Consider the following 66,868-nt stretch of genomic DNA (forward strand, 5'->3'; position numbering starts at 1 on the left):
AATAATTTAAGGGTTAATTGGATATTAACCCGTCAAACTCTTATTTTAAATTCTCTAGCTAACCCATTGACTTTTTAGTTCATAAATGAGGTCTAATTTCAAAAATTACAGCCATGATTAAAACACACCTTAATCCATTTTATAATTACAAAGTCTGCCATTGTCATTAATAAGAATAAATTAAATTAAATTCATAAATTGATTTTCTTAATTAAATGTAATCAATCTATTCATAATTAATTTCAATCAACATAGGAAAAACATTTTGTATGTACATAAAATTCTTGTAGGTATATAAAATAACATGAAAAAAAAAAAGTAAGTGCATAAAATTAACAACCTACAAAAATAGTAAGTGCACAATACAAACACGAAAAAAACTAATAAGTGCACAAAATAAACACGTAAAAAACCAGTAGGTGCACAAAATAAACACACACAAAAGTCAGTAGGTAGACAAAATAAATACGATTAACCCCAAAAAAAAAAAGACAAAATAAATACGAAAAAAAAAAACTAGTAGGTGCACATAATAAACTTAGTAGGTGCACAACATAAAATGTTCAAAGTTGAAACACGCAACAATTATATCATTTCAATAAAAAAAACCTATAATATTTTTAATTAATGGAGATAAATAGCATTAACTACTCATAATATTATATTAATAGGGAAAATGGTATCTTAAGGAAACCACAAACTTTTAGTTTTAAATTAAGGAAAGTTGCTTATGTGGATACTAGTCAAAGGGCTAAACCTCCCAAAATAAATTATCGTGGGTTACACTTAAGAAAAAATCTATTATAGATGGTTTATCCTAATTTACTATTTAAGTAAATCTAAACAGTTTATTTTCATCTATACAAAACATATTATAACATATCCTTCAAAATTGTAAATATTTATTTTATTAATAACATTGTAGTTCACAAGTTTGGCAGTTGGTGGGCAGCCTAGTTGGAAGGGTCATCGAATTTGCTTCTCCCTCCCCTGAATAAAAAAAAAAAAAACATTGTAGTTCACAGTCACTTTAATTTCACTTGTTAGATCAGATCTTTATTCATGCATATGATGGATGGATGATAAGGTAGCCATACGAAAAGTTGGATCCCAAATTTTTTTTTTTTTTTGGTTACAAGGGAGGAATTCAAACTCTAACCTTTAGAAGTAAAGTTGGAATCCAAATATGACCACATAAATTATTTCTTCAAAATTTAATTTCAGAAGTTGGTCATACTTATCACTTATGTGAGCAACCTTTAATTTCGTGTCTTATATGCTTATATCAAATTCAAAAGGTTAAAGAATAAAGAAAGAAAATGTAGCTATATCATATCCTAATATCAAGTTGGAGTAGTCTTGTCACTTTTGCCTCAGAATTCAATATATAAGCACACACTCCCTTTCATTTCATTTCTCACCTTTTCACTTAATTATCGATCTATTCTTAGAGTTCACAAGAATGGACTACTTTCTTCACAATTCCCTTTGCTCCTTTTTCTATGTAAGTGTTCATAAGAAATTTTTGGCTGGGAGTGTTAATTTGTGTAGGAATATATGATCCACTGCTTGGTTTCTTTTTTATTTATTTTCACTTGATTTTTAATTATACTCGTGCATTATAAAATTTAAGAGTGTGCGATTTCCAAGCAATCCTCCAAGTAAAACCTAAGTATTCTTAAATTTTGTGGCAGGTGGCATTAGTACTAGTGGTGGGAAGCTATGCTTCTAATAATGGTGTATCCTGGGGGTCTTACTGGCAGTCAGCTTTGCCAAACACTCCAATGTCCAAAGCTGTACAGCAACTTTTGCACCCGGGTTAGTATGTCTTTTAAATACAAACCCCTTTCTACATTCATCAGAGTTTGCAGCTTGTTAATTAAGGAATTAATTTATATATACCACACAAGCTTGAGCTTGGTAGTTTAATATATATATATATATAGGCTCCTTCTATTGAGGTATACCTCAACTTATTTAAGTTGAGGTATACCCTATTAGGGTACACGAGTCGTTTTGTGTCGATCCAAACCATTCATTTTTTACATCTCCATTGATAGATCATCTTTGCAAAAAATTAGCCAAATATATGAGGCATAGTGTATTATTTCTAGCTTAGTATATTATACATATATATATATAGATATATTAATGCAGGCTAGGCTCATAGTCATTGAAGTTCTTAATGGTAAATTTCGGCTATGGTATATGACAAGCAATAGATCAGATTTCATGTGTGTGTATGTGAATCAAATATATACCTGTAGCTAGAAATAAATCTCGAGGGAAAATATTCCATTTCATGCTGTAAGTAACTAAAATCATGAGGAACTGTACTGGCTGTACTGGCGGTTCTTCAATGATCGATCTCAATAATCTATACATATGCTAGAAAGGGGTTTATATCAGATTTCTAGCATGCATCTGTACTTTTGATAGAACCCATTAGACAACTTTAAAAAATCACTACTGCTCTCACAAAATTCTGATACGACAGTATCTTATTTATTCAATTCTAAACTTAGTCTAAATCTTAAATATCTCAACTAAGTAAAATACTGACCATGTGTACCGATACATCTTTTGTTGATTCTATCATTATTGTTCTGAAAATTGATGAAACTAGTAAAACAACCTCTCTACACAAAGAATTAACCCAATAAAGAAGTCTTGCTTCTTACTTAACAAGCTTAATTTTCTACAATATATGATTTATATGTAAACCTCTTCAAATGATTATTGTTTGTTGCTGATACAGAGAACTCGATAGAAGGCAAAAGCACATACACTGGGGTCATCAACAAGGATGCTAGAAATCCAATAGATGTCAGGATCACCTATGCCAAGGCAGCCTCGGGAAAAATCCAAGTTGAGCCAAGCGTTACTACTTTCTTCTTAGAGAAGGATCTGCATTGGGGCAAAAAAATGACATTGCACTTCCCTAAAACCACCAACAAGGCCAATCTTTTGCCTCGTCAAGTTGCAAACTCCATACCCTTTTCAAGCCTCAAGATACCGGAAATCCTCAACCGCTTTGCAGTGAAACCCGAATCCCCGGAAGCAGAAATAATGAAACAAACAATCAAAGACTGCGAGGAACCAAGCAACAAAGGGGAAGACAAGTTGTGTGCAACATCCTTAGAATCGTTGATAGATTTCAGCGTTTCGAAGCTTGGGAAACACGTTGAGGTGTATACAACAAAGGTGGAAAAGGAAAACAAGCAGGAATATAGGATTGAAAGGGGAGTGCAGAGGATTGGAGACAGGTCTGTGGTGTGTCACAAGCAGAATTATGTGTATGCTGTGTTTTACTGTCATGAACTCCATTCCACAAGGGCTTACAAGGTTCCTTTGGTCGGTGTTGATGGAGCAAAAGCTGAGGCAGTGGCTGTTTGCCACACTGATACAAGAAATTGGAACAATAAGCATTTTGCTTTCCAAGTCCTCAAAATAAAGCCTGGGACCGCCCCTATATGCCACTTCCTGTCTAGTGGCAGCCTTGTCTGGGTTCCAAAATAGGAAAATGTAGAAAGGGGTTAAGACCATGTTGATCACAAATATATAGTTTGTGTCAAACAACATAAATCAGTGTATTATATATATGTATTATTTATGTGTGTTAACGTTTGATGTAGCTAAGCTTGGATAGTGTGTAATATGTAGAATAAAATTTCGACCATGTGTTAACGTTTGTTATCGGACCGTGTTGCCATCCAAAGGCATTTCGGTCTTTTTACGTGATTACACGGTGAGTGAAACTTATCGTATTGTAATATAAAGTACCGTTAGTGAATTGTCTGTTTTGTGTGTTTGTTGTTATATATTAGAAAAGGCTAAGTGTAGGATTTTGATCATGAGAATGAATTGACGATGATTTGAGGCTAAGGGATTAATTGGGAATTATAGAGATGCCCTGAGAATAATTGCTGATTTAGATGAGAAATGTCTATTATCGAGGTTATTGATTGATGATTAGGCAATCATTCGGCCAGAATGATCAAATCAATTTTTGTGGAAGTATTGGTATGATTTGAGGATTTTTATTTATATCTTGGTATTATTATGGTTTATATTGATTATAGAGAGAATAAGAAATGTTGGTTTAATTGATTGGGAAACTGGGATTGTTATTTAAGGAAGATGTGAAGTCTTGATGTTGGTTTGAGTGGTGTCGACCAGATTGGAAAATTTTATGGAAAACAAAAACTTAGATCCCGTTCGATTATGAGCGCATATCGATTATTATATATCTTTACTTGAAATTCGTATATCTAATTTCTGAAATTATTAAAGTAGGCATGTTTTTTATATTAGGTCGATATAGCTTCATCTCTCGGCTATTCTAGTGACAAACAAGTGAGGAGTCATGAGTAGGAATCAATTTTGGAAAGGATTCGGCGTAGCTCGGAATAAACTGTGAGTGGACTTCGTTTAATAAATGTTTTATGCAATTTATGATTTATTTATTGAAACAAAGTTATTTAGTTATTGCATGCTAAATTAACTGAGGGATTTAAACAAAATAGTGCCGTTTATCCATTTTGAAAAGAGGAAAATAAAAATGATTTACTATTATTGTTTGAAAGCTTAAATTTATGATTAACTAGCTTGGTATTTTCGATTAATGATTTATAAGATGTTTTGAGATCCGTTGGATTGCATAAGTTTGAAAATCATTTGTTAATTAAATATTTTGATATGGATAAATGATGAGTTTAGGATTACATTACATGATTTTCATATGAATAAACGAGCAGTTTTACAAATGGTTTTCAATGTTTTTTTTAAGTCTATTTTTGTCCACTCACGGAGATTATTCTCAAGTTTTATTTTTTTTTTTTTACGTTTCTCCCAGGTTTTAGAGATCGTTGAGGTCGGACCGCACCACATTGACGTATCAGTTTTTTCCCACCATTTGTTCGTCAACATTGTTGGCATAATATTCTTGTCATATTTGATTATATATATTTGATGTTGCAAAAAAAATTCTATTTAGTTATGCTCTGTTTAAATTCAGATATAAATTCTGGATTACAGTGGAGGTTAGCAAGCCTAACACCCGGTTGGTGTTGGACTCTATAGGATCACTCCGGGTTCCAGTGTGGAATCTGGGGATGGTGTTGTCAATACCCCACTGGTCAAAAAGGTTACAAAGTCTATGATTTGGAGACTAAGAAAGTTTTGTCAATTGTGATGTCAAATTTCATGAAACCACTTGTCCTTTCTCTTCTATTTCAACACCAACCCATCCTAATTTTGTGTTGCCCCCACTTTCCCATGACGTATTGACAGCTGGCCACCTCCACCACCCATCTCCACTGATACTCCTTCTCCACAACCTCCTCCAACCGAGCCATTACAAGCCCACGAGCTTGCCCCAGACCATTCCATCTCACCCGACACTTCCATCAGCTCTACCTCACCCCTCTCTCCTCAAGCCGACCCTACTCCTCCAGTCGCATCCACTCCACCTTCACCAACACCTTTAGCACAACCTTTACCAACACCTTCTGACCCACCAGCTACTTCCATGCCCCCTTGCGACAGTCCACTCGTCCTACGCAACCCCAGACTTGGCATCGAGACTACCACATGTCCAACCAAGTCAATCACTCCACCTCGGCGCCTCATTCCTCCAAAGGTACTCGCCATCCTCTTTGCCATTTTCTTCCCTACTCTTGTATCTCTTCTGCCCATTGTGCTTTTCTCGCTAACATTACAGGTCACACCGAGCCTACATCCTATGATTGGGCTATCCTTGATCTAAATTGGCAATAAGCCATGAATGCATAATTAGAGGCACTGCGGCACAATCACACATGGAGTTTGGTTCCTCTGCCCATTGGTCATAAGCCTATCGGCTGCAAGTGGGTCTACCGAATCAAATACAAGTCTGATGGCACCATTGAGCACTACAAGGCTCATCTTGTTGCTAAGGGCTACACTCAGGTTGAGGGAGTTGATTATCATGAAACCTTTTCCCCTACCGCCAAACTCATTATCCTTCATTGTCTTCTTACTGTTATTGTTGCTGCTGCCGGCAATTGGTTCATCCACCAATTAGACGTCTAGAATGCCTTTCTTCATAGCGATTTACATGAAGTGGTTTATATGGAGCCTCCTCCTAGTCTTCGTCGACAGGGGGAGAACATTGTATGTCGGCTCAACAAGTCTCTCTATGGACTTAAACAGGCATCGAGAAACTAGTTATGCTGATTATTCTCTTTTCACCAAGGCTCAAGGTACTTCATTTACTACAGTCCTTATCTATGTTGACGACATAATGCTCACAGGAAACGATTTTCAAGAAATGGAAAGCCTCAAAACATTTCTTCTCAAACGCTTTCACATCAAAGATCTCGGAGATTTGAAATATTTTTTGGGCATTTAATTCTCTTGCTCTAAGAAAGGTATTTTCATGTCTCAGAGAAAATACACACTAGATTTTTTGCAAGATTTTGGACTTCTAGGCGCACACTCAGACAAGTTTCCAATGGAACAGCATTTGAAACTCACTCCCACAAATGGAGCATTACTAAATGATCCAACTAAGTACAGAAGACTAGTTGGCAGACTAATTTATCTTACTATCACAAGGCCTGACATAGTCTACTCGATCAGTTCGAACACTAAGTCAATTCATGCATCAGCCTCGCAAGCCTCATTGGGATGCAGCCCTACGGATCTTCAGATACATCAAGGGTACTCCAAGTCAAGGCTTGTTATTTTTTTCCACCAATAGCCTTGCATTGAAAGCCTTTTGTGATTCAGATTGGGGAAGTTGTCGTGCCATATGGAGATCAGTTACAGGATATTGTGTTTATCTTGGAAATTCTCTCATCTCATGGAAATCCAAGAAACAAACCAATGTTTCTAGATCATCAGCATAAGCCGAATATCGAGCTATGGCTAACACATGTTTGGAGCTGACTTAGCTGCGCTAAATATTACAGGATTTAAAAGTCCCACAGATAGCTCCTGCCCCATTGTTATGTGATAATCAGGCAGCTTTGTACATTGCAGCAAATCCCGTTTTTCATGAGCGTACGAAGCACATTGAAATTGATTGTCACATATATAGTTCTGGAAAAACTACAAGCTGGAATGATTAGTCCTTCATATGAACCTACGCACTTCTAGTTGGTGGATGTATTTAAAAAGCCTTGGGGAAAGATCAATTTGAGACACTACCCAACAAGTTGGGACTTCATGATATTCACTCTCCAACTTGAGTTAGAGTATTAAGAAATATTATTGTCTAAGTTAGTCTAGGACAAATTCCCCCAAAAGTGGATCACGGCCTCTAAGTCTTAGAAATAGGTGTGATTGAATTGTATACATATATATATGTATTGTCCTGTTTACTTTCATCATTATTCAGAAAAGAAATATTCAGCCAATTCTCTGTTTTTCTATTTCTTAAGAAAAAATTGTCAAAAATAAAAGTACATAAGTCAAAATTTGAATTACATAGATCAAAAGTGTCATTTGGCCTTTGACAAATGGTTGGTTAAAATAGGAAAACTCCCCAGATGAATGAGTCAATAAGATGCGAGTGTTGACTACTCTAAAGTGACAAAATCATTCAACTTTTGGGGCATATCATATGGCCATTAACCCTTCTTAATCTTGTCCCCTCTACTTTTTCTTCTTTTGTCTTTTTGCATTTCTTTTTGTCTTTATAATGTGAAATTATTGCACACTTATCAAATCTTTTTCAATTAAGTGACATCCTCCTTGCATTATTGACGCAACATGTCTAATTGAGCTTCAAGAGGCCTATCATATCTTAATTATGTGCTTCCGCAATATACCCATACAGACACGTAAGTTTACTTTGCCCAAAAATAATCAAAGTTAAAATATCTTCAGTTTTTCTTGACTAGTTAAGTAGAGCGTGCCTAAAAAATCTTGATTCCAAGGAAATTCGAGAGTTTTGAAAGGATATTAAAAAAAAAAAAAACGAAAAATTCTCTTATAAACATGTAAAAATATTAAACATAAAAAAGTAAGCAAATAATTCATTTGATTGCAAAACACTTAATAAAACGTTAGAATCCAACAACTTATATATATATATATATATATACACACACACTACTTAAATGTTTGAATTTTCTTTTAAAAGCTCAAAAATAAAAATAGTTTGATAGGTCAGTTCGCTTTAATAAAAACGATCGCTTGTATTTACAATATTGTTGTTGTTGTTGGACAATAACTATGTTCACCGTGCTGTAACAATCCGACCCAAATTTCACTAAGAATTTAAAATTTTATTTGTTGTGGACTTAAGAAGGACAAATGAAAATTAAGTTGTGGACTCAGAAAAAAGTTTTTCTAAATCAATTTGGAGACAAATATGAATGTTTGGAGATTACTAGAAATTTATTTGAGGTTGTAATGATTTATGATGATTTAATTGAAGTCATTAAGGTTTTATTGAAATTTTTGAGATTTATTTGGAAGTATCTAAATTAAAGTGAATAAAGTTTGGGAACTCAAAGTTTAATTTCGAGCTGTTAGAAAAAAAATGGTACAAGACAAGTGAAGCCCATGGGAGCTTACGGAACATTTTTCGGATCTCAGATCCATGGTTGGTAAATTATTTAAGAACATAGACGTTATGCCCTCAAGAGAAAAGTTGGGTTTCTAATGGGAATTAATAGAGAGGTATCTTTTAAAATTATGAAATTAACATAGTTAAATTGAGTTTGAACGTACGAACGCGTAGACGAAAATAAATCTTAAATCGAGTAAGGCATTTTAAGCTACACACTTGGCTACAAAACTTGGGACAAAGGAAATGCCTTACTATAAAGGGAGCCCACAAGGACACTTCAAGGCATCATCCCCTCTCCAATACACACAACCCCAAAAACTCACAACAATGTGAAACTCCCAGCAAGCTTTTTGCTCTCAATTTAGCCTAGTGGCATTTGTTTCTCAAAGCTCTCTTTATTTTCATTTGCATAGTCTTTCAAGGCCCTTTTTAATTTTATTTCTTTATGCTTATACAATTTCCTTGTATTTTGAATTTTTTCAAGAACACCATCTTGTTCTTTAAATTTATTTTAAGCTTAATTTCCATTAAGCTCTCTTCTAAATTCATGTTACTCTTTATCTACATTTTTTGTTGTTCATGCACAAAGTTATAGTCGATCTAGGCAAGAAAAGAATCTATATATGCTTTTCTCATTCATTTCCTATTGCACAATAATTTTTAAAAATTAGATCTTTAATTTAGCGCATTACATTTTTTTTATTTTGTATTAAATATATATTTTTTTTTTCTAATCGGTTATTCCAAGCTTATTAATGACAGGCGCACCCATGCCTGCCAAACGTTGGAAACATCGTTATCACACACAGCAAAACGTGTTTTGACTAACGCTCGGCTCTCCATGTAGCCGAGCCGAGGATTTTTGTGTCGAAACAATAAGCTTATTTATATTAAGGGTGTAGAAACTGTTGAGGTTTATAAAAGAGTTTCTTCTGCACAACAAAAGTGAGGGACTGACAAAGCACATATACCTTTACTTTTACCATGGAAATAAGAGTCTGCTGCCTTTTTAAAAAGTGTTATATATTATTCATCATCTCGTGAATGTAGTTTGTAAGTTTGCATATTTGTCTTCTTGTTATATTTTCCACCCATGTGTCTTTCGACTCTTTCCTTTTGACCCATGTTTTATCTTTCATTTCCTTTTGACCCCATGTGTAATTGCATAGTTTGCATATTGTCTTTCATTCCCATTACAGCATTACTAATGGGAATGACTAGCTAAGTAATTTAACTATTTAAGTATTCCTGGAAAAAAAATAATAATAATTTAAGTAAGGGTTAATTGGATATTAACCCGTCAAACTCTTATTTTAAATTCTCTAGCTAACCCATTGACTTTTTAGTTCATAAATTAGGTCTAATTTCAAAAATTACAGCCATGATTAAAACACACCTTAATCCATTTTATAATTACAAAGTTTGCCATTGTCATTAATAAGAATAAATTAAATTAAATTCATAAATTGATTTTCTTAATTAAATGTAATCAATCTATTCATAATTAATGTCAATCAACATAGGAAAAACATTTTGTATGTACATAAAATTCTTGTAGGTATATAAAATAACATGAAAAAAAATAGTAAGTGCATAAAATTAACAACAACCTACAAAAATAGTAAGTGCACAATACAAACACGAAAAAAACTAATGGGTGCACAAAATAAACACGAAAAAAACCAGTAGGTGCACAAAATAAACACACAAAAAAATCAGTAGGTAGACAAAATAAATACAAAAAAAAACTAGTAGGTGCACAACATAAAATGTTCAAAGTTGAAACACGCAACAATTATATCATTTCAATAAAAAAAACTATAATATTCTTAATTAATGCAGATAAATAGCATTAACTACTCATAATATTATATTAATAGGGAAAATAGTATCTTAAGGAAACCACAAACTTTTAGTTTTAAATTAAGCCGACTCATACAAAAATATAAGGAAAGTTGCTTCTGTGGATACTAGTCAAAGGGTTAAACCTCCCAAAATAAATTATCATGGGTTACACTTAAGAAAAAATCTATTATAGATAGTTTATCCTAATTTACTATTTAAGTAAATCTAAACAGTTTATTTTCATCTATACAAAACATATTATAACATATCCTTCAAAATTGTAAATATTTATTTTATTAATAACATTGTTGTTCATAAGTTTGATAGTTGGTGGGCAGCCCAGTTGGAAGGGTAATAGAATTTGCTCCTCCCTCCCCTTAATAAAAAAATAAAAAAAACCATTGTAATTCACAGTCACTTTAATTTCACTTGTCAAATCAGATCTTTATTCATGCATATGATGGATGGATGAAAAGGTAGTCATGCGAAAAGTTGATCCCAAATTTTTATTTTTTTTTGTTACAAGGGAGGGATTCAAACTCTGACCTTTAGAAGTAAAGTTGGAATCCAAATATGACCACATAAATTATTTCTTCAAAATTTAATTTCAGAAGTTGGTCATACTTATCACTTATGTGAGCAACCCTTAATTTCGTGTCTTATATGATTATATCAAATTCAAAAGGTAAAGAATAAAGAAAGAAAAAGTAGCTATATCATATCCTAATATCAAGTTGGAGTAGTCTTGTCTCTTTTGCCTCAGAATTCAATATATAAGCACACACTCCCTTTCATTTCATTTCTCACCTTCTCACCTAATTATCGGTCTATTCTTAGAGTTCACAAGAATGGACTACGTTCTTCACAATTCCCTTTGCTCCTTTTTCTATGTAAGTGTTCATAAGAAATTTTTGGCTAGGAGTGTTAATTTGTGTAGGAATATATGATCCACTGCTTGGTTTCTTTTTTATTTATTTTCACTTGATTTTTAATTATACTCGTGCATTATAAAATTTAAGAGTGTGCGATTTCCAAGCAATCCTCCAAGTAAAACCTAAGTATTCTTAAATTCTGTGGCAGGTGGCATTAGTACTAGTGGTGGGAAGCTATGCTTCTAATAATGGTGTATCCTGGGGGTCTTACTGGCAGTCAGCTTTGCCAAAAACTCCAATGCCCAAAGCTGTACAGCAACTTTTGCACCCGGGTTAGTATGTCTTTCAAATGCAAACCCCTTTCTACATTCATCAGAGTTTGCAGCTTGTTAATTAAGGAATTAATTGAGTTTGGTAGCTTAATATATATATATATATAGGCTCCTTCTATTGAGGTATACCTCAACTTATTTATGTTGAGATATACCCTATTAGAGTACACGAGTCGTTTTGTGTCGATCCGAACCGTTCATTTTTTACATCTCTATTAATAGATCATTTTTGCAAAAAATTAGCCAAATATATGAGGCATAGTGTATTATTTCTAGCTTAGTATATTATATATATATATATATATATATATTAATGCAGGCTAGGCCCATAGTCATTGAAGTTCTTAATGGTAAATTTCGGCTTTAATATATGACAAGCAATAGATCAGATTTCATGTGTGTGTATGTGATTCAGATATATACCTGTAGCTAGAAATAAATCTCGAGGAAAAATTTTCCATTTCTTGCTGTAAGTAATTAAAATCATGAGGAACTTTACTGGCTGTTCTCTAATTTTCATCAACTATGTATGGTGGTTCTTCAATGATCTATACATATGCTAGAAACTTAGAAAGGGGTTTATATCAGATTTCTAGCATGCATCTGTACTTTTGATAGAACCCATTTGACAACTTTAAAAAATCACTACTGCTCTCACAAAATTATGATACGACAGTATCTTATTTATTCAATTCTAAACTTAGTCTGAATCTTAAATATCACAACTAAGTAAGATACTGACCATGTGTACCGATACATCTTTTGTTGATTCTATAATTATTGTTCTGAAAATTGATGAAACTAGTAAAAAACCTCTCTACACAAATAATTAACCCAATAAAGAAGTCTTGCTTAATTTTCTACAATATATGATTTATATGTAAACCTCTTCAAATGCTTATTGTTTGTTGCTGATACAGAGAACTGGATAGAAGGCAAAAGCACATACACTGGGGTCATCAACAAGGATGCTTTAAAAGTTAACATCATGCTAAGTGGATCAGCATTTCCCACTATAGGGAAAGACAACTATGCCAAGGCAGCCTCGGGAAAAATCCAAGTTGAGCCAAGCGTTACTTCTTTCTTCTTAGAGAAGGATCTGCATTGGGGCAAAAAAATGACATTGCACTTCCCTGAAACCACCAACAAGGCCAATCTTTTGCCTCGTCAAGTTGCAAACTCCATACCCTTTTCGAGCCTCAAGATACCGGAAATCCTCAACCGCTTTGCAGTGAAACCTGAATCCCCGGAAGCAGAAATAATGAAACAAACAATCAAAGACTGCGAGGAACCGAGCATCAAAGGGGAAGACAAGTTGTGTGCAACATCCTTAGAATCGTTGATAGATTTCAGCGTTTCGAAGCTTGGGAAACACGTTGAGGTGTATACAACAAAGGTGGAAAAGGAAAACAAGCAGGAATATAGGATTGAAAGGGGAGTGCAGAGGATTGGAGACAGGTCTGTGGTGTGTCACAAGCAGAATTATGTGTATGCTGTGTTTTACTGTCATGAAGTCCATTCCACAAGGGCTTACAAGGTTCCTTTGGTGGGTGTTGATGGAGCAAAAGCTGAGGCAGTGGCTGTTTGCCACACTGATACAAGAACATGGAACAATAAGCATTTTGCTTTCCAAGTCCTCAAAATAAAGCCTGGGACCGCCCCTATATGCCACTTCCTGCCTAGTGGCAGCCTTGTCTGGGTTCCAAAATAGGAAAATGTAGAAAGGGGTTAAGACCATGTTATCACAAATATATAGTTTGTGTCAAACAACATAAATCAGTGTATTATATCTATGTATTATTTATGTGTGTTAACGTTTGATGTAGCCAAGCTTGGATAGTGTGTAATATGTTGGATAAAAATTTCAGAAAATTTGTGTCAACTCACAAACATGTTTGGATAATCCCATGTCCTTATAATTAGTGGAGCAAAACATGGAGACCATCACTCATTATCTCTAAATATCCAAGTGATTTTATATTTATAATGGGTTAGAGGTTAAAACTTTTACCTCAAAGTCTAGAGACTATGGTTTAAACCTTAAATAGAATCCAGACATTAACAAATTAAGTTAAATGTTACCATCGCATAGTCACAATTATGTGATTGTCTTACAATCACAATTCAATTTATAATATATATAGGAAAAATTTTAGGCAAGGGTGCAAACGTCGACACAGTGTCAACATGTGAGGTTAACATGTGCTATAGCAAGTTCTGAAATCTTTTGCCGACCCCATGTTGTCACTGTGTCAATGCGAACATCCTTACCGGAGAAGGACTATATATATATATAGAGGATGAAAGTTCGAATGCTCAAGCTAACATTCGGAGGGGAGTTTTTGGACCCAAACTAATTTCTTCCCTCTGCTTAGTACCTCAATTAAAAACATTCATGCCCTAATTGGCCACCAATGGAATGAAGAAAAGGGTGGCGGGTTTGAAATTTCTTTACATCTACAAGAACAGAGAAGTAATTAAGAAAGGTTCAACAATGCGTCCATGCAATGTTTGGTAGCAAAAGATGGCGACTAACACAATTTCACTCCAATTCAAATATGAAATGCCTGTGTCTGCTATTACATAATCAAGGTTCAGGTCATTTTGGCATAACCCAAAAATTAAAATAAAGAACGCCAGTCCAAAGGTTATTTGTGTTTGTCTCAAGCACCAAATCAATCATGTAAAAAAGGTTTCAATCGAGAAAACTACTGGTCTATTCCTAGTTGAAGAGGCAGTGAAAAAAAAAAAAAAAAAAATTAAAAGGGTACTTTACATTCTGCTTTTTTCAAAGTATTTGAGTGTAAGAAAATAAAGTAGCTAGCAGGCAGATTAACCTCAGGCTGATCATGTAAATACCTTAGTTCATCTTCCAAAACGAAGGATACCATATTATAACTTTGCTAGAAAATTGCTTTATTTCTAAAACACACACTTCAACATTTCTTTAACTGCTATACATATTTAACTCAGGTGACGAGTATCATTTCATCAACTCCTTCCCGCCACAAAATTCCCGACCAACACAAAGAGCAACAATGCAGATAGAATTCAAAAATGTGATTTCTCCCTGTTAATATGAAGTAAAATGTCATCATTGATTCACCCAACATCTGATTCAAGGTTTGGACTGGGATGGCTGACGGAGTCCTGGAATCTGCAACACAGTGTATCATATAAACAAAGATGTCAAAGGGGGCAGAAGGGGCCAATAAATTAATACCTGAAGCGACATGGTACATTATAGTACCATGGTGAAAGCCTATATATATATTATATAACCTGTAAACAATTGCTCATTTATGCACCAGAGGACATAAAAAATGCACATTTGACTTTTAAAAATGTTAGAGTTCTGAAGGGGAACATTTATTCATCAAGTATACTATTTGAAAAAGTTTGTGCGATACATAGAAGGCAAGATCAAACCTTAAAAACTGTTTATAAAACATTAGATACTACTTTGCAGTATCATATTGGTTCACCTAAACTGAAGGTTATAGTAACAAACAATAAGGGTAGATCCTTCCATTTGATGGTTCCCACTATTCCATGAAACTGAAAAAGACTGATCAAACATTTCCTGTGCATATGATATGCTTTTGTTGGTTATCAGAAAATGGTTATCCCCTAGGTAAACATTTGGGGATAGAAGTATTTCCATGCCAGTGTTGGAGCAGCTTAAACCTCAACCTTGAGTCTGTAGTTAAGAGCAGAAGCAAGCATTTCACTCTTTTTTTTCAAGTACTGTTTTCAGGTCAATATAAGGGTGAACATCTTCTCTTTTTTTTTTGGTTGATATGGAAACTAGCCCATAGGGGCAGTACAAACAGCTCTCAGCCTAGTGACACCAAGTAAGTCATCCAGAAAAACTGAAGCAACAGAAGGGGGTGGATTATCATGTTGCAACTTATCTTGGCCAGACTTTCAGCACGCATATTGCACCCCCTATAAATATGTCTAAAGCCAACAAACCCAACCTGCTCAATATAAAACTTGCAGCTCCTGATGAGATGCTCAAGAGGGTGCAGATTAGTGTGATTGTCATTTAGAAGCAACACAAGCACAGCAGAATCTGATTCAATGAGAACTTTATCAATACCTCTCTCAACAGACATCTATAATCCCAAAAGCAATCCCCACAATTCAGCTTCAAGAACAGATCCAGTAAACCCTAAACCCTAAGGATGAATTATCTTTCTATTCCAACAATTTAAAAAAACCTTACTGAATATAACAGGAAGTTAAAATTGGCCTCGTTTGGAAGGCTGGACAAGGACAGGATAACTCAACTAAATTGGACTATTGTCCCAGTGTTGGACCTCCTATCCGGATTCTAAGATAATCCAAAATTCGCTGGGTTAACAGACCTTTATGAAGACATGGATCTATTATCCCAAGGACGTCAAGAAGCATTCTTCATTTAGAACCACCCTCCTTTCACTCACATTCTAAGATAATCTGACACTATACACACCATCATTCTTCACAGAAAAAATATTTTCAGAAGGCATATTTCACTCTTTTCCTCTGTCACTGATGCATTCTTAGGTATTGTTTTTCCATATTATTTTCTTTTTTAGGTACTGTCTATTTCCGAAAAATTCTTAGGAGATACTGCATGTAAGAGAATAAATGGAAGATAATACACAAGCCTAACCACATATGATTCGGTCAGGATGATGATGATAATTTAGTTTACATCTCACATTGAACCCATTTCCTTTCTTTCTTTCTTTCTTTTTTTCCGAGTCCATTACTTATAAGGTTTTAAAACTTTCAGGACAAATTTCACATTCAACGTTGGGCGTTGGAATGCTAAAAATATGGTCTCATATCAAATAATGGAAAAGCAAGCTGTGAGTGCTTGTATGTAAAAAGTACACATGGAATGTAAATTCAAAAGAGCCTGAAGATGCCACATTAGGTTCTAAAAAGATGGAAATGGTGCAAGCCACAATAGTTGAGGCAAGCCAGTGACAAGCTTCAGTACATTCGTGGGTGTAATACCTCCACATCAAATGAATCTCAATACTTTGTTTATGTTTTAACAAAAGATAGTTCTGTTTCTCTCTCTCACACACACACAAAGAACTTAAAATACCTCTTCAGAACTACCAATTTCTAAGAGAGACCACAAGTTCTTGAGGAAGATCTGACCAATTAGCCATATTCACTATTCAAGATTTCGAATCAATAATATCAACTACTCTGAAGATCTCATTGTTGAAAACGTGGAATTGGATTGGAGTTAAAAGAGAAATAATAGAGCAGTCCCTAAGAAGAGGCTATATAGTAACACAAGATTTATGTTTATATATGCTATAGGATTTGGATTTCTAACAGCATAAAGAGAAACCTTACATGTGAAAGACATACACCAGGGTCACATGGAGGTCAAATACAAGCAACAAAAACTATATATACACTTATGCCATTTGGAGCATCCAATACATCGCACATTGTTTGTAGAAACATGGCAAAGGATGAACATAAACGAAACAGAACTTCCTTGAATAAAAAATATCACAAATACAGAATATTTCCAGATATTATACATTATTATTTATAACAGGATGTGGGTACCAACCTCAATTCCATGGGGCCCTATACGATTACGAGATATAAAATTAATTATTAGTGATGCAAATTCATCAGGTACATCTTCCTGCAAAAATTCAGATACAGAAGTTGCTACATTTTATACAAAAACAAAAAAAATGAAAAAAAAAAAAAAAAATTGCCATAGGATTAAACTCATTAACAGAACACATACTTGTATGGCATGCCCAGTATGTCTGACAACAACCATCTGGAATTTGCCTTGCATTTGACCAATTGTAAGAGCTCTGTTACAAAACAATGCAGATGACTCTCAGAATATGTACCTCAAACAATTTGTGGTTTTCAACTAAGTTGTTCAAGATGCTGTTACTGCCAGTCAAAAGTATGCTTTTGAAATCATAAGATTGCTATTTGAACGCAATTCAGTAATAATGTGAGAAATTATTACAGCTTAGAGCTTATGTAACTATAACACACCAGCTATCTACTAAAAACTATCATTGATTCTTAACAATGCCAAACATAGTCTACTTTATGCAGAAGCACCCACATCAAGCCTAAATCATTCCCTGATTCCAGTCATGATTCTTGGCCCAAGTGAAAATATTTCATAACACACGCACACACCAAAAGACAATCACAAAACTAGGAAGATTCCATTAGCATGCAAAGGAATGGAGAAAAAAATACAAAGCATGAACACCTGCACTCAAGATTACAAGTTTCCTTTTCCTGACAGACATTTCCTGACAGAAAACATAGAATGCAAGGCAGGCTGACTTATTTACAGCCTCTTCCCACACCATAATTAATTTCCTCAAATAGAATCCCCTTCATCTGAATAAGGTGACAAAGACTGTTTACAAGCAAAACAAAAATAGAAGTTTATCTTCCCAACCAGCAGATCATCTCAGACTTCTCAGTATTATAACATTGTACTTGTGCGATACAGTCAAGACAAGGATGGTTAACCTAAAGCACCACTTATACTTCATTTGTCTGCAGACATCTGTATATGTTAAATAACCACTTGAAGTCTGGAACTTGCTGCAATTAATATCAAAATCTTGTCTAGTTAAATACCATGTAAGCATGCAAATTAAACTGGATACTCAAATCCAAGTAGAGCCTTCCAAAAGAACAGATCTCAGCAGGGATTTCAAGGTTTTCTACCATTTATACTTTAAGAAAAAAAAAAATGCAAAATTAACAAGAAGTTTCATTTAAGTAATTTACTAATTTTTACAAAGCACTTGCATACAAGTTTCAACAAACCTCAATGCCCTGTATCTATCTTCTACTTATTCCTGCTGGTAAAAGATGAGGGGATTGCTAATATCTAGTTTTTTTTTTTTTTTTTTTTTTTTTTTTTCAATAAGAAACAGAGCTTTATTAGAAAAAAGAAGGAAACTACAAATCCAATGGACAAGAAGTCTGTCAAACAACTAAAACAGAAGTTTTAATCTTAACTCACGTTATTTCCTTCCTTTATGGAAATTTCCTTTCCTAGTTTGTCATGTGCCAAATATTTATGAGGTAAGTGGGACCCAAAATCCTATACCACTAAACATGCCATAAAGATTATGTCATGTGACCATTCAGGGTTTGGTTAACATAGAAGGCAGATCACTAAAGATTATGTCATGACAAACTGTTCTGATTAAACAGCATGATCATGGAAAGTTAAATGGAAAGAACCTGTCCAGTCGATCTGTTCCAGCTAACAGCAGGAGCTTTGGAACAGGACATGACAGAAATTTTTCTGAAAGGCCTTCATACCTGCATTTGAGTAAACTCTATTTACTGATTTGAAAGAGGAAATAGTTTATGACACAAGCTAGCAAAAAGAAAAAAATAAATACATTGACACATCCGATACTAAAATCAGCACATTATCTATGCTTCCAGTTTATCAAATATTATAAGATTGAAACAGTATGTTAAAGTGATGCAGGTTAATTTAGATCTCTATCTCCATCCAACTAGTGTGAATTTGAACAATACTGGGATGAGTCAGTCATATGAGCAGGTTGTAAAATTGTAATCAACAAGCAAGCCATGCTCTATTTCTGGATGCAGCAATCAAACAATTTGGCAAGAAAAGTGTGCACAAGTATGCAGAATGAAATATTCCACCTCATAAATGGTACATAAACGCGGATGAGTTTGGTTTCAATTGAATTATCTACGAGAAGTAATATTGCCCTGACCACAATGCCAAATTCTAAATGTGAATATTAACAACAAAATATACACATACCAGCTTTTCCAATATTGTTCTGTTTCTTCTAGTCGTGCTCTGTAAATGTAACTGCAGAACAATATCCGTCAGTTATGTGCAGGACTAGGATCAACAGAGACTTAATGAAAACAAGACAATAACGGATCATAATTTGCTTATGGTGATAGCAGCATAGCAATATATGGTTATAAATATAAAAGTACTTACCATTTCTTTGAGTCATCATACTTTAAAGTGGTAGGTACTGACACACGAGCAGACTCAATGTTTCTCAAAGAGCCTCCCCTTACACTCCATTCAATCTACACACAGATAAATATCATGTTCAGAATAATCAGCCATCCCAATCCGGCCAATTGAATAGAGATTCAATTATCGTTTTCACAACCAGGTCTATATTAGGAACATTTGGTGCTGTGGCAAGCCACATTGCCTTCTTACTATGTAGCCCATTTGGTACACTTGACATGGAATGTGGAAACCAATCAGATTGCATAGAATAAAATGCATAAGAAACAAAATTATCATATTTAGTTAACTTAGAATCTTTTCTTGGAATCCTTAAGGAATTTGATTTTAGTGTTTGGTTAAAATTAATACAATAATTTAGGGGAGTAATTTAATTTTGTCTTCAATCCTAAAAGATCCTCAAATACATCGCTATATTTTTATGGAGGATAATCTTTTCCTGTGCATTTTTATTTAAGGATTTAACAGCAAGGAATCTTAATCCTCTCACTAAAGTAGTTATCAAATAATGACCATTTTCCTTGTATTTCAAGAATCTTTATTCGGAATTACTTTACTTCCCTTGACCATAAGAAACTTCACAAATGATTGTGATTATTTCCGCACAATTTAAACAACATTACTTTCCATGGCAGGCATACCAAACGAGCACAAAAAGTAACCTTAAGAGTAAACTCCACACTAAATTAAAAGAGGATAAATGCATCCTTGAAATGTAGGGCCAAGTTAATGTCCACCATTAACTTCAATTTGGTCGATGTGCCCACTAATTAAACTAAGCTAACATTTCAAATATCCCCTTTGGTCAACCAAATCCATTAAAAGATGATACATGTGTATTTTCCATGCAATTTTAAATGGCAAAATCATAATTATCAAATAGAACAATAGATTAATAATGCTTTTATTTTCTTTTCCCCTAGGAACCACAGGTGTTGTAAGATTGGATGGAAGTCTAGCCCCTCTCTAATCTTCTGGTGTCGAATCATTTTATTTTTGTGTGCAAAAAGCTTTACTTTTTCTTCAATTTACTGAAAAGAAATGGCACCGACCTTAGTCTAGGTTTTTGGCGCATGAAAGTAAACCAATGGAGACCTCACCTTCAACGCCATCAACATTAGTTTCCGATTACCACAGATCAAGTAGAATGAAAAGAGAGATATTTGTAGTTAGAAGTTGCCAGTGTAGGAGTTGAAGAAGGTGATCTTGCCGTGGTGGGATTGAGACAAGAACATGATCATGTCCAAGCATGGTGTGATGGGATTGGTGGCCTTCGACTTACTGCAGAAGATGGGTTTGCATAAACCAGTTCAGGGATCAGTTGTTGGAATGCTAATGTGTATCATGGGGGTAGTGCACAACAGTGGGTGTGTAGCTTCTGGTAGAGATGGGTCTCAAAATTAAGAGTTCTAAATCTCACAATTCAAAGAAAAATATTTATTCTTGTTTATGATTTGTTTAATTAGCATTTTCTCCTTGAGAATCACGAACAAATGGCATGTCTATCTATTAATGGATCTGGTTGACACAAGGAGCTATTTGACATTTCAACTTAGTCAGGAGAAACTTGACCAAATCAGAAGTTAAGGAGGGAATTGTAATTGGCCCCAAAGTTCAAATATTTCCCCTAAAATACCATATTAGCCGATCTCATAATGGTATGTGCATCCTGACTTTAAGAATCTTTATATTAATTTGTCAATCTTTCTTATATGATACCCTAATTGCAATTCTTTTTGAACAAAATTAGTGCTTCAAGTAAATCATGTTGGACGCAAGAGTTAAACCAAAATTAGGAACCATTAGAGTTTAAAAATCATGTAGGTACCGCTTTTTCAATGCTTGAAAAATGGTGTACTCTGCCTGATAGGATTTTCTGCATATGAATCAATGAAGCCATAGCTGTTCCCTGAAATTTTCGCAATTGTCAGTATAATTTGGTGCCAGTATGCCACTATAGGAAAATAATCACAAAAACCAAAGAGAAAATTATTCTGCAGTAATCAAACCTCTACAACATCAACAACCACCAGCCCAGCCAAGCTAGACAATGCTTTCTTTGCAGAAACATGAACAGCAACTGACCCTCCCATACTGTATGACAGTGACATAAGCCAATAATGGTTAAGGTACTAGATTTTAAAAAATGGGTAAAGGTACTGAAAAACTAGGAAGTCAGGGAATCCACACAAATTCGTCGAAGTAACATTCTTTTTTTTTTTTTTTTTTTTTTTTAGTATATAAAGCTTAAGGAAAATGCAATTTTCAAGTTTCAATTACCAATTATATGCAACTGTCCTGTTACAACTGATAGCAGTATCTTGAAAATAAGCTATAAACTATTGAAGAATATTTCCATGCTTTCAAACCCAAAAGATCTGGGGTACTTCATAAATATGGTCATGCTAGAGAAAAAAAAAAAAAAAAAATCGCAGAATGGATTACTGGACTTCTTGGATACCTCTAGTAAGTGTTTGGAATTCATTTCCTTTCTAGAAACACATCGCAACTGAACATGATGTAATATGATAACTTCAAAGGAAATTGAATTATTAAAAGTGCACAACCTGTGGCCAACAAGCACAATTGCAGGAGGGGAATCTCCATAAATTGCTTTCAAAACAGCCAGAACATCATTGCACATGGTCTACAAATACATAACTCCCATTTAGTTGAGTGGACAGCATGAGAAATAATCCTACTAAATTGGAATTATATCTTTGAAGATCTAACAACTATAATTGAAGTAGAGGCATTCTTTTTTTGAATATATTTGTACCTCAATAGAAAGATCAGTATCATTTTCTGTGGTTGACTTTCCATGTCCTCTCAAGTCCAAGGCAACTACCCGAGCTTTTTCCTTAATTTTACTTGCTGACAAGGCAAATGAAAGCCTGGGCAAACAAATCATGTAAACTACAACAGCATACCAGATTTTGGAAGTATCCAAGCATAAAATAAAAAGGGAAGAAAAAAAATATTACATTGTGGAGAAAGGAGAAAAAGGAGAGTGCCAATAAAATTAAAGCAAATATGTTGAAAATAGTTAACATCAAAGATACTATGCACTTCTAGATGAAACCATGGGATAACTAAAAATAAACTAATAAACAAAATGAGCTTATTATAGCCCCAAAATAAAACAAACTGAAAGAAACCGAAAAGCTGCTTACCAAAAGATCTGAACAGTTTTTTATACTTAACAGGAGTGTCATACAAACTCATTGACTGTAATTATACATAACAACAACAAAAAAATGCAAGAAGGCATAATCAATTCAACAGAAACCAACTAACAATAATTAATCATCTAAAAATAATTAAAACACATGCAGCCTATAGTGTTACCTGTGGGAAATAATCTAATTTACTTGCTTCCTCTAATAGCCTCTATTATTGTAGTTTTTTAAGTAGATAAGTAACTCAAGAAAAGATATAAAAGCAGCAAACTCACGTTTCTTTTTAATAATAAATAAAACATAAAATAAGGAAAAAAGAAGCTGCATTCAATCAATAATGCCAGCACTCTGCAACAACATAGAATATAGTAATTGTGATCGTTACAATGGCTCGTCAAACTTGATGCATATATCTGCAAAGCACAGATTTCAGTATTATTTTCTTAATTTATTTAATCAATTAATATTGCTGTGTATACTATTAACACACCCAGCAGGTAGTAGGTACTGATCATGGGCAGAGGAGGTGCCATTTGACCCAAAGGCCATTACCACAAGTCTTCCTGTTTAGTAATGTCATAATACATAAATTCTGAGTTGTATAGGCATCAGTTTGCAAAGGATGCCAGTGAGCTACATATCACACATAAAAATATTTTGCACATCTAAAAGTTCGTTGTGTGCTCCACGTCAACATACAACCCAGAAATAAATAGAAGATGTTTTAGCTTAAGATGAGTAAAAACCAAATTGAACATACCCTGAGTAACCACCTCCATGTAGACAGAAAACAACCGGACCCTCTGTTCCTGCCATATATACATGAAAAACCTGAAATGGTAAAGCACATTAGCAGAGAATAAAATTTTTGCAGAAGCAAAAAGTTCCATATCCTATACACTCACATCATTTGAGTCTGGAATGCAAACATCATCCTCTTGGTCAAAATACCCCTTCCAATCTAAAGCTGAGTATTTTTGTGAACTAGACCTACAAAAACATGTCAAAAACATTGCATTGTAATACTCAAGACCCAAAAGTTAACATTACAAGTGCATGTGGGCAAGCTGAGAACAACTCACTGACTGGGAGGGCGATCAGGACGGGAGGCAAAGGAAGAGAGGGGATGAGCTTCTTGTTGTTCTGGTTGTTCTTTTTGGTCTTCAATGGTGTTCTCAGGAAGCGAAGTGAGGCTTAACGAATCCATTTCTGCAAAGATCAATTAGAACACTCTGTCGCTCAGGGGAGTTTGTTACACTAGACTGTGCTGGTCTGGACTAATTTTAGGGATTGTCTTGAACTGTGTTGGACTTGACTGAGCTGGACTTAGTACCGTCTCAAAAATTCCAGTCATTAAAATGTTTTCCTAGAGAACTGCAATGCTCTTCTACCATTTATATAATATGGTCAGATTTCTCAAAGTTTAAAATTGAATCAAATTGTTTGCAGCTCAGTCAAGTCTAAATTCTAATTCACCAATGACCTAAATTGAGCATGGGTTCTTAATGAACATTCAGATATATTGATTTTTTTTCAACCAATAAAAATACAGTGATAACAATACAAGATAATGACCACAATATTTGCATCAATACTGGTTATTGCACTTCACCATTCTTATTAGTTATTATATTTATCTCCCATTAAACCCAACCAGAGACAACACTCCTTCTGAATACTGAGGGTGGTAGCAATTGGAACAAAACAATGTTCATGGAACAAAGCATAGTTCACCACACAATTGTTCACATCAGTGAGTGCTAAGTCAGTTTATTATCAAATTCTTAAGAGGTCCAAGACATTTAACTCATCCACCTCCTTAAATCTAACTGCTATTCTTTGCAACCCAACCATGAACAAAGAGAAAGAGAACAGAACACAAGTGCACACGAACAGAACTCAGGAAAACCAAGAAACAAACCTATATAGCCCAAACATTATATAATGCAAATTTAAGCAATTATATAGGCAATACCAAACATTTTAAACAATATAACTCAGAATAACTAGAAAAACGATCAAAAAACCATCAAAACAAAAAAGAAAGAAACAGATCCACCATCAAAAATGGTCCAGTTGAGAAAGATTAGGAGAGGAAGAGAGATTACGAGAGAGAAATGACCTGGGTTCGGCTGAAAGAACTGAGAAGAAGCTTGAAGAAGTGTGATCAGTTGGGGGAGACAGGCACGCGAGAGAACGTCGAATACCAGAAAGCTTTCCTTATTTATTTCAGGAGGTTCTTATTTTAACCCGTACTTGTGCACGATAAATTACGAGTATTGCTATTTGCAATTCCCTAATTTTCTCTTTGCATACACTTTTCTCCTACACACCCTTTATTAATTTTTTAAACATAAAATTTCTTTTTAACACACCCCTATTATGACCAAAATACCCCAATCTCACTAATATGTCTAAATTTCTCCTTACACACCCTCTCAATCCAAACATTACACACCCTCACAAACACACACCCCCACAAACACATCTACACTACACACCCCTCTACCTCACCCCATATCACCTCACAACTAACCAGCACACACCCAACCGACACCCACCATTGCCGACACCCACCTCTGGCTTCATCACCGCCGTCATCGCCGTCGTCAGCACTGCCGTGAACTCCATCAATGGCCTCATCAAATTTCTGCCACTCCTATCCCCACCACAGCCACTAGAAGTGAGTTTTCCCGAATATATTAGTTGTAAATGTAAATCTTGTTTATTTAAATGTAAATCTAATACTTTTTTATCTAATTTCAATTAGTTAATTCATCCCAAATACCGTTTTCGTCTGTTTGAGATGATTTGTAGGGAGGATTTCGGGTTTTGGAGTGAGCATTTTCGGAATTTTTATTTTTCTGATTTCGCAGCTCGTTCGGCACTAATCTGCCGAACGAAATGAATTGGTTCGGCAGTACCCTACCGAACGAATGCAAAATATCGGATTTCCCTATTTTGGTTCGACAGGTGACTGCTGAACAATGAATATTAGTTCGGTGGTTACCTGCCGAACGAAATGAATTAGTTCGGCAGTACGCTACCGAACGAATGCAAAATTTCGAATTTCCCTATTTTGGTTCAACAGCCATCTGCCGAATAGTTGCACTTGGTTCGACAGTCAACTGCCGAAGAGTTGCCACTTTGCTCGGCAGTTGACTGCCGAACCACCTGTGTTGATTTTTTTTTTTTAAGCTTTTAAAAAATCATATATTTGCTAAAACAATTTTCAATTTCTTGTTTGAAAATATATGATGGACAGAAGAAGAGTCAGACGTGGTGCATCTTCATCCAGAGGGGAAGTCCCCGATGTTGCCGATGATGTGCACAGAACACGACCCACAGCTTCTGGGCGAAGAAGGCTAGTACAAGCACGAGCTAGTCGTGAGGCAGTTCCTGAACAAGCTGAGGTTCCGGTTGAGGATTACAATGATGTGCACAGAACACGACCCACAGCTTCTGGGCGAAGAAGGCTAGTACAAGCACGAGCTAGTCGTGAGGCAGTTCCTGAACAAGCTGAGGTTCCCAACGAGCTTGCTGAGCCTTTCCCGGGAGGTCCCATTGACACGTCCCTGTTGAGGAGTTATGGAACTCACGTAGCTGCTGACATTTGGAACAACGAGGTATGATCTTTAACAGTTGGTATTATATGCTTGTGTAACTTGCAGTAATAATGAGTGAATTTCTTTGGTTATGTTTGAATTAGGAACGGGAGCCTTTGAGGTGCATGTCCAAAACCACCAAGCTTCGTGAGTGGAAGTTGTGGGCCAGAACAGATAATGACCGGTTGAAGGGATATGTCATTAATTCTGGGTTGACATCACTGGTGCAGTGTTCTTACCGTACGGTTGATAAAGTGTTGGTGTCCTCTTTTGTTGAGAGGTGGCATTCGGAGACCAATACATTTCACCTGCCTTTTGGTGAGATGACCATCACACTAGATGATGTAGCCAACATTTTAGGCATTCCGGTTGGTGGTGCACCAGTGGTTACACTTGTCGAGGATAACATTGCTTCTGAATATCTACTAACTGCATATTTAGGAGTTAGTGGGGATCAGGCATCAGAGCAGTTGATGGACTTTGGTGGTGAGTAGGTACAATTAGAGTGGTTACGTACGTGCTTTAGTGATGTCACTGATGCCGACTCTGAGCACCAGTCGGAACACTTAAATTAAATGAAAAATTATTCACTGCATCTGGAACACCACTCACGTGTCACTAACTAATCACATTTAACATGTAGCTAAAAAGTTTTTATTTTTATTTTTCACATTTATCATCCAAACTATGGGGATGTGCCACCATTTGGGAGAAATTTTATTCAATGACCTTTTTTAATGCTTCATAAACTTTTTTGACTCCATAGCCTCAAAATTAAAAATAATGATCCTCTTTTATTCTTTTAGACCAAAATACTCATTTATGTGAAAATGTCGCCGCATGTTCATCACAAGTCAATTTGTGTCGACCACAAATTTCACCATGGGTCAATCACAAATTTCACACATTCGATTATGTGTTATAGCACCACTATGTTTCTGGGTTCTTTTTCTCTCTCATTTTTGTATACTAACTTCAACAGTAATAATATACATACAAACCCAAATTTCAGATGGTTGGAAACAGATAATGGAATTGATTAAGGTTTTACCTTTCTGTCAATTTTATGGGTATGAAATTAGCAAAACAAAATTCTACAGATCTGGTGTCATGCATTAAATATTCAACGGCAATTTTCATTTTATTTTAAAATCTACTTGTTTGAATTGATGATTACTTTTAGCAAACAAGGCAAAAAGATAATAAGTGATAAAAGTGGACAAACCCAAATTGCGAAACAGTGGGATGCTAATTTGGTGAATGTGGGATGCTAATAAATTTGATGAATTTTATTCATTTATTCAGTTCTTCTCTCTCTCTCCTCTCCAAATATACATGTGGTTTCCGAGAGGACAATACCACCAGATTTATCATTTATTCAAATCCAAATTGCTAATGAATAAAACTCACAATAAATGTGATTCTTAGCTCCCACAGTCACCATGAATTCTCCGGGTCCAATCTAATGCAGAAAAATTAGATTTGGAGGAGAGAGAAGATATGGAGGTGAGAGGGGTTTAGCTGGCAGTGCCGCTGGCGCGAGGAGAAGGAGAGGGAGAGAGAATGAGAGAAGGCATCGCCGGAGGCGAGCTGGCTAGTTGGCTGGCTGCGGCGCCACTGGTGGTGCAGAAAGAATGAGACATAGAGTGCGGAAGGAGAAAAAAAAAGAGAAGTAGAGACTGAAAGAAAGTGAAAAAAAAAATTCTGAATTTTGATATGTATATGAGGGTGTAATTGTCCTTTTATACTAAAAAATGTTATAAAAGTAAGTTTTGAAAAAATGTGTTCAAAAAAGTTTATGGAGTATTAAAAGGGGTTATTGAATAAAATTACTCAAAATTTGGCCAATAACGACCCATATTTCCTAATTTGGCACCTACCTTAACTTTTTTGTTAAATCATGAACTTTTTTTTTCTCAACTTCTTATTTTGCCCCTAAATAATATTTAAAATTATTTTTTTTTAAATTAATATTTACACTTAAATTAAATGAAAAATTAATCAACCAAATCCCACAAAATAGCCCACACATCAACATTTTATTTTTTTTATAAAAATATATATTTTGTAAGTAAGTAAAGTTTCAAATAAAACTAAAATGATTTATTTAACCAAAGGTCCAAAATCCATTTAAGGCCTGTGTCTCTTTCCTCCACCCACCCACAGCGCCTAGCCACCTCATTGTCGGCCTCGATCTTCCTCTTCCTCTCTCTCTCTCTCTCTCTCTCACACACACACACTCTATCTTTTTCAACTTTGCACCTCTCTAGCTTCTCTCTAAACGCTATATGGATTTGCAGCAAAGGGTGTGCCACTATCTTTAACCAGGATGAATGGTGCGTCAAGACAAACACCATTGTTACAAACTGCTGAGTGTGGTAGTTTGTATTTGATATCCATCCTTCTTCCGTTGGCTACTTTTAGCACTTGGCTGGTTTTGGTAAAGAATCTGGATGGGACTAGTCCTTCCCTCAAACAGTTTGAGTCAGCACCTGAATCAATAAGGGCAATAGTGAGAAAATTAAAATTTTTCTCATTAACATTTATTATAATTGTTACCTCCGTATACCATTTTTGGTATATAATCTTTTCTATACTTTGTATATGTTGAACCAGGTCTTGACATTTTCCTTATTGACTATTTCCTTCTCCAGGAAAGTATTGGTTAAAATCTTCTTCATTTACCTGGCAAGTTTCCAAGACTTCCATTCTTGCTTTAAGGAATTTGACCTCATCTTTAAGTTGATTAACCTTAGTTTTTAGGTCAGCAACTGTTATCTCTTTTTATTGTGGTCCCTTGATCCTATTTAGGACTTCTTGAAACGAATAAGGTTCATAAGAATTTTTAATCTTATCTTGTCCTTTTCTTTCTTCATGATCAGATTCCCATTTTAGGGTTTCTAAGTATCCTTCTAAGGCTTTTCTTTTCTCGCTAGGATCTTCTATTCTGTCAATAAGATCTAGTAAAAACCCATCTTGTTTAGTAATAACATTAATAGTTTTGCAAGCACAATTATCCTGACTAGAATCAATTTCCTCAGAATCACTAAGGCCTGCAACTTCATTACTGGAATAATCAGAATTTAGAGATAAACGTTTAAGTTGTTCTTTAAGCTCATCACTTATCTCTAAGGAGTTTATCTTTTCTTCTATTTTGCATTGACTCCTATAGTGACCTACTTTTCCACATTTAAAGCAAACAGGGGCCTTACCTGGGATTTTACCTATAAACCTTTTCTTGATAGGTCCTTTCTTGCTTTGGAATGGGCTCTGGAATATATTTGGCCTTTTAGCCTGTTTGAATCTTTTGGTTATGAATTTGGATTTTAGCTTCCTTTTCTGTGTTGGGCTTTTTTCAATGGTTAGCCCAAAGTGTTCATAGAAATCACCCATTTCTTTTCCTTTAAGAAATTTTTCTTTTTCAAGGTGCCTTTTAAGCTTCATATCTATACATATGGCTATTTCTTCTGCGCATATTTCGCTGTGCAGTTCTCCATATGTACAATTTTTGAAGGGAATCGTCCCTCCATACTTGGCTTTTAGCCTTTGCCTAACCTTTTCTTCGAATAGTGGTGGTAATCCAGAAAGGAATTTTTCTTTCCAGAAGTCAGAGTGACAGTCATCTCTGGTGAAGACTTTGGCCATAAAAACATCTTTATACCGCCTGTATTCAGTAAGACTTGAACATTTTAAGTTCATAAGGACTTCTCTGGATTTATCAGCCATTAACCTTCATGTTCCTTCAAAATGGAGAGTTAATGTATAAATCAAGGTATTAACAGCATCTCCTTCTGCCGTTTGGACCATGTTTTGTCCCTCAGTCTTAACAACTGGTTTAGTTGCATTCAGGATTGCCTGCTTATCGGTTTCTGGCAAGAAATCCCACCAACCTCTTAGTTGCCCTGCAAAACCTGCAATGATTGCTCCTGCAATTTGTTTTTCTGTGTTGTTAGAGGAAGCTCTATAGGCAGTAGCTAACATCATCATGTGTTTAAAAGTATCAAGAATTTGATACTCAGTCTTACCATCAATATTCCATTCGACAATGGAATTTCCATCATACCTTGCAGAGTCGTTGTACCAATTTTCTTCATACTGCATGTCTACAGGTGTGGGCCTATGGTAATAATTTCTTGTGGGGGCAAACTGGGGTTTTCCTTGAAAACCATAATTGGACCTTGAATTAAAGGTGAGCCTATTAAGATCTAAGGCTTGGACAGGATTTTTATCATGTTCGTTGTCAGAATCCTGGAAGGCTTCCTGCATCTCATCTAATTCTGAATCAGATCCAGATTTAGAAAAAACATTTATCATTTGTTTTTTTTTTTATTTCATCTGTAGGTTACTTAACCTACTTGTGATTTCCTCAACTAATTCTGACTGATTTCCTTTTGAAAGTCTAAATTCTCCTAGGTCTGGTGGTGGCTTAAAGATTGATTTATCAATTTCAGAAACCACCTTAGACTTTAAGTCTTCCTTTTTAGGAGTTAGTTCATTTAAACTATCTTCAATCCTATTGGCTTGTTCTCTTAAGGTCTGCAAAAATAGATTGGTATAATTGTTCTGCTGTACTAAGGCATCAATATGCTTATAACTTACCTTTGCCTCGTTGTCTGCTCCAGAAAGAGAGGAAGCTTTAATTGGGGCAGCCACAGTGCCAGAAACAATTATAGGAATGTTCGGAGGATGTACTGACCTTACTTTGTCTCCTTCTTTGGTGGCTCATTCTTTAATTGAGCTGGTGATGGTATTGATTGAAGCTTTTAGCTCTTCACTACCATTGTTTTGTATATGCTGGTAAAACCATGCACAAAAGGGTATTTCTCTCCTCATGCTCTCAATATAGGAGATCCATTCAGAGTGAAACAGCACCCTTTGCATATTGTCAAAGTTATCATAAAACCAGGCTCTTTTAAGCCTATGCTTTGGGCTTATAAACTCCATTTTTAGAGCTTTAATATCATATTGGAACTAGGATGAGCCTTCATCTTCTAAAACATTCAACTGTGGCCCAGTGTAGATTGGTCTCTGGGTCATCCTCTGCGTTAGATTTCTAAAAATCAGTATATATGGGCTTACTGATTAATCCTTCTCTTTCTGTTCCAACCATCAAAGGTTCATCCATAGTTCTGGATGAGGCAGATCTTGGCAAGGTTACTGGTCGTCTTGGTGAGTTTTCTGAATAAGAAAACCTGGAGTTTGTGGATGTTCCAAGGCGCGTAGATCTTAGATTGGAGAATCTAATTTCTACCTCTCCATCATCATGTTCTACTATCTGGTCAATTTCTTGGTTTTGGAGAGGCCTTTGGGACGCCTCTTGGGCTACTGTCCACTCTAAAGGGAGATTGACTTGGTTCCAGCTAATTGTCTTTGGGACCGCCACATTAGATCGTTTTAGATCTGTTTGAAATATAATTGTCTTTTCTTTTTCATGCAAATCCTTTGCTTCTGGACATAAGGTAGTCATGGCTTTATAATAAATTCTGTAAACAATAGCCATGTTTTCAGATCCTGGAATCATATCAAATCCATGAGACTTAATATTCAGGGTTAAGGCTTTCAAGACCCCTTTGTCAGTTAAGGATATTGAGAAATTATGAAAAAAATTAAAAAATATAGGACCTTCACTCAAAGAGGATTCAACTACTCCCAAGAGTGAATCAGAGAATTTGTTATGTCTTTGATCCCTTACACAGACCAAGACAGAGGTATTTAAACTTGTTCTTACCAGTGGTTTTACCGCAACCTGTACTACACCTATGTGTAGATATTTGAATTTTTTGGAAATATGCTGATTTAGCATACTCGGTGTGAACAACTAGAAGTTGTCCTAAGAATTGGAGATAGGCACTGTCCTTTCAGTTGTTTTGATGACATAGTATGTCCTCCAATCGAAGGTGCTTTTCCTATATATCTCCTTAGTAGGAAAAGCTGGTATGGACCAGTTCTGGAGTTGCTTTTCATAGTCAGCAAATACTATTTCTTCAGTATTATTCAGCTTCATCTTTCCTGAGGTACTAGCTTCAGAGGATCTAGACAAATTTCTAAAGAGATTGGCCATAAAGAGAGATTGGAAAATAAAAGTGTTTAATTTCTGATTTCGAGTTACTCCCTGGGACTTACCAACGGCTAATACTGCCTTCAACTGCCCTTCACTCCACCGATTTCAACACTTTTACCAAACAAATAACCTCTATAACTATCTCGCATGAAAAATGGCTCTGATACCAAAACTATCCCAGGAAAAGGGGAAAGTTTTAAAACCGAAAATTTAATCTTTTTTATCTTTTTTGTCGGTTGCAGTTTGTGAAATGAAATAAAGATATTGATTTTTCTTAGCTAACTTGACATGACACGACCATCACATGCTTGAAAAATAATTCACTCAACCAATGACAAGACCATACACTGACTCCACACTTCATCCCATGCACAACACTGTTGCTTCACATGTGAGATTCGAGTATCTATGAATCCATTAGGGAATCCAATGAGCAAGTTATCATGCTTTTTTCCCTTATAAACACCAAAGTTTAACTAGTAGGTCAACACATTCACATAACTATCGTTTAGAAATGGCTTCCTCCTCCAAGCAAGGCGCCGATGAGAGCTCCAAGCAAGGCGCTAGTGAGAGCTCTAAACAACAGTGCGATCAAAACTTGTGTAAGTGCCTCCTTAACTGTGCTACACCATTGTGCGATTATTCTTTACTGATGGAGCGTGCAAAAGAACTAAACTGGAGGTTTTGCAAGTGGTCAGATGATATTTTGGTCCCTTTGTGTGAATTTTGCATGAGATTGGAGCTCAAGGATCTGGCCAATCACGCAAATCTTCGCCACCAATAGTTGAACCACCTGCCAGAGCCCAAATCACCCGTGCCATGCACCTGCGGGAAGAATTCTCCGGTTCAACCATGTGATGAGTGTAAAACCAAATAAAAGATCTCAGATTGGTATAATTACGGGAGTGTCAATTCTTCGTTATTGGACTTCGAATAAGAAGTTCGCTTCATTTTTTGTCCTGTCGAATGCAGTTGTTGTTTTTGTTTTTTTTTTTAAATTATCGTGTTGTTCTTGTTTTTTATGGTTGTTGAAGTCCCGATGTTGTAAGGCTTATGTTATCTAATTTATGAAATTTTTTATTTTAAATATATTCAATATTAACTTTATTTTAAAAATATCATTAAAATAAGTCTAATGACATAATTTTTATAATTATTTGAGTTTAAAATTATAAATTTAACATCACTTAATTAATATTAATATTAGTCATATTTTAAATAAGTATAAAACACTGTGACTTGGGTCACAACACTATAACAGTGAGAAATTGGTCATAGCACTATTTGTGATCCAAAATGAGTTCTGGGTCACAAAAATTGCGTCTTACCATAATAGAAAGTCTTAGAGAAGACAAATAACATTTTCAAAAAAAAAAAAATCTAAAACCAAAAAGGTGACCGACCTTTAAAAAAAAATTAGATATTAAAAAAGATTCGGAGAAATCATCTAAAACAGATGGTACAAAAAGTCCAATAGTAAATGTTCTCTCCAAAGAAGGAGAAGAAGAAGAAGATCTTGAACAAGTCTTTTTAGGCCATCCAGAAGATTCGTCTGCTCAGGTAAATAAAATTAATTTTAAAAGAAATCTTATTCCTATGGCTCCTAACAGGAATTATTATCAGATTAGAAGGAGAACTATTTGTAAACATTTTGGAAATACCTTTTGAAATAAATCATGAACTCTTAAAGCAATAGTTTATGAGTGAGAAAAATAAAAAGAAAAGAGAATTGTTTGAGCAAACCTTTTGTTCAAAACAAAAGGAAATCCTGCATAGGGCTTTTAATGCTAATATAGCAGGGTTTAGGAGGCACATAGCCTTTTCTATTTGGTTTGAGGGATTTGCAAGGAGAAATAATTTGAAAGAATACAACCAGGTAATCAATATCTTAGAAAGTCCTTTCAAAAATTACCTAACTAAAAAAGGAAAGACAGTTAGGTCTATACATCCACCAGCAGAAACAATAGAGATAAAGGGAGGATTATCTGCTTCTTTTAAGAGTGATGCTATGTCTAGGATAGACAAAGTCACTACGGAACATATTAGAGATGTCTTGTCTCAAGGAAATTATACCAATCTCTATCTCCAGTCTTTAGGAGCCCAAACCTCAAGAATTGAAGATTCCATAAATAGGATCTGTCCTAAGGAAACAAAAACAGAAGCCTCTACTTCTTCTAAAATTAAGAACCAAGAGGTCATGTTCAGGCCACCACCAGTATTAGAAAATTATAAGCTAAAAGCACCAATTACTTCGAATCAACAAAAGGATGTGATGGAAGAAATACTTGATAGGTTGTCTAAATTAGATATTGAAAAAGATTCAGAGAAATCATCTAAAACAGATGGTACAAAAAGTCCAATAGTAAATGTTCTCTCCAAAGAAGGAGAAGAAGAAGAAGATCTTGAACAAGTCTTCTTAGGCCATCCAGAAGATTCGTCTGCTCAGGTAAATAAAATTAATTTTAAAACAGATGGTACAAAAAGTCCAATAGTAAATGTTCTCTCCAAAGAAGGAGAAGAAGAAGAAGATCTTGAACAAGTCTTCTTAGGCCATCCAGAAGATTCGTCTGCTCAGGTAAATAAAATTAATTTTAAAGGAAATCCAATTCCTATGGCTCCTAGCAGGAATTATTATCACAGGCCAACACCTGTTGACATGGGGTTCAAGGAGAATTTCCACTTCGACACTGCCAGATTTGATGCTGGATCCATTGTTGAATGGAATATTGATGGACGAACAGAATACCATGTCATAGATGTAATAAGACAAATGCTGATGTATGCCACAGTAGGAAGAGCGGCAGGAAATTCTGAAAGTCAAGTTGCCTCTACTATCGTGACAGGCTTTTCAGGGCAACTGAGAGGATGGTGGGACTTCTTACCAGAACAAACCAGAAATGAAATTCTATTCACCTCAAAAAAGGTAATAAAAACAGAACAAGGAAGAGAAATGGAAAGCTTTCAAGAAGATGAGGTAAATACTCTTGCTTATACTATTACTCTTCACTTTTTAGGGTCTATAGATCTCCAGCATGAAAGGTCCAGAGAGGTTTTAATGAACTTAAAATGTCTAACTTTATCTCAGTTTAGATGGTATAAAGATGTTTTTCTTGCAAAAGTTTATACCAGGTCTGACTGCCATCAAGAATGCTGGAAAGAGAAGTTCATCTCAGGACTCTCTTCTTTGTTTGCTGAGAAGGTAAGAAATAGGCTCAAAGCTAGAAATGGGGGAAATATCCCCTATGGGCGATTAACTTTTGGGTATTTAGTTTCAGAAATTTGTGCAGAAGGGCTGGCCTTGTGTACAAATATGAAACTTAAAAGACTTTTAGAAAAAGAAAAATCTTCTAGGGGAAAAGAAATGGGATATTTTTGTGAACAATTTGGATTTTTCTAAAACCTCAGATCTTTACAAAAGAAAACCCAAGAAATTTCATAAACATAGGAGGTTTTCAAGGCAAAAGCCAGATTGGGCTAAAGAATCTAAAGAAAATAAGTTCCTAAAAAGAAAAAGGTTTCCAAAAAAGAAAAATTTTAAAACCAAAACCCCACCTACTTGTTTTAAATGTGGGAAAATAGGGCACTATAAAAATGAATGCAAAATAAGGTAAAAATTTAATAAGTTACAAATGGACGAAAGCTTAAAAGAAGAACTTTTTAATATCCTTCTAAATTCAGAAGAATCATCCAGTGACGAAATCTTGGGTTTGGAAGATAGCACAGAAGATGGATATTCGAGCTCAAGCAGTCAAGACTCAGCAGTCTCATGTATTTGTAAAAGGTGAAACAACTTGAGGTAAATGTTCTAACCAGTCAGGATAATCTTTTATTAGATCTAATAGATAAGATAGAAGACCCTGTCCAAAAAAGATTAGCCTTAGAACAATACCTAGGAACGGTAAAAGAACCACAAAGAAGAAAGGAAAGCACTTTTCCTTCCCCAGTTGAGCCTTACAATTTCCAGCATATAATTGACAGGGTAGAAATTTCCCAGAGAAAGGAAGCTAGAGAACCATCTATCTCAGATCTAAAAAAAGAGATCAATGAGGTAAAAGGGGAGGTCAAAGGGTTGAGAGAAAGGGTTAACCTCTTAGAATTAACTCACTTATCAGAAAAGTTCGAAGAACAAGAATTTTCAGGAGATAGGGATGATTTACAAAGAAAAGAAATGGAACATCCTCAAACAGAAGGTTTAACTAGTCTAAATCAGATTAATCAAATTGATAGAATCTTCTCTCAAAGATGGTTTGTAGAAGTAACCATTCTAATTGATCAAAGTTATGAATTTACAACCATAGCTCTTATGGATTCAGGACGAGATCTGAATTGCTTAAGAGAAGGCCTGGTCCCAATAAAGTTCTTTTAAAAAACAACACAAACTTTGAATGCGGCAAATGAGAAAAAGATGAAAATAAATTATAAATTATCAAACGCTGCAGTTTGCAACAAAGGGGTTTGTTTAGAAACTTCATTCATGATGGTAAGGGATCTCTCCCAGAATTGTATATTAGGAACTTTTTTCTTAAATATGTTATATCCAATGCAGGTTTCTAATGAAGGAATACATGCCTCAGTAGGCGGTTCAAAAATCTATTTTCAGTTCATCCAAGAACCACAGGTTAAGTTTATTAATAATATTAAAGAAAGAATATAAAAGAAAGAAAGGTTTCTGTTCTCTCTAAAAGAAGAAGTCCAGCATAAACGAACTGAAGAAATCTTAAAGACCCCTCAGGCCCAAGCCCAGGTAAGAATCATAAACGAAATTCTTAAAAAAGAAATTTATGCTGAGTTACCTAATGCCTTTTGGAACAGGAAAAGGCACGAGGTATCAATACCTTATGAGCCAGATTTCAAGGAAGCCCAAATACCAACTAAGGCCCGGCCCATTCAAATGAATAGCTCACACCTAGAGCTTTGTAGAACAGAGATTAATGATCTCTTAAAAAAAGGTCTTATAAGAAAAAGTACATCTCCATGGAGCTGTCCAGCCTTCTATGTTGAAAAGGCTGCCGAAATAGAAAGAGGTGTTCCCAGGTTTGTTATTAATTATAAACCTCTTAACAAAGCTCTTAGATGGATTAGGTACCCGTTACCTAATAAAAAAGATTTATTAAATAGACTGTGCAAAGCCACAATTTTCTCAAAATTTGACATGAAGTCAGGATATTGGCAGATACAGGTAAAAGAAGAAGAAAGGTATAAAACTGTCTTCACAGTCCCATTTGGTCATTATGAATGAAATGTAATGCCATTTGGATTAAAAAATGCCCCTTCTGAACTTCAAAATATCATGAATGAAATATTTAACCCATACTCTTCATTTACAATAGTTTATATTGATAATGTATTGGTTTATTCTAAATCTTTTGAACAACATGTGAAGCATCTCAAAGTCTTCCAAAAGGTTATTACAAATGCAGGACTAGTTGTCTCAGCCAAGAAAATGGAAATCTTCCAGACTAAGGTAAAGTTTCTAGGCCACAATATTTTTCATAGAACCATAATTCCAATAGACAGGGCCATAGTCTTTGCAGAAAAATTTCCTGATGAAATAAAAGAAAAAATCCAGCTGCAAAGGTTTCTAGGGAGCCTAAATTATATTGCAGATTTCTTTCAAAACCTTGCTAAAGAAAGCAAGATTCTCTACCAAAGGTTAAGAAAGAACCCTGCTGCCTGGACTGAAGAACATACTCAGGCAGTTAAAAGACTTAAAGCCAAAGCAAAAGAATTGCCATGTCTTTCTATTCCTGTCCCAGAGGCTTTTAAAATAGTAGAAACTGATGCCTCAGAACAAGGATATGGTGGGATCCTAAAGCAAAGGGTTCAAGGTAAGGAGCAATTGGTAAGGTTTACCTCAGGAAACTGGAAACCAGCCCAACAAAATTACTCAACCATAAAAAAGGAAATCCTTGCTATTGTTCTTTGTGTAACAAAATTCGAAAATGATTTGTTAAATCAATCCTTTTTAATAAGGGTTTACTGTAAAGCAGCTAAAGACGTTTTAACTAAAGATGTGAAAAATATAGCGTCTAAACAAATCTTTGCAAGATGGCAAGCTATTCTGTCTGCATTTGATTTCCAAATTGATTATATTAAAGGAGAAAACAATTATCTTCCTGATTTTATAACCAGAGAATTTTTACAGAGAAAGGATAAGCAGGAACAACAGAATGAGCCAGCAACAGCAGCAGTTCAGGGACCTAAAAGGCTCCTAGCTTAGAAAGAAAGAATAAGCAAAAAATAGTTGATGAGGAACCTAAATGGTCTCCTTATATCTCCTCAATGGAGATTTCTCTTGGTCCCATTGAAGATATTCATGCAGAACTTAACCCAGCTGAAGTAGTCAGTTTATATCTAATTGGGCATTTACACCCTAAATTTGAGGGTAAAAACCAGTTTTATTATGAATCTATTCTAATTGAAACTGGATCGGTTAAAATAACCCACAACTACAGAAACGACTCTAAAAGAGTTATTGGGTTCTCTCAAATGTATATCTTAAAAGTGTTATCATGGAAAGATTGGGGCCCTAACCCAATGTCTAAAAGACGGTTCAGAAATCCAAAAATCTTCCCAAATTACTTCAATTATTTTGATTATCAGCATGCCTGGGAAAACTCTTTATGTCTTCAAAACGAGCTTTTCTCACACTCTTGGTTTTTCAATTTTTAAATTAGAGAAAAAACCCCTCTCCCTAATTGGTTTAAAGCCTGGTTTATTATTTGGGGTCCTTCTGTGGATTTTCTTCCCTTAGGATTAAAAGATTCTTTTTTCAAGTTTAGAAAGTCTAATTTTAGCCTAGAAGGCTACTGGGAAGCCCTGTTATGATTTTTCTACTTATATGATATGATTTGGATTTTGAAATGGTCTTACGATATTTCCCCTCTTGATGAAGATGAAAATATTTACATTCCAAATTTAAGAAGACAAATCTTCATAAAATGGTGGGACAAATACCATTTTAATCACCTCTTGCCACCCAGATTTAAAATAAAATCTGTAACTGAAGTTCTAATTGGTCCGGTCGAAGCATCTTCCTCTCAAAATCAGAGGACACAATCATTTTCATCCTCTCAAACTCAGAGGATTCATTCCCCTGCTCTCAAGGGGCTTTTATCTCAGTTCAAAGCAGCTAAATCAGCTGATCCCTCAATATCCTCGGCAGATCTCAAGCAACAATTGCTCGAAGCTTTTGATGAAATAGAAAACATGTCTACATCGGAAACAGAAGATGCCACTCATCTAAATAATGAAGATGACTGTGAAGGAATTTTTCCAAATCTCTATAATTAAAGGTGTCGGTAGCTTTCTAAAAGAAAATTTAAAGTTCACGGAATCCTACTGTTCTCTCCACTTTCTGAAAAGTAAAGTGTTCGGTTCTAGTGCGGGTCACTATTGCCATCAATGACTCATTGTTGGTCTCCCACTACATGTCTGGAGGGATTAAAGGAATCCTATCTCCCTAAAGCCTATAAATAAGAGGTGACTCTCTTCTGAAAGGGCATCGAACAATTCTCCAGTTTTAAGTTTCCAAGTCTAGTTTTTAGAGATCAGAGTTAGAAACTCGGCCTCTATTTCTTTTGAGTGTTTGTGTGAAGAGTGTTTGAAGTTTTAAAGTTAATGGTGTCAGAGCCAAAAAGGTTGTTGTTAATCCCATTTACAACCTTTTTGTCTTCTCTTTTAAAAGGTTGTTGTTTTAAAAAGGGATTAAAGAGATTGTTCATGGGCTGATAACATTGTTAAAAGGATTAATCCCATTTACAACCTTTTTGTCAACTCTTCGGAGTGTAATCTGGTCAAGGTTGTTGTCTTAAAAGGTTGTTCTTTTAACAAATATCATAGCTTTTTGGCTTTTATACAATTTACTGCCCAAGAGTTAATCCCTTTTTAATTTGTAACTGAGAATAGAAAGGATATAGAGAACAAACAAACAGATCGATTACAATAAACTGAAAAATGCAGACATAAAATACAAGGAAATCAAACATTACAACTTACAAATCCATTTAGAACAGGGGACCTCCAAATTGGTAATAGAAAAGGAACTTTAAAACTTTAAAACTTCAAACACTCTTCACACAAACACTCGAAAGAAATAGAGGCAGAGTTTCTAACTCTTGTCTCTTAACTAAAACTCAAACTTAATATTCTGGCTTAAAACTTGTGTTTTGAAACAAGAAGGAGTCTTCCTTATATAGGGAGGAAAAGCAGATTCCTTCTTGACTTTAAGGCGCACTAAAAAATAAGTGTAAGACAACTGGTGACGTGGTGAAAGGAATAGTGACCCGCACTAAGGTGAACAATAGAAGCTTTTTGAAAAGTGAAATGGCCGACACCTTATCTGTAAAGGTTAGGAAAGATTCCCTCACAGTCATCTTCATTATTTAGATGTGTGCTGTCTTCTTCTTCTGGTTCAGATGTTGACATTTTGTCTACTTCATCAAGGGCTTCAAGTAAATGTTGCTTGATGTCAGCTTGCGATAAAGAAGGGTCAGCTGATTTAGCTGCCTTAATTTGAGAAATAAGTCCTTTAAGGACAGGAGCAGGCTCCTTTTGAGATTGAGATGAAGAGGCTTCTTTTACCCCTACGAGAACTTCATTTACAGATTTTATTTTAAATCTGGGGAAAATGAGATGAAGAATTTGATATTTATCCCACCATTTTATGAACAGATGTCTTTTAAGGTGAGGAAGACAGATGAAATCATCCTCCTCAGGTGGGGAGATTTCATAAACCCATTTAAGAATCCAAATCATATCATAAAGATAGAAAAACCAAATAAGAGCTTCCCAATAGTCTGCCATATCAAAATTAGAAGATCTAAACTTAAAAAAAGAATCTTTTACTTCTAAAGGCAGAAGGTCCACAGAAGGACCCCAAATGAGAAACCAGGCTTTAAACCAGTTTGGAAGAGGTTTTTTATCTCTGATTTGAAAATTGAAAAACCAGGAATACGAGAAAATATCATTTTGAAGGCACAAAGCATTTTCCCAAGCATGCTGGTAATCAAAGTAACTAAAATAATTTGGATAAATTTTTGGGTTTCTAAATCGTCTTTTAGACATTGGGTTGGGACCCTAATCTTTCGAAGATAATACCTTTAAGATATACATTTGAGAGAACCCAATAACTCTTTTAGAGTCATTTATATAATTATGAGTTATTTTAACCGATCCAGTTTCTATAAGAATTGCTTCATAGAAAAACTGATTTTTTCCCTCAAATTTAGGGTGTAAATGACCTATTAAATATAACCTGGCTACTTCAGCTGGGTTCATTTCTGTGTGAATGTCTTCAATGGGTCCGAGAGGGATTTCCATTGAAGGTATATAAGGAGACCTTTTAGGTTCCTCTTCCTGTGTCTTTTGTTTATTCTTTCCTTCCATAGGACCTTTTAGGTCCCTTGCTAGTCTCTGATTCAGTTTGTTGGTCCTGCAAATTTCTCCCCTGTAAGAATTCTCTAGTTAGAAAATCAGGGAGAGAATTATTTTCTCCTTTAATATAATCAATTTGAAAGTCAAAAGCAGAGAGAATAGCTTGTCATCTAGCAAATATTTGTTTAGAGGCTATGTTTTTTACATCTTTAGTTAAAACATCTTTAACCGCCTTACAATCCACCCTTATTAAAAAAATTTGATTTAATAAATCACTTTCAAATTTAGTGACACAGAGAACAATAGCAAGAATTTCTTTTTTTATAGTTGAGTAATTTTGTTGAGATGATTTCCAGCTTCCTGAAGTAAACCTTACCAATTGTTCCTTATCTTGGATCCTTTGTTTTAGGATCCCACCATATCCCTGTTCTGAGGCATCAGTTTCTACTATTTTAAAGGCCTCATGGATAGGAATAGAGAGATAGGGTAGTTCTTTCGCCTTGGCTTTTAGCCTTTTTACTGCTTCAGTATGTTCTCTAGTCTAAGAAGGAGGGTTCTTTTTCAATCTTTGATATAATACCTTGCTTTCTTTAGCAAGGTCTTGAAAGAAGTCTGCAATATAATTCAGGCTTCCTAGAAACCTTTGCAGCTGAGTTTTGTCTTTTATTTCATTAGGGAACTTTTCTGCAAAAGCTATAGCCCTATCAATTGGAATTATTGTTCCATGAAATATATTATGTCCTAGAAATCTTACCTTGGTCTGAAAGATTTCCATTTTCTTGGCTGAAACAACTAACCCTGCATTCTGAAAGATTTTAAGGTGCTTGACATGCTGTTCAAAAGATTTTGAATAAACCAACACATCATCAATGTAAACAATGGTGAATGAAGAATAAGGGTTAAATATTTCATTCATGATGTTTTGGAATTCTGATGGAGCATTCTTTAGACCAAATGGCATTACGTTCCACTCATAATGCCCAAAAGGAACAGTGAAGGCAGTTTTATACCTTTCTTGTTCTTTAATTTGTATCTGCCAATACCCTGACTTCATGTCAAATTTCGAGAATATGGTGGCTTTATATAATCTATTCAACAGATCTTTTTTATTTGGTATTGGATATCTAATCCACCTAAGGACCTTATTTAGAAGTTTGTAATTGATTACTAACCTGGGGACTCCTCTTTCTATCTCGGCAGCTTTTTCTACATAAAATGCTGGACAACTCCAAGGAGATGTGCTTTTCCTTATAAGTCCTTTTTTTAAGAGATCATTAATCTCGGCCTTACAAAGTTCTAAGTGAGCACTATTCATTTGAATGGGCCGAGACTTGGTTGGTATTTGGGCTTCTTTGAAATCTGATTCATAAGGAAGTGAGACCTTATGCCTTTTCCTGTTCCAAAAAGCATTAGGTAAATCAGCACAAATTTCTTTTCTAAGAGTCTCACTTATTATTCTTACCTGGGCCTGGGCCTGAGGAGTTCTTAAGACCTGTTCTATGTGCTTATGTTGGATCTCTTCTTTTAGAGAGAAAAGAAACCTTTCTTTCTTTTCTATCTTGTCCTTGATGTTGTTTATGAATTTAACTTGAGGTTCTTGAATAAATCGAAAATGAATATTAGAACCATGAACTGAAGCTAGTATACCTTCATTTGTGACCTGCATTGGGTATAACATATTTAAAAAAGGAGTTCCCAAAATGCAGGTTTGAGAAAGGTCCCTAACTATCAAAAAAGGTGTTTCAAAACAGACTCCTTGATTACAGACTGCTGCATTAGACAGCTTATAGTTTATTTTCATTTTTCTCCCATTTGCAGCATTCAAAGTCTGTGTTGTTTTTGTAAAAAACTTGGTTGGGACAATTCCTTCTCTTAAGCAGTTTAAATCTGCTCCAGAGTCCATGAGGGCTTCGGTGGTGAATTCATAACTTTGACCAATTCTAATGGTTACTTCTACAAACCATCTTTGGGAGAAAATTATGTCTATTTGATTAATCTGATTTAGACTCGTCAAATCTTCTTCCTTGGGGAGGTTATTCCTTTTTCCCCTTTGCATTTCTTCTGCAAAATCTTCTTCAAAACCTTGCTCTTCAAATTTCTTCGATAATTGTGTTAATTCTAGAAGATTGACCCTAGCTTTAAGGTCTTTTACTTCTTTTATTTCATTAATCTCTCTTTTTAGATTTGAAATAGAAGGTTCTTGGGTTTCCTTATTTTTTGAAATTTCTATTCTATCAATTATATGCTGGAAATTATAAGGCTCTACTGGGGATGGAAAAGTACTTTCCTTTCTTTTTTGAGGCTGGGTTTCTTTAACTGTTCCTAAATATTGTTCTAGAGCTGTTCTTTTTTGAACAGGGTCTTCAATTTTATCAATCAGGTCTAATAAAAAATTGTCTTGATTGGTCAAAACATTTACCTCAAGTTGTTTAACCCTTTTGCAAATGCACGAGAGTGCTGAGTCTTGACTGCTTGAGCTCGAATACTCGTCTTCTGTGCTATCCTCCAATCCTAGAATCTCTTCACTGGATGATGCTTTTTCTGAGTTTAGAAGAATATGGAAAAGTTTTTCTTTTAAGTCTTCATCCATTTGAAGTTTATTAATTTTTTCCCTTTCTTTACATTCATTTTTGTAATGCCCCACTTTTCCACATTTAAAGCAGGTTGGTGGTTTTTGAGACTTAAATCCTTTCTTTTTCGAAAATCTATTCTCTTTTGGCTCTTTAGCCCAATCTGCTTTTTTGCTTTGACAACCTTTTGTGTTTTTAAAACTTTTTTTGTTTTTCTTTTAAAAAGATCTGAGTTTTTAGAAAATCCAAATTGTTCACAAAAGTCTCCCATTTCTTTTCCCCTGGAGGATTTTTCTTTTTCTAGAAGTCTTTTTAATTTCATATCTGTGCACAGGGCTAAACCTTCTGCACAAATTTCTGAAACTAAGTGTCCAAAAGTTAATTGGTTGTAGGGAATATTTCCTCCATTTCTAGCTTTAAGCCTATTTCTTACCTTTTCGGCGAACAAAGGAGGAAGACCAGAAATAAACTTCTCCTTCCAGAATTCTTGGTGGCAATCAGACCTGGTGTACACTTTAGCAAGGAAAACATCTTTATACCATCTAAACTGAGACAAGGTTGGACATTTTAAATTCATTAAGACTTCTCTAAATCTTTCATGTTGAAGATCAATAGATCCCAAAAAATGTAAAGTTATGGTATAAGCTAGAGTGTTTACCCCATCTTCTTGTGTTCCTTCCACTTCTCTTCCTTATTCCGTTTTTATTACCTTTTTAGAGGCAAAGAGGATGTCATTCTTAGTTTGTTATGGCAGAAAGTCTCACCATCCTCTTAGCTGTCTCGAAAAGCCTGTCACAATGGCTGAAGCTACTTGGCTTTCATTATTTCCTGCAACTCTACCAACAGTAGCATACATTAGCATTTGCCTTATAACATCAATTACCTGGTATTCTGTCCGCCCATCGATGTTCCATTCGAAAATGGACCCAGCATCAAATCTGGCGGTATCAAAATGGAAGTTTTCTTCAAACCCCATATCTACTGGCGTTGGCCTGTGGTAGTAATTTCTGCTTGGCGCCATGGGAACATGATTTCTTTTAAAATTTATTTTATTTACTTGGGCTGGATCATCTTCCGTGTGTCCTAGGAAGACTTCTTCTAAGTCTTCTTCATTTTCTTCCCCTTCTTCTTTAGAGAGGACATTTACAATAGGACTTTTTGTTCCATCTGTATCTTTTTTAATATCTAATTTAGACAGCCTGTCTAGTATCTCTTCCATTACATCTTTCTGCTGATTAGAGGTAATTGGAGCTTTTAGCTTATAATTTCCTAATGCTGGAGGTGGCCTAAACATAACCTCTTGGTTTGTAATTTTAGAGGAAGTGAAGGCTTCTGGTTTTGTTGGTTTAGGGCAGATTCTGCTTATAGAATCTTCAATTCTTGAGGTTTGGGCTCCTAAAGACTAAAGATACAGATTTGTATAATTCCCTTGAGACAAAACATCTCCAATATGTTCTGTGGTGACTTTGTCTATTCTAGACATAGCATCACTCTTAAATGGGGCAGCTAAACCTCCATTTATCTCTATGGTTTCTGCTGGTGGGTGTATAGACCTAACTGTCTTTCCTTTTTTAGTTAGGTAATTCTTGAAAGGGCTTCCTAAGGTATTAATTACCTGATTGTACTCTTCTAGATTGTTTCTTCTTGCAAATCCCTCAAATCAAACAAAAAAGGCGATATGCCTTCTGAATCTTGTTGTGTTGGCATTGCAAGCTCTATGAAGAATTTCTTTTTGTTTTGGATCAAAAGCTTTTTCAAACCATTCCCTTTTTTCTTTGTTTTTCTTACCCATGAATTCTTGTTTTAAGAGTTCATGGTCTATGTCGAAAGGTCTTTCTTCTTCCAACATATTGATAAAGAGTTCCCCTTCTAAATCTGAGAAAGTTGGGGATTGTGGTCTCCTTACCTGAGTTGGCCTAGCTTCACTTGCTTCTGTGTTGGGTGTTTCCACCCTGTACCAAGGTTGACTAACTTGGTTGTCAGTCTGCATTAATCCTCCCATGATTATTTTATCATGCTCTGTTTTTGCTACAAAATAGCTTCTAGCACTTTGACCTTTAGAGCTTTCTCCCCTTGAACTCGTGCTTGTTCTGACGATTCTTGCTGACCTGTTAGTGGAAAATCTTATTTCCACATCTCCATCTTGGTGTTCAATGATTTGATCCACTTCTTGGTTTTCTAAAGGTTTGGCAGGAACCTGGTTCTGCAGAGTCCATCTCTCAGGAAGGGTTATATCATTCCACATAATAGTTTTAGGTACTTTCACGTTAGCTTTTCCCAAATTTGCTTGGAAAAGAGTAGTCTTACCTTTGGCTTCTAAGTTGTGTGCTTCTGGGCACAAAGTATTCATGGCTTTATAATAGATTCTATAAACAACAGCCATATTTTGTGAACCCAGAATCATATCAAACCTTGTGTTTGAAGATTCAAAGTTAAAGCCTTTAAGACTCCTTCATCTGCAAGTGAGATTGAAAAATTGGGAAAACAATTGAAAAATACTGGTCCATCACATACTGATGATTCCACTACTCCCAAAAGAGAATCTGAGAAGATATTGTGCTTGCAATCTCTAACACAGATTAAAACAGAGGTTTTTAATCCTATTCTGGTTAAGGGTTTTACCGCAACTTGAACTAGTTCAATATGTAGGTATTTAAAGTTTCTTTTTGATGTTCTTTTAACATCTCTTGTGAAAAAAGTTGAAAGTTTTCATGGGTTTTTGACTGCGGAGTGTTATAATTGAAGTTTTATTAACACTTTCAGTTATAAATGGGATTAATCCTTTACAACAACGACCTTTTAAAATAACTTTCATACCATTTCAGGGACTATGAAAGTTTTCATGGGCTTTTGTCTTCTCTTGAAAGTGTTAGAGAAGACAAATAACATTTTCATAAAAAAAAAAAATTTAAAACCAAAAAGGTGACCGACCTTTAAAAAAACAAAAAAAATACGGGCTGAATCGGGCCGGGCAGGCTACGGGCTTTGGAGTTGTAGGGTTCAAGTCGGAGTTTGCTCCCAAATAAAACCCTGGTATCTCTTTCTTTGCTGAAGCTCAGTTTCCCTCTTCAGTAGCACTTGTCTCTCTCCTTTAGTCCTTTGTCCCTAGAAGTCGCTCTTTTGCTCTGTCGTCTCGGTAAGAGAAGAAGAAGAGAGAATGAGCAGTTGGAAGAGTCTTCTTCTTCGAATTGGCGAGAAATCTCCCGACTATGGCACCTCCTCCGACTTCAAAGACCACATTGTTCGTACCACCTCTTCCTCTGTATATATTTTTCTTAGACTTTTCGAAACCCTAAGTTGCTTCATATCCTCAACCTTGCATTTCTATGTATTTTGAGTTATTGATGATTGCTTTTGAATTTGCAGGAAACTTGCTTTGGCGTGCTTCGCAGAGAATTGGAGCACTCTGCCAACGACGTTTTGCAAGTAATGTTAATTCTTTTTATGTTTCCTTCAACACCTACATACATGCATTGCAGAAGTTCCAACCTTTTAGGTTATAATTATTTATTTTATTGGTTTTAATCCCCGTGGAAAAATATTGAGGAAAAGCAAAGAAACAAAAAGAATATCAAGCCACTGTATTAGACTGTAAAAATTGAAAATATAAGCTAGAGTTTGTTTTGGGTGGAGGTTTTAGCTTTTGCTAGTTTGAGATACTATGAAATCTAAATATTTGATACTTTAGTTTTTTGTTCCTCAAATCAAATGGGTCATTTAATAATGTGTTTCATTTACTGCCTGAGAAAGAACCGAAAGGAAAAGTAAAATTCTCATTTACTTCATCGTTTTCACTTAGGTGGATGTAATGGAAAATAAAAGAAAGAGAGATAAAATAGCTTTATATTTTCCTTTCGAAACCACCAAAATTGTCTCCTTATATGGGAAAATTTAGGAATTAATTTGGGTAGCTACAAGAAAAAGTACGAAAATCAACTCAACTTGAAATCTATCTCTTTCTCTGGTCTTCTTGGAATCAAACCAGACAAAGTGAGAGAATGAGGTTATGTGAATAAGGCTGATGGATCTTATGTATTTCATGAATGTTTACAAATGATTTTGAATGTCTTTGTTGTTATTATCTTCTTTGCATTATTAGTATAGAATGCCTTTTGAAAAATGTTGGAAATAGTTGCTATGGTTTTTATTTTATATTTATGTAGTGCCTATTCATTTGTTGGAATGCTTCCACTGGATGAAATGTTTATTTTTCAATTCAAATAAAAGAAGAGTTTTTTTTTTTTTTTTTTCTTTCATTGCGTCTAATTTTCAAAAATTTCTGGATTACAATTTGGATTCCTCTTGTTTTATGGTCATGCTTAACTCTTTGTAGATTTGTGCCCCTGTGTTTCAGTATTTGTGCATTGTGATACAATACAAGTGTATCTATTTATTTATTTTTCATTTCTTCTAACACAGTAATGATAGAAGTTAATACCATGTTGCATAATTAGATGTTTATGCTGTCAACACATTTTGTGATATTCACTTTCTTCTTTTTTCTCCTGCAGTTCCTTCTCCAGTGTGCCGAACAATTGCCTCACAAGATTCCTCTATATGGGACAGTGGTAGGGTATACCTTTACTTTTGCACTTTTTTATATTCTAATTCTTCATTTATGCTGATGTTTTCCTTTCATCCCTAGAGATGGTATGCATATGCATGAACATAGGTTTTACACATGCAATGGGTTTTTATGCTTGAAAATGCTTTGTTTAGCTTCCTTATTATGTGAACACATGCATCAATGTTTCTATATTAGCGGCAAGCTAAACTTGTTACAATTTAAATAAAATATTTTCTTGGACTGCAAGTGTGAACTTTGAAGCGCCTAAATGAACCTTGAAGTTGACTATGACTAAGCTAAAAAGTTTCATTCCTGATTAAGTGAGGATCAGATATTAAAGTCAATGGAAATATTCATGTAGGGCACCATAAGGGTTCTACATATAGTCGATGAATTGTATTAGCACATTCACATTAGTAGTATAAAGTGAAAGAAACCAAGTATATAGAACAATGCTTTGTAATTTTTTTTTTGAATTATTTGAAATTACTACCTGTTGAAAGGGCAATTTAACTGTAAAATTATTCAAATGCTTCATATCTAATTTGGAAATTTAGGGCCTTATCAGATACATTTGAAGATTTTTTTATTAATTGCATTGTATTTAGTAATAGCTAAGAAAATAAGGAAAACTTAGTCATAATATGTGGCTGCAAAAGTGTAAATGAAGAGTTCTTTTGCCTCCACCAGATTGATTTTCCTCAGATGATGCATATTGCACCATGCAGACTGGAATTCATAGTCTGTAGGATACAACAAAAAACTGGAATGCAAAAGAAAACTGGAATGCATGCATATTGCATATATTGTATATGTTAGTATCCTGTTATGTACCATGTGTATAATAAGTTGTAATTTCTATTATTGATTATCCATTATCTTAGAGTCTACTGTATGCATATCATAGTCTGCATATCATTTACGCCTTTTCAAAAAAGTTATCATTTTATCATACATGTGGGCTTCTATTTTTTTGTCTAAGCTCTTGAGCTATATGACATTAATAGTGGTTGCTTAAAATGACCATTTTTTTGTGTACTGCTGCTGATTCGTAAGGATCTCTTTTACTCTCTCTCTCTCTCTCTCTCTCTCTCTCTCTCTCTCTCTCTCTCTCTCTCTCTCTCTCTCTTTCTTCAGATTGGCCTGCTAAACTTGGAAAACGAAGATTTTGTTCAGAAAGTAGTGGAGAACACTCAAAGTAATTTTCAGGTGAGTGAGTCCATAGTTGAAATGGGCTGCAAATGTCTCTCCCTCTTATAATTTTACCTCTTAAATCAGAAATTTACCAAATATTGGATTGGTGCCTTGTAATGATCTCTGACCTAACATATATTGTTTTACATTTAGTTTCTTTTAATTGATGCTATACAATGTAGAGTGCTATATATCTTGCACTTTTTTTGTGTGCTGTTTGATTTTTCTTTTGCATTTATTATTGCTGCTGCCATTATTGATGTTTAGCGAGTGCTTCATTCTTCATTCTCTGAATAGACTGCTACAATGCTTTAATTACTTTGAATTTTGATTTATTTTTGACCCTGATAAAAAAATGATTAGGGCTGCCACTGTTAGGTCAAATGGTAATGCCTGGTGATTAGAATGACACTCTTAGTTAATGCATATAATTGTGATCTCACCTGAGTTTGCATAATATTTTACTGTAATGTAAAAACTAAAACATATACCTGGAAATAAGGCCTGTAGTGTTTGAATGTTTTCCATTAGTCATTGTTGGAGGTGCAGATGTTTTATCTTAATTTTAAATTTTAAATTACAAGTGCGGTTAGAAGGTTTCAAATCAGATCTTAATTTTTCTAGCAGTTATAGTAGTGGTGCCAATACTTTATGTGTAAAAGTGCAGAACTTCGGAAGAAACGGTTGATCACCTGCTTATACATTGTTCAGTGGCTTGGAAACTCTGGAGCTTTATTTTATTCTTATTTGGAGTCACTTGGACAATGCCAAGTCTAGTCAGGGGTTGTGCTTTATAAGATGCAACAAGGATGTGTGGCAGGCAGTTTTGATGTGTGCTTTTTCTGAATGTTACTAGTCAGAATTCCTATTCCTATTCTTACTTTGCTATTCTACTAACTTTGCTTTTCTTTGCCCATATACTTCTTTCTCTGCATGGGTTGCAACCCCTGGGTATTTTTTAATTAAGTTTTCACACAAAAGAAAGTGGTGGTGATATTGGTGCTAGAAGTGGAACCTGCATGAATGACTGATAGAGATTAGTTTTGATCCCAAAAGAATTTTACTCATCCAGCTGATGTTATGGTTATTATGGATGCTATCCTGGTTGTTATTATTGAAATTATTGAAACCTTTAACATTTTTAGAACATGGTGGGATTCTATGAAGAGTTAAGCATTCCCATCAGACATATTGAAGAACATATAGTGTGTTTTATCTTTTCTTCTTGTTCTTAGGTGGGTGTAATTATTTATAGGCACTGATCAGCAGAATATTTTTTTTTGTCAGTGGTATGTTATGTACTGTTTAATTTTTATTCAAAGAAAGTATGTTTCTCACCGAAAAAGAAAATTGATGTTCATAAAATGCTACTTTCGATCAAAGTAAAAAAAAAAAAAAAAAATCCTTTTTGTCATTTATAATGACAACAATAATATGATGGTGATTAAGACAAGAATGAGTGAATCTGAATTCTGGGATTTGAGCTGCCCATTTTGTTTTTAGGTCAGCACTAGGCTGCTTGAGTTATTGATATTTGTATCTAGGTTGTGTGAGTTACATCAATATAATGTGTGGTAGAATTTGATTAAGTGTTTGCTCTTTTTTTTTTTTTTTTTTTTTAAATTGTCTTTATGAGGCTATGTTTGGAGAATAAAAACTATGAGATGGTTATTTTCATCTTCTTTTGATGTATTCTTCATTCTTCTTTTTAAAGAAAATGACCACCTTCGTTTTCTTTCTTTGTGGTTAATTTTCAGGATGCCTTAGATTGTGGAAATTGCAACAGGATTCGTATTTTGATGAGGTTCCTGAATGCTATGGTATGCAATATGTTGCTATTGGTATCTGATATGAAAGTCATGAATAGATTGAGTGCACAAGAATCAAACCACATTTATTTTGTTGATTATAGGCCTTATTCATTTCAGAAAATCTTTCTGTTTTAATGGGAATATAATGGTTGTCAGTCGTATGCTCTATTCCTAAACCCTTTCTTGTTTGGTTTTTCTTTTCAACACTTGTGTACTTATTCTGCAGTTTCTAGAAGTTCTTTTAACAAAAGGTGGGAAAGAATGATAATAATTCTGAAAGTTTAAAGTTTTTTATTTAGGCTGTGTTTGCACAAGGTGAAAAATTCTAAAGTTTCATCTCCTGCTCTAGTAGGCATGACATAATATAAAGAACATATTAATAAGTATGAGTTTTCTGCCATGCGCATGAGGTGCTCATCTTCGACAATAACTATTAGATCAGAAACTTTCCAGTGATGTAATGGCTATTTGCCTACATGCGCACCTCATGCACATTCTCCCATGCACGTTGGAGAAAATCCCATAACAAGTATTAACTTCTATATTTACCAATGATAACATTGGAGTTTTACCCAGGTATAGAAAACAACAACCACAACTACAACAAAACTTGTCCCAACTATTTGAGATCAGCTGTACAAATTCTGGTCCATTATGTCCCATCCTCGGGCTTATTTTCATTCAAGTCAAACACTATCATATCTTTCCTAATTATCTGTATCCATGTCAGAATAAATTTGTATGGAAAAAGAAAAAGTCCACTGCTATGTAATGTTTCATGTGCATATCAATAGTATTTGTGTTTCTTTTAAAATAAAAGTTTGAAAATACTACTAGGTAGAACTCTTAGAGTTGACTTGAAACTTTGTGCCCACATTCGTTGGTGCAAGGCATTTGGTTAGTAGTGCATGAGGTCTGCTACGTGCCCCATAAAGTGGGTTTTGTTATGAAAATGGAGGTGTTGAAGCCTCTTGATGCTCATTTGCCCATAGGTTGATATCATGAAATAAACTTCAATATGTGTACAAATGCATGCATTTGATTAAGATATGAAGATGTTTTCCTTTTTTGTAATCTTCTTTTTGTTATATAGATGTGCAGTAAAGTCCTCCATCCTAGTTCTCTGGTGGTTGTCTTTGAAACGTTATTATCATCAGCTGCCACAACAGTTGACGAGGAGAAAGGGAATCCATCCTGGCAATCACGAGCTGACTTTTACATAACATGCATTTTATCATGCCTCCCTTGGGGAGGAGCGGAACTCATTGAGGTACTGTTATAATGGTGCTTAATTTGCCCTTTGCTCGTTTAGGTATTGCCAGTTGCCAACGTTTCCACACATTCCTAATCAAATGAGATTGTCTGAATTTTTTCAAATAGCTTTGACATCTCTCAACATTATCTTTTGAACTTAGGTGATTTTTGGTTTGAAGGAATGAAATGGAATCATTCTTATGCAGGGGCGGAGGGAGAATTTTAGTTCAAGGGGGCACTTCAATGATATAAAGAGACTAAGAATAATTTTTTGTTAATTTTGTAAACAAATTACTGCAGTATATATAAATAAAGTCTAAATCCACATAGCTCTAATTAGAAAATATATAGGACATCAAACATAAACCAACCGAAGCATAAATAAGGATCAGCATGCCTACAGAATTTCATTGTACAGATCCTATATATATATATATACATAGGGGAGGTAAACCAAAAGAGGCAGGCAGCCCTCGTTATCAAACGGATGCTAGATGGCTCAGCGGGAGCTCTAGAAGCTCCCTTGTATTCGTTGTAGTATTCTTAAGAAAGGACTCAGAGGGGTAAAATAAGGGCTTTAAACGATAGTAAAAGCCCCTAAGGTACCTCCCTATTAGAGTGCTATTTGACTTCTGTTTCTCGTAGCAAACATTTAGGGCTTTGGCTTACCTTCGGGGACATCTATATAGTATAGTAAGGTCGGCTCTTATTCCATTCCTTATCGGAATGGCGAGCCGGGTAAACAACCAATGGTTTTGACATTGCATTCAAGAAAAACAAATAAGATTAAAGTCCTTGAAGTACCGAGAGACTGTTCGTGCGCCACACCCGTGGCTCACTCTCTCCCTTTCAGTTTTCATCTCGTGAAATCAAGGATTTCCATCAAGAATATAAGCAAGACACATTGGGTCATTCGGTCACTCCCTCGTATACGCTCTCCCTATCGCTTTTTGGGCGTACGGGATATATATATATATATATAAGAATCAACATTTGATCTATTTTACCAATTTAGTTAAAACCTTTTGTAGGACCACCTTGGGTCAGCGGGGGCACGTGTCTCCCTGGGCCTAAGGTGGGGTCAACACTGTTCTTATGAAATGACCATTCCATTGTTTGGTTCACAGATAAACAATGAGCATTCCGATTCCTGAAAAAACAATAGAGTGGGCATTCTCAAATTAGAGGTTAGGAATGCTTATTCCATTCTTACCGTAGGACTTAACCCTAAAACTTGGGATTTCGGGAATTTGGATCCTCTCCTTGTGTTGGCTACATTCTTAGAATGAGTAATCTGTTCAATATTCCAATAGAAAGAAATTTATCACGTAAAACATTATAATTTTATATGTACGAAGTCTTCTCTCTCTTCACTGGGCATGGCAGAAGTGAGCAAAGAGTTGGGCCCTATCCATTTTAAGTGGCTTATATACATTCCAGACACAAAATTTTTAAAATTACAAAACTGACCGCTTCTCCTTTCAAGTGGTGTGCCCATGATGTGTTTGTGCTGTGGACTTGGAAGTTGATTTTTTGTTCATATGCATTTAGATGCATGTTTGATGCAACTCACACGTTGTATCTATGTCAGAGGGATTTCTCTGTCTGATACACATCCTACACAAATGTACTGGCCCTTTTAGCTGTGGTCATGCTTCATAGGAATGTGGTTGGTGGTAGGCCTTATTATATTGTTTTTCTCTTTGTTTCAACTTTGTATTTTCTATGTCATTTCATTATCAGTTTAAATGCTTCAATCATGATGTGTTCTCTGTTTCTTGTTTTCCCTGTTTGCAGCAAGTCCCTGAGGAAATTGAGAGGGTTATGGTTGGTGTAGAAGCTTATTTGAGCATAAGAAGGCGTGTTTCTGACACTGGGTTGTCTTTTTTTGAGGATGATGATGAAAGCATAAAAGAATCTAGTGAGAAGGTATATAGCTTATTTGAACATCATGTTCGTTTCCCTCTTTTAAATTAAATCTCATTTGGTGATTCAGTTTACTGTTTTCTATTGTCTGAGTCTCCTAGAAAATGCTAGCTATTTGGTGTCTTAGCTTCTAGTCAGCAGGAATAGGTTGTGTGATTGCACACTCAGATGTTGAAATTGTGTTAGGGGTGGTATCTGCTGTGCAAGTTGGAAGTGTTGTGTTGTTGGTGACAGTGTTGGGTATTGTAGCTGAGATATTGATGGGTGTGTGCTGTTATATAGTGCATTTTCAGTGGTAATGAGGATTGCTTTACGGTTCTGGTTGAATATGATGGATATAGCTGTCAGATATAGTGCATTTTCCTCCTAATTGTTGAGTTAGAACTGTAGCTTGTCTTCCAAGTTGACTATAGCATCATTTTGAGCGAAATAAGAAAAAGTTGGTTCGTTGTGTCAGTCATATATGTCCTCCAAGTTAGTTAGTTGGGTTCTACAAGTGCCTGCTTTTTAAGATGACAGTACTCTGATCAGTAAAAGTTGGCATTGTGCTTTACTTGCTGACACTTTTTGGACATGCATGTACCTAATAGTAAACTTCTGATATCCTTAGTAGTTAGGCTACAGCATTCACTATGTAAGGTCTGGAAGAGGGGAATGATGGGGCTGGTGACATCCCCCAATGATATGGGGTCCATGACATAAATTCTTGTATCTATTTCTTGTTATCATATGCAATTTCGCCAAATAAATTAAAATTTTAAAATCTGTTGTATTGCTTTTTTTTTTTTTCATGCTATTTTTTGTTGGCCTCTTAGTCTTCTGTCTTCTACTTTTAATATTCCTCCTTTGGTGCGAGGTGCATTTAGTGGCCTATGTTGTATGTCATAGGAATAATTTCTTTAATCTTATCATTAATTGGAATCACACCCAATTTTTTCTCCAATTGATTGATTTTTAATTCTTCTTCTGCTCGCTCCTATCATCCATCTTAACATTCGTTTTCCCACTACATGGATGCATTGCTCTTTCTTTTATTTTGTTTTCAAATGTTCTTTTTGATAAAGAGTAGCTGGCTTAATGATTCTTGTGTAGAACTTCCCTTTTAATCTATTTGGTATTCCTTTTATAGGTTAGAGTTAAATACAAAAATGGTCCACGAACTTTACACTGATTCTCAATTTGGTCCATTAACTATAAAAAGTGTCAATTTGGTCCACAAATTTTCCAAGTTGTATCAAAACAGTACAAACGTTAACTTCCATCCGAAAATTAATATAATTGGTCACATGAAAATGTGATGAACGAATTGTGCCCCTGAAAATGTGGTCACTTGTTGTGCGCATGACTAATTTTCGTTAAATTTTTCGATAGAAGTTAACATTTGTACTACTTTAGTACAACTTGAACAGTTCGTGGATCAAATTGGCATTTTTTATAGTTAGTGGATCAAATTGATATTCATTGTAAAGTTCATGGACCATTTTTGTATTTAACCCTATAAGTTATAACATAAGATACTACTACCTTGTTTCTATTTTGTCTATCATGTTCCAATTTTATTTCTTCCATCCTCGTTTATTTCTTTTTCATTTTGCATTATTGATCCTATTTATTGAAGATCATCTATTTGAGTTATTTCTGTCCTCATGAACTGTTATTAAAATATTTTTTTTGTTCTATATTTCTATTAAATTTGCACTCCATATATTTCATTCTAAATCTTCTAATTCTAAACCCTTTGCTTCTCAGTTTCTCCATGTTTATAGTTTTGCGGGAAGTAATTTTGTAGAAGTGTCCATCAAAACTATGCCATCCGCAAATAACATACACCACAAAAACTCTTCTTGTATATCCTTTGATTGTAAACAGATAAGGTCTTTATATTGATTCTTAGAATAATCCTTTGAAGCCATTGGTTTCTCTACATTCAGTGTGGAATCTAGTTTATTATAATGTGTCTTGAATGATTTTTAGATATTTAATTGGAATTCATTTTCTCTGTAGGGGGCCTCCAAAGTTATTTCTTGGTACTCTATCTTAGGTCTTTTCCAAGTCATTGAATATGTACATTTTTTTTTTTTTTTCTAAATTACTTAATGTACTCTTCATTAATTGTCTTAGTATGTTGATTGTCTCCATAGTGGATTTACGTAGCTTAATCCATTTTGGACATTTGACGCTGTTTCATTGCTTAATCTTTGTTCTATTAATTTTCCTTTATCACAGTGTGTCTCATCAATTTAATGCTTCTATATTTTCTCTCTCTCTCTCTCTCTCTCTATTTAAATTTTATCAAGTAAGTTTGTTAGCTACTCAAATCTTACATTGCCATGAGTTTTCCATGCCTCTGTAGGTATTTTATCTGGTCCTAGGACTTTATCGTTTTAAGTAACTCTCCTGTATCATCCCTGTGTAATAATTTATTGTTTCCCAATACATTTAACTTCCTCCATATGCCTATCTAACCTGTCTCTATTTCATTGTTTTTCCCTATCTTCTAATCTTTATTCTAACCACTTTTTTTATTTTTTTTATTTTGTCCTGGTAGGATTTTTTGGAAGATTTGTGGGGCCGAATACAAGTTTTATCCAGCAATGGATGGAAACTTGATAGTGGTAATGGTCAAGACTCCCAAAAAATTCTTTTTAACAGAAATCTTCATAATTGGATGGAAAGTCTAATTTTATCTTATGTTTTCTCATGAATTTGCTCTTTGATCAAATTTTATCTTTTCACTTGTTAGTTCCAAGACCTCACCTATCATTTGAAGCACAGCTAGTTGCGGGAAAGTCTCATGAGTTTGGGCCTATCAGCTGTCCTGATCAACCTGCTCTGCCTTCAACAATTTCTGGGATAACTTATGGTAAACAAAAGAATGATGCGGAGTTGATATATCCTCAAAGGATACGGAGGCTGAATATTTTTCCTGCAAGTAAAACTGAGGTAGTTTGCAATCTAAGATGTAAATCCTCATGTGTAAATCAACGATCTCATTTTTAATGTCTGTTTTGATGGAAGGTTTAAGATGAGGGATTTGAATATGAGTTTTTAGAAATATGGCTTTCTTATGTCAATAAAATCCACTTATAAATTTGATTACATAATAAAGTGAGGGCTTTCATATAAGAGAAAGGTCTTTTTTCAAACCCTTCCATTTCTTAAATATTCAAATTTATATGTGGATTTTATGAACATAATAAATTAACATTTCTAAAGATTCATTAAGTAATTTACACTAACCTCAAATCCAAATCCCTCATCTGAATCCTTCCACCAGATGGACTTTTAATGTTGATTAACCCTATGCAGACTTAATGACTTTTAGTTTATTTCTGGTTAAAACCTTGGTGCCACATTGTTGCAATTAGCTTAAAATGACCAAAAATCCTTCCAAATAAAAATTTCTGTATTCTTAGCCTTGAAAAGAATAGAAAAAAAAATTATAATGCCTTGAAAACAAGTTTAGAAAACACTTTTGGAAAAGAATAGGAAAAAAAAAAGTTTAAAACCCTCTCCAATTATAATGCCTTGAAAACACTTTTTTTTTTTGTCCTTCCTAGATGCATAAATGTGATATGATAATTGTCCTATTTGTTGGTGTTTTCTTCACTAGGTTCCTATTTGTTCAAAAGAGATAAAAAGAATGTATCTGCAAAATAATTTTTTTTTTTTTATAGGTCCTAGCTCTCTTTTTAGACCAATGGTTTCAAAGGTAGGTGAGACGTTTTATGTCTCTTGAGATGTTTGTTTTTTTTGTGTACCTCACCACCTCTTTTTTGAATGGTTACAGGATCTGCAACCCATGGATCGCTTCATTGTGGAAGAGTATCTGCTAGATGTGCTTTTCTTCTTAAATGGCTGGTTTGTACCTCTCAATGATCTGTTGATAAAAAATATTTAAATTAATTTCCTTTAGTTAACTTTCTGATGAGAGGTATCACTTTGTCTTCTACCTGGTGAAACCAACAGAGTGACTCGTGTTTATAAAAAGATCTGTATGTTGGGATTGCAAATTTGTTCTGAAAATGTTGTGTTGACATATATTTGAAAGTGGTGCATAGTGATAGCCAAGTTGTATGATGGCTAACCGCTTAAGTTATGCATTTGATGGGAAGGATGAATTTTATTTTAAAATCTTAGATGAATTTGATGGCTAACTGCTCAAATTATGCATTTCTTTTGTTTTTGTTTTTATTTGAGTTGTGGGCTTAATATTTATTGTATTTGTTTCTTCCTTAATGCAAAGCTAGTCGAAAGGAATGTGCTTCATACATGGCTGGCCTCCCTGTGCCCTTTAGATATGAGTATATTATGGCAGAGACAATTTTCTCTCAGGTAAGATTTAATTACCTTTGCATTCTTCGCTTCTCTTAGTGCCTATTTTATTATGAGGTAGTTCCTTTAGTGTTTCTTTTTTCTCATTCTTTTTTATTTTTATTTTTTATTATATGCTCTATGGTTGGAGTTGTTTTTTCTGTTTCGTTGCTATGGTTTTCCAGTGTATATGCAAGTAACCTTTATGTAGGATAAATTTGGAAAAGCTGCCTGTGTTTGTTTTTGTGGTTTGCCATGTTTAGGTTAAAATAGATTCTTTATTTTGAGGGAAAATATTTTTAGGACCGAAAGCTTTTCTTGGAAAAAAGAGGTTTAATCTTTGTTTGTTTGTAGTTTTCAGATTTTTCTTAATAAATTCAGATTGAAATAGTTATATGAAAAGAAATATAGACCATAAGAACATTGATACTGTGAATTTTAAGAAGTTTTGTTTGCTAAAATGTCTTCTAGGTACATTAATAACTCTAGACGTTTCCGTTTATGTTTATGAAATTGTTTTCTAAATTAATGTCCAGGATGCTTTTTTTTTTGGATTTTTTATCTTCCAGGATTTTGGTTATATTTTTTTGGGGGAAATGCTACATCATATGCATATAAAGATCATAAATGAATATAATTAGAAAAAAAGCTTCTTAATTGCCAAAAAAGAAAAAAGCCTTCTTAGAATTTTTATTTTGGAAAAGAAAAAGTATTTTTATTAAATTATATATTAATTTTTTGCCTTTTGACAGTAAAATTCAATAATTTGCACTGCAGTAAGCCAAATGCAAACTTAATAGCTTAAGATAGATGCAGGTTTAATAGCTTATAATAGATTCAAATTTTCCCTTTTGGGATGCCTAATCAACTTGAAGAAAAAGATTCCTCTCCCCTTTGTGAGAGCATGTAGAACTCATGCCGCTGGGAAAAGGGCAGTAACATGTTTTTGTTTTTGGTTTTTGGTCTGAAATGGGCCGTAACTTGTTTAAAATAGTTCCAATAGTTTGTTTATGATTAAAATCTGAAATATCTTTGACATATTTTGTTTCATCAGTTTCTTTGTTGTTTGTTGTAGCTATATCATTTTTAAAATTTTCAGTTTGAACTTGTGGAAATCAAAGTGACATGTTTAATATCCTTGCAGTTACTTATGCTACCTCAACCCCCTTTCAGGCCAACATATTATACACTAGTTATTATCGACCTCTGTAAGGTAATATGGATTTCATTATTTTGATTATGTCTTGCTCCTTTTGTCTAATTCACTAAAAGTATTTTCAAGTCTAAAATACAGTTTAAAGACATTATTGCATTTGTAAAGCAATCTGACTTTGAATTATAATTCTTAGGCTCTTCCTGGAGCCTTTCCTGCAGTTGTTGCTGGTGCCGTGCGAGCTCTTTTCGAGAAAATAGCTGATTTAGATATGGAATGTCGGACACGGCTCATCCTTTGGTTTTCGCACCACTTGTAATTTCCACCACAAGCACTGCTATAGTTTTTGCTTGGGATGGATATTTCTCATAGCCTTTACCACATGCCATTGTGGAATTTTGTTCCGCAGTATATTATCTTGTTTAATTGTTTCACTTTCACCAGAAAGACTGCTTTAAATGTCATTACTGTTGCTCTAGGTTTTGTTTAAAATTTTGTTTGGTCTGTATGCATGTTGGACCATAGGGTACGTAATGGGAGGTAACCTCTCTCATCCGTAAACTCCTATCTTAGGTGAAGGTGGATTAGGTCCTAGGTCCTTCCATAAATACCAAAGGCAATTTCTAGCTGATACCTTGTTTAAAATTTTGGGAGACATTACTATAGAGTTATGTACACATGGCTGGGATCTTAAAATTGAGAAAATATATTTACTCATGGTTTCTTGTATACAGTTGGGTGTATTTTTGGAATTCATTTCCTCACATTTAGTATTGGCTTCCTGACCATGCAGATCAAACTTTCAGTTCATCTGGCCTTGGGAAGAGTGGGCTTATGTCTTAGACCTTCCAAAATGGGCCCCACAACGTGTTTTTGTTCAGGAGGTTTTGGAGAGAGAAGTTCGTTTGTCCTACTGGGACAAAGTGAAGCAGGTACTAAGTCATTCTCAAGGATATTTGTAATTTTAAGTGATGTTTTTACAACCCAAGCCTTGGCCTTGACTGCTGAAGTCTTGAAATGCCTTAGCTTATATAGTTTAAGCATGAATTATTACAATTAGTTCTCCCAAAGAAATGCACGCTCGATGGCATGCTGCTTGTACGTACATAGACCTTGGCTTGGCTTTTGAGGCGTATGCCTCATGGTAATGAAACCCTTTCTTTAACATCTAATGTGACTTTACATTTGTTCTTAATCTCTTGGATTGTGTTTCCCCCCTTAATCTCCCTGCATCGATTTTAATCCTAGTAAATTGAGTTATGATTAAATATTGGCAGATCTTTCTATTCAAATTCTAAGCTTTTTGCTAGTATTACCAATAAGATTTTATGTGCTCTATTTTTTGGTAATGATATATTAGTTGCTAAATTAATTTTTCCTTTTGTTTATCCTTTTTTTCATAATCTTGTTTTCAGAAGTTAATAACTTATGGCTTACACTTGATGTCTCAATGAACCTCATGTTAATTTTGGCACCCCATTTTGAACTTAGATTAATATAACAAATGATTTAATCAAATGTAATTGTTTGAATCGCAATATGAGTTTGTGGCAATTGATTGGAGTGAAAATGAGGTGTCTTTATGGTACACATAATTATGAGATGTTTTATCCCAATGAACCAATCAGTGTTCATTGCTTCACGTTTCCACATTGCATATTACTGCCAAATGTGACCATTTGGTCTTTTTGTTAATGAGGATAATTTTTTTTATTTTTTATTTTGTAAGTAGAAAAGTAAAGGAAAGTGGATGTTTGATATTTTGAAATTATAATGGAATTCTGGTATTATACACAAACATAGACACATGACACAGAACATGGAAACCAAATATAGGACAAACACGGTAGGATATGAAAAAAAAAAATATATATATATACACACACACACACACATATATATATGTATGTATTCTATATATGGAGTCATATATATATATGTATGTATTCTATATATGGAGTCATATATATATATGTATGTATTCTATATATGGAGTTGTTCTCTAGAGTGCAAACAAAATTGCAGAGCTAAAAGTTAAAACCTAACATCAAACCTCCACAAGTCATTCTAGCCTATGAGGATGAAACCTTTGGGAAATGGGGGTAAAAAATGGCAGTAGAAGCAGCGGTGATTGCTGCAAGAAGCGATTGCCAGCTTTTAAAAAAACGACAGCCGAGTGCTCAGTGCCTGATATCCACAGAAAAAAAAAAAAAAAGTGCAGACATCAGCTCTAGAAGATATTAGTATTATATATAGAGTAAAGCTCTAGTAAGTAACTAAAATAAGTAACTAATCCTGAACATTGGTAGGGCTAACACCTGTGATTTGGTTCAGAGGAGAATTCCATTTTTATTTTCTATTTTTAATAGGAGTTTAGAGGAGAAATCCTAATGTTTGTCTTTCTTCCCATTGTTGTATTATATGTAATGGGGAAGCTGAAAGTTCTGACCATTTTTTCCTCCATTGCTCAGTTCTAATTAGAAAGAAAAAAAAAGAATGAAGAAATGAGTAATGAATCCTGAACTTTGCGATCTCTTTTGAAAGACCTACTAACACACAATTGATTGTGTAAAAGAGCCTTTTAACACACGTATTTGCAATTTCCTATTTGCTTAACACATGAAATATTAAATACATGATTTACCATATATATGAAATTAATTATTGATATTAAGTATTTTACACATAAGAGAATAGAAGTTTAAAAAGAGCATTTTTTCTAAAGTTTGAAGAAAAAAATTCAAACATGCACTTAAATTTGTGTCAGATTTGGAGACACTGGCTGCAAGTGGTGTAACTGCTTATAATAGCTTTTCTGTGAGCAGAATTAGTTTACATTCACCAATATTACCATAGCTGAGAACAGCACCTTTCTGCAGTGTTCTAGTGTATGGGAGATTGGAAGCTTTTGGAGGGGTAGTGATGTTATAAAACAATCTCAGTTTTCTTGTTTTTGATGATATTACACTTCCACATATTGCTCACATGGTTTTACTTTTCTTAATATTGTTTTTCAATTATATTTGTCTAGAGTATTGAGAATGCCCCTGGCTTAGAAGAGTTGCTTCCTCCCAAGGGAGCTCCAAACTTCAAATTCAGTGTTGAAGAAAGCAGAGAAGGAACTGAACAACATGCACTTTCGGCTGAACTCAGAAACTTGGTGAAAGGAAGGGCATCTGCCCGTGAAATGATAGGATGGATTGAGGAAAGTGTATTTCCTCTTCATGGGATGGAAGTTACCCTCAATGTGGTTGTGCAAACTCTCCTTGACATTGGATCTAAAAGTTTCACTCATTTGATTACTGTATTAGAGAGATATGGTCAAGTCATTGCAAAACTATGTGCTGACCAAGATAAGCAGGTCATGCTGATAACTGAGATTGATTCTTACTGGAGGAACAATGCCCAAATGACTGCAATTGTGATAGATAGGATGATGGGCTACCGACTTTTATCTAATCTGGCCATTGTCAGATGGGTCTTTTCTCCAGAAAATATCGAGCATTTTCATTTATCTGATCGTCAGTGGGAGGTATGTCAACATTTGTTTAATCTGTGTCCACCTTAAACATGTCTTTTTGCTGTCATAAATATTTGCGTTTTGAACCATTGATTGATGTTTCCATGTGCTTGATGGTTGTATGGTCCTATTTTTTCTTCTTGGTCAATGATGAATACAGCATCAGAAACTAGTTGAAAACAACTATGTATGAACTGAAAACTTCAAAATTAATAGCATTAGTAGTAAACTGCTTCCAACGTGAGCAAGTAAAAACAACTTGAAATCTTCCAGCACTCAAACAAATGGAAATTGAAGCATAAATCTAAACATTAAAATTTGGTCTAAGTCAAACATCATTGGAAAGCCAAGACAATGCTACTTTCTAGTGAAAAATGTGGATTATTGTGAACACTATTTAGGAGGACAGACTTCTAAAAATTTTGATAGGTGAATTTCTGAGTGTTTGATCTATGAAAAATTTGAAACTTTGAAATGCCCACATTGTCCCTTGAATTATGTGGACTTTCTTATGTGGCAGATATGTGCTTGTCACCCCAGTCCGTGTATTATGTGCAGAACTGGATATGAAACTGGTGATCATATGTTTATTCATAGTTCGATAGCTTTGAGTTTATGTTGAAAGTTGTGTAAGGAAGGAAATATTAGCTGGGTTAGCTAGGAGAGGCAGAAGTTTATGGTATCATCAGAGGGGTCGCTGCTTATGGTGATCATCAGGGACCGCTGCTTTGCTAGGAGAGGCAGAAGTATTTAGGAAGGGAAAGAAAGTCCGTGGGGATTGTTTGTGCTAGCTATAATTTGGGTAGTTTGGTGGGAGAGAAATATAAGAATTTTTGAGGATTATGGGGGCATCATTATCTACAGAATGCAGGAATACTTTGTTCTCAATGATTTTTTCTAATTGGAAAGCTGCAGTGGTCTATTCTAAGGCTGGACAATGTGTTTGTCGGATTGTAGTTGATAGGACTCAATGTATAGCGATATTTTCCTGCTGTGTGATGTGTGTTTGTTGTGGAGTTCAACCCTGGTACTGCACAACAGTCCGAGAAATTAAGCAAATTTTGCCATTTCATCTCATTTCTGGAGACTAATAGGACTGTATCAACTGTATATTGAAGATGTGATATTTCCCCTTCTCTTCCAACCTTCAATCTTTCTACCAGCTGCCTTTCCTTTGCTTTCTCCAGTAATCTACTAAGCACATCCACCACAATAGTGAAAAAAAAAGGTGATAAAGGATCACCTTGTTGCAGCCCTCTTAAACCTTAAATTTTCCCTGCGGTCTTCCATTTATCATGACAAAAAAGTTTGCTGACCTTAAGCAGCCCTCATTCCATCTTCTCCACCTTGATCCAAATTCTTTTCTTTCCATTACATAATCAAAGAAACTTTAATTCCACTCGGTCATTTGCCACCAAGACAGCGTCTAATATCTGCCTACCTTTCACGATAGCACTTTGAGCATATGGTGCCAGCAGCTTTGCAATTAATTTATAATGGTTTGTCACCAAGCTTATGGGTCTGCAATCCCCAACTTTTAATGATTTCCTTCTTTGGTATTTAACATTTAGGTCTTATTTGTGACAGCACTACAACCCCGTTCCTGTGAAAATCCCCGAAAACCAGCAAGAAGTCCTTCAAGACGAATCTTTAAAACATCAGTATACTGAACCCATCGGGGCCTGGTGACTTGTCTATACTGCAATCTAATACTGCTGCAGCGCTGCTTTATTTTATTCTTGCTTTAAAGGTCTTTTCAACCATCCCCTTTGCATTTCATTAATTGGATTCCTGTTCAGCCCTTCAATTTCGTAGCAGCGAGCTTGTATACAGATTCTTGTCAAAACTAATAATCTCTTGGTTAATCTGGGTTAATGCTTCCACCATCTCCCCGCCACCCACTTCTAGCTTTTCAATTAATTCCTCTTCCTCATTTTGCCACTTCAATTTGGTATTTCTGTCCTCTATTTCTTAAGTTTATTGAAGGATCATCCTTACAAAAAAATATAGACAAATCGAAAACCACCATTCCAATTGTGATAAAATAAATAGATGGAATACTATTTCCAATAAACACAAAAATGAACAACTATTTAATCAAATAGTTAAATGGTTTCCGATTTGCTGAAATTTGAGTAGAGATGATTCTTGAATGGAGACTTAAAAAAATATATGATTCGGGAATGAGCCTCATAATGTGTCTATCAAATAACTTTATTTAAGGGATCCTCAATGGATGCTTTCTAAATGTACATACATACATATATATATGTTCTCCTTGATGGTTGAGCATTCTTGTTGTATGTTGCTCCTCTCCCCCCTCTACAATGTAAATTGAAATTTTCTTTTATTTTCAACATTTTTATTTACTAATTTATTTATTCTTGTTGTAAGTTGTATCTGTTATCTTCTTTTAATTTTTTTTATTCATATATTTTTCTACCATTCCTCCCAACAGATTTTGAGAAATGCAGTTAGCAAGACATATAACCGTGTATGTGATCTAAGGAAGGAGATTTCATCTCTGAAAACGAGTATCGTATCTGCTGAAGAAGCTGCAGCAACAGCAAAAGCAGAGTTAGTGACTGCTGAGTCAAAGCTCTCACTTATGGATGGTGAACCTGTCCTTGGGGAAAATCCTGTGAGGCTGAAGCGTTTGAAATCATATGCTGAA

At 34.9% G+C, this 66,868-nt stretch overlaps 5 protein-coding genes across 6 annotated transcripts in view; 3 read left to right on the forward strand and 2 right to left on the reverse strand.

Moving 5' to 3' along the window:
* Positions 1-1,439: 1,439 nt before the first annotated feature.
* On the forward strand, positions 1,440-3,630 carry LOC147299510 (BURP domain-containing protein 6-like). Its single transcript, XM_086246524.1, has 3 exons — positions 1,440-1,504; positions 1,695-1,818; positions 2,759-3,630. Exons 1-3 carry the CDS (start codon positions 1,463-1,465, stop codon positions 3,517-3,519), a joined length of 927 nt encoding a protein of 308 aa, XP_086102650.1. The 5' UTR covers positions 1,440-1,462; the 3' UTR covers positions 3,520-3,630.
* A 7,558-nt stretch (positions 3,631-11,188) lies between these two features.
* Positions 11,189-13,512, forward strand: LOC147299511 (BURP domain-containing protein 6-like). The gene is made up of 3 exons (XM_086239920.1): positions 11,189-11,295; positions 11,486-11,609; positions 12,530-13,512. The coding sequence occupies exons 1-3, from the start codon at positions 11,254-11,256 to the stop codon at positions 13,318-13,320; spliced, it is 957 nt and encodes a 318-aa protein (XP_086096046.1). The 5' UTR covers positions 11,189-11,253; the 3' UTR covers positions 13,321-13,512.
* Positions 13,513-14,086: 574 nt separating this feature from the next.
* Positions 14,087-25,090, reverse strand: LOC147299512 (esterase/lipase/thioesterase family protein). 2 transcript variants are annotated; one of them, XM_086229031.1, is made up of 14 exons: positions 24,953-25,090; positions 23,927-24,053; positions 23,750-23,834; positions 23,605-23,675; positions 22,445-22,559; positions 22,233-22,312; positions 21,675-21,759; positions 21,494-21,574; positions 19,624-19,718; positions 19,435-19,485; positions 18,873-18,953; positions 17,386-17,458; positions 17,200-17,277; positions 14,087-14,766 (listed from the first exon to the last, which is right to left on the reverse strand). In XM_086229031.1, exons 2-14 carry the CDS (start codon positions 24,049-24,051, stop codon positions 14,728-14,730), a joined length of 1,059 nt encoding a protein of 352 aa, XP_086085157.1. In that variant the 5' UTR covers positions 24,052-24,053; positions 24,953-25,090; the 3' UTR covers positions 14,087-14,727. The 2 variants fall into 2 exon arrangements, with proteins under 2 accessions (XP_086085157.1, XP_086085158.1); XM_086229032.1 differs by having other exon boundaries at positions 24,967-25,077.
* Positions 25,091-29,233: 4,143 nt separating this feature from the next.
* Positions 29,234-30,175, reverse strand: LOC147299513 (uncharacterized). The gene has a single exon (XM_086231002.1). The coding sequence runs from the start codon at positions 30,173-30,175 to the stop codon at positions 29,234-29,236; it is 942 nt and encodes a 313-aa protein (XP_086087128.1).
* A 17,339-nt stretch (positions 30,176-47,514) lies between these two features.
* The window catches only part of ABH1 (ARM repeat superfamily protein), a 29,042-nt gene continuing 9,688 nt past the window's right edge, over positions 47,515-66,868 (forward strand). Inside the window, exons 1-16 of the mRNA XM_086231007.1 lie at positions 47,515-47,717; positions 47,822-47,881; positions 48,967-49,023; positions 50,160-50,231; positions 51,974-52,036; positions 53,121-53,297; positions 55,079-55,210; positions 57,756-57,822; positions 57,951-58,150; positions 58,998-59,068; positions 59,458-59,542; positions 60,666-60,734; positions 60,871-60,989; positions 61,468-61,606; positions 63,706-64,206; positions 66,653-66,862. Coding sequence (XP_086087133.1) covers positions 47,613-47,717; positions 47,822-47,881; positions 48,967-49,023; positions 50,160-50,231; positions 51,974-52,036; positions 53,121-53,297; positions 55,079-55,210; positions 57,756-57,822; positions 57,951-58,150; positions 58,998-59,068; positions 59,458-59,542; positions 60,666-60,734; positions 60,871-60,989; positions 61,468-61,606; positions 63,706-64,206; positions 66,653-66,862 — 2,127 coding nt within the window. The 5' untranslated portion in view covers positions 47,515-47,612. The remainder of the gene's footprint in view (positions 47,718-47,821; positions 47,882-48,966; positions 49,024-50,159; positions 50,232-51,973; positions 52,037-53,120; positions 53,298-55,078; positions 55,211-57,755; positions 57,823-57,950; positions 58,151-58,997; positions 59,069-59,457; positions 59,543-60,665; positions 60,735-60,870; positions 60,990-61,467; positions 61,607-63,705; positions 64,207-66,652; positions 66,863-66,868) is intronic.

This window comes from Dryas octopetala, chromosome 1, assembly GCF_963921425.1.
Source record: "Dryas octopetala chromosome 1, drDryOcto1.1, whole genome shotgun sequence".
NCBI lineage: Eukaryota > Viridiplantae > Streptophyta > Magnoliopsida > Rosales > Rosaceae > Dryas > Dryas octopetala.

Excerpts from the sequence above, each read along its gene's own strand:
- LOC147299510 (XM_086246524.1), top strand. The coding sequence starts at position 1,463 with ATGGACTACTTTCTTCACAATTCCCTTTGCTCCTTTTTCTAT. Across the intron at positions 1,505-1,694 it reads CCCTTTGCTCCTTTTTCTAT|GTGGCATTAGTACTAGTGGT; the intron begins GTAAGTGTTCAT and ends ATTTTGTGGCAG. Across the intron at positions 1,819-2,758 it reads ACAGCAACTTTTGCACCCGG|AGAACTCGATAGAAGGCAAA; the intron begins GTTAGTATGTCT and ends TTGCTGATACAG.
- LOC147299512 (XM_086229031.1), bottom strand. The coding sequence starts at position 24,051 with ATGGATTCGTTAAGCCTCACTTCGCTTCCTGAGAACACCATTGAAGAC. Across the intron at positions 22,313-22,444 it reads ATACTGATCTTTCTATTGAG|ACCATGTGCAATGATGTTCT; the intron begins GTACAAATATAT and ends ATGTATTTGTAG. Across the intron at positions 19,486-19,623 it reads TATGATGACTCAAAGAAATG|TTACATTTACAGAGCACGAC; the intron begins GTAAGTACTTTT and ends ATTGTTCTGCAG.
- LOC147299511 (XM_086239920.1), top strand. The coding sequence starts at position 11,254 with ATGGACTACGTTCTTCACAATTCCCTTTGCTCCTTTTTCTAT. Across the intron at positions 11,296-11,485 it reads CCCTTTGCTCCTTTTTCTAT|GTGGCATTAGTACTAGTGGT; the intron begins GTAAGTGTTCAT and ends ATTCTGTGGCAG. Across the intron at positions 11,610-12,529 it reads ACAGCAACTTTTGCACCCGG|AGAACTGGATAGAAGGCAAA; the intron begins GTTAGTATGTCT and ends TTGCTGATACAG.
- LOC147299513 (XM_086231002.1), bottom strand. The coding sequence starts at position 30,175 with ATGGCTGATAAATCCAGAGAAGTCCTTATGAACTTAAAATGTTCAAGT.